General features: G+C 39.4%; 1 long non-coding RNA gene across 1 annotated transcript, besides 1 other annotated feature; it reads right to left on the minus strand.

Moving 5' to 3' along the window:
- Positions 1-1,506: 1,506 nt before the first annotated feature.
- Gm34295 lies at positions 1,507-55,501 on the minus strand. The gene is made up of 3 exons (XR_877438.1): positions 55,189-55,501; positions 4,378-4,429; positions 1,507-2,044 (listed from the first exon to the last, which is right to left on the minus strand). It is a non-coding gene; the product is annotated as a predicted gene, 34295 (long non-coding RNA).
- Positions 33,437-37,075: an enhancer, noted in NCBI's record as "VISTA enhancer mm1061". NCBI's record gives its function as "enhancer in: limb[12/14] | branchial arch[5/14] | nose[10/14]" and the evidence as "EXISTENCE:transgenic organism evidence [ECO:0001131][PMID:17130149]".
- Positions 55,502-72,089: the final 16,588 nt, after the last annotated feature.

Genomic DNA, 72,089 nt, shown 5'->3' on the forward strand with positions numbered 1-72,089 from the left:
ATAAATGTTGTCATTTTTTAAAGGAAGAAACTAAAATATTTAACTACATAGATTTATAATCCAATCTGTACAGAGTGAAGGTTTTCAAATGGAAGACATCTTTTGAATAGGTCACTCTATATTCATCCGATGCTTATGTAGGTATGTAAAACCAGGCAAACAACAGTTAAGAGCAGAAGAAGCTACTCTCATCCTCATTCCATAGACCTTAGAGCTGGTGCCCTTGGCCGTCTGTAAATCTAGTCTACACATGCCTCACGACTTCAGCTAATTAGAAAGACATTTGCAGTGATGTGTTGCAATTGTTCAGGGCTATTCTTCAAAGTGCTTAACCTGTGTTCATGGTTTCTTCAGTACAACTCCTCTTTCAGATTAGTTATTCGTTTGAGAGCTGGCATATTAAATTCAAAAATAAATGTAAAGCTGGAGGGAAAGAGATTTTTTTTCCTCCGTAGAAAATTATAGCTATTAGTGATCCTTGGCCACAGCAGTTTCACCTTCTGCACCCACTCTCCACCCCACTTCTGCCTACGGTGTTTTAATTTGATCTTTGTTCTACACACTGCTCAAACAATGAAGCCCTCTAGTGATAGCAATAATCGGGATAAAAAGGAAAGGAATCTGCAGGCAGACTAAGCTCTGACTGTCCTTGTATCTGACTGAAGAAAAGAAATGCAGATCAAAGAGCACAGCTAATCCTTTGTGTTTTCTTTCCTTTGAAATGCACCTTTACAAGAAAGACACCCATGTCTTATAGGTATTATTTTTAGATAAAACATTTGTTTGGAATTATAACTGTTCAAACAAACCTTATTGCCCTATGCTGGAAGAAAATAATTTGCCGTCAAGCTAGGTTCATTTAAATAGAGCATTCTGATACAAAAGATTGCTTTTCTTAAAAATGATATTACAAATACTTGTAGTCTACATGTTATAAAAACAAAAGACAGTATGGCCCTATTCCTTTCAAATCAACACTTGAAAGTCTAGAAAAATCTGTTCCTAAAAGCTATAGGATATGATCCAAACCCTTAGTACCAGACAGGGGATAGATACCTCTTCACGAGTTGTTGGTGATGGAGACCCCTGAGTCTGCAAAATAATATAGACTTTTGTTGTTCCTCTTAATTGGCCACAAATAAGATGAAAGGGTCTATTGTAGAAAACAAGACATACCACTAGATCTGATGCACAGAACACAATCTGAATCTGAGCTGGAAGCGTCCTCCCAGCCTACGCGCTGTCAGTGTATTGGGAGTTGCTGTGCAGCGTGGTGGGAGAGAAAAGGATGAGCAATTTTCACCAGCTCTGAGTATTAAGGCCTACAAATCCAGTATTCTAAACAAGACTGACCATTTGCACAACGGTGTCACTAATAGCACGAGGATAACCAAGTGTTCTCTATTGGTTTTGAGACCTGCTCCACAAGAGAGAAGCCATGGCTGGTAATATAAACATGGTAAAAAAAAAAAAGAAAAAAGAAAAAAAGAAATGTCAAAGGGGAGTTACAAGTCCTGAGTGCTGTTATTTAGCTAAACTGATTTAACTTGAGCTGCCTTCAAGATATTTATGTTTATACCCATACATAATCATTATTCTCAGCCTTAATCAGAAAACTTTCTTTATTTCAGTGAACAGTGGCGAATGCATTGGTTCATGACTATACAAAGTACTGAGATGAAGTGACAGATGAGTGTTCAGCTGCAAACAAGACATATACACAACTCCCTAGAAGGCTTAAGGCAGGTTATGGAAGAGAGTGGGAAAATGTAAGACCTGGAAGATGTGGAAAAGGGCTACAACGTGTCATCTTCATGGCAAGACAGCATTTGTAGTCATGAACTCAAAACCTCTATGGGTGACTTCAATGGATCTACAGAAAAAAAATGGTCTTGTCCATGTTGAGGGATGGATGGAGGAGGGACCCAATGGGTCCCTATTTGCTACTGATAGATTTAGGAAGAAGAGAAATCATTGTCTTCAGTTGTGTAGATGATGACAAGCTCATTAGGATCCAATGGCCACATGGATATCGCTGGTTATTCTAAATGGGTGGCAAAACAAACACAAAAGTCATGATTCCAGGAAAGGGACCGGTAAGGAATGGGAGTGAGTCAGTTGATAAGCCTAAAGGGGAGATAGGAGAGGATGGGGAGAGAAATCAGAATACACACACACACACACACACACACTTTTCAAAGACCAAAATCAAGCATATAAAACATAATATCGCAGAAAGTGAAGAGCATTAGAAAAACGATGACCATGTTCTCATCTCTCTTCACTTCTCTAGTCTCTCTGAATCAACAGGCCAGCCTGAGTAGCATTTACATCCATGACTGCATAACTATGAGAAGGAACTCTGCTGGCTCAGCTCTTTTCTTGAAGCAAGCGGCTTTATGGCCACCGTGATCACCAATAGTGGCCCCTCCTCTCCTATCTGTTGCTCTGTTTTCTCCTGTGCTGCTTCTGTGTCAGTGCTTAGGTTTCAAAAATAGTGATCTGGAAAGCATTAACCTAGAAAGCATCTGGCCTTCATCTCCTCCGCTGGTGGGATGTTGAAGAAACCCCAGAGCTTTGCTAAAATAATTTCATGGGCTACAGAAGAAACAGCACACCTTTCAGCTAAGGCATTAGAGCAGAGAGCGTCTGTTAGTGTTTTAGGTGACTCTGTTACAAAACATGGAAAAAGGAGGTTGGGAAGTTCTCCCTCTACCCTGTAAATGGTTCTGCAGTCTGAATGATAGTATTATCACGTAGAAGGAGGAATCAGGACTTAAGTAGAAAATATGAGTGTGAAGGTACCAAGAATAGAAGACAGTGATGAGTTACCATTGCATTGGGTGCTTAGGGTTCAGTGAAGACTCAAATTTGTTGGGAGAGGATAAGGTGTGAGTGAGTGTGCCTTGTTGACAGTACATGGCCATGTCAAGGACCCCAATGCCTAAGAAGCCAAGGACTTACCCAGGTCATACTTAGCGGAATGCCAATGCTCTCTCCTGATCCAAGTGCAAGTATTTGTTACAGGATTGATCTTTAAATACAATGGGTGAATGCAAAAACTTTCAACTGCAGCTTTCTCCTCTTGGATGACTACAACCTGAGACTGCTTCCCTACTGAGACCTCTAACCCAAATTAGCTAGCTCCTTTTCCTCATCCGTGCTGCCTATAATAAACACACTCAGTTCTTGCCAGCTGTTGCATCATCATCATAGCAGGTAGCCCACCACCTGGTCCCAGCTTTTCAGTATGTGTGTCTGCCATAGTTAGTCATTCTCTGCTGCCCTTATTATATCAATATTTAAGCTTTGCATGTTGTGGCAGAAATTCTCCCAGGTTGTAGAATAAAATTATGGGAAGTGTCATGATGAAATACATTTTCATAGAGCCCCACCCATGCAACATTCTTGACCCAAAAGAATCAAGTCTGAACTTGGTAAAACAGCAACAAAAATAAAGTAATACCTTGTAGATCTCAGGATGATTTTAGAGGAAAGAACGAGAAAAGAAAATAACAGGCAATATAAGATGGTGGTGTGTTGGTTATATTTTTGTCAAGTTAACACAAATCAGAATCTTATGGGAAGAGGGAATCTCATTTAAGAGAATGGCCACCATTAAATTGGTCTGTGAGCATGTTTGTGGGACATTTATAAATTAATGATTGATGTGGGAGGCCCAGCCCCTTTTTTGGTAGTGCCACCCCTAGGAATGTGGTCCCAGATCCCATGAACACAACTGACCAAGAGCTATCTGGATTTGCAAAAGAAAGACACGCCCTCCCGCCACCCCCATATATATATATACACACACACATGCACATGCACACACACACACACGCACAAGCACATGCACACTTGAGCACACCAGTTAATTTTAATATGCCTTGACTTAATGGCTGGGCACTTCTAATCCTTCCCTCCTTCCCACAGGTAGCAAACACTCTCCTCTAGTATTCTGAAGTTACATTCTTTAAAATCTATATTTTAACTCTGCTACCACAGACCCATTCCGGGAAAAGGCCAGTAGAGCAACTTACCGAAATTCTTACATGGCTGGTCTGTCCTATGTCCCTCTCATGGCGATTGATTCTCTCCCTTCCTTTCCTCTCTCTCCCTCACCCAGGAATCCTAAAAGTCCCACCTCTGTCTGTTATGCCCAACCATTAGCTACTGGCATCTTTATTTACCAACTGGGGCCAGGTTCTCTCAGTGTTTTATGTGCAGACATTTGTGTAAGCAGTTTTGGGAACCAAAAGTAGCATTATAGTGCAAGCGGTATTAGGTCAAACCTACTTGAGTCCTGAGTTGTATAAAACTGCCCCTGGGCAAGCCATTGGGAGCAAGTCGGTAAGCATGTTCCTCCATGACTCTTACCTCAAGTTCCTGCCTTGAGTTCTGGTTCTGATTTCCAGTCAGTCATGGTGGACTATAAAAACAAAACAAAACAAAACAAAACAAAACAAAAAAAAAAACAATCAACCTTTCCATGTTGCTTTTGGTTAGAGTGTTTATGATGGTAAGAAAAAGCAAGTTAGAATAAGAGTGAAGAAATCAGAAAAGTGTAACTTGCAAGAATGTAGAAAGCACTACAATTTTAGTTTATAAACAAATAAATCACTGAGGCAGAAAAAGAAGGGCAGAAAGGAAACCCTGCAGATTAAAAGAAACATGAAAAATGAATAAATTACAATATATAAACATTATTCATAGTTTGAGTCAAATACAGTCTATAATAATTTATGGATAGTCAAAACATTAAACCATTAACCAGATCTACAACAACCTTAAAAAATTTTTCAGTTGTACTGTAGCTAATTGACTGTAGTTTGGTATTTGATCTGATGATTTGTGCCTAGTATTGTTGCATCTTGTTATTCTATGTTTGTTTGATAACACTGGGACACCCACTCTTTTCTAAAAGGAAAAGGAGGTTCAATGGATCTGGGGGAGAGAGGAATAGGGGAATTTGGGGGAATGGAGGGAGGAGAAGTTGGTGGGGGCCCAGGGGAAATGGAGTGAAGGGAAGCTGCTGCTGAAATGTACTGTATGAGCAAAGAATGCATTAAAATAATAACAACAAAGTGCTTGTCTTTTAGGAATCCATATGGACCTTTATGATGGGAAGTAGAAATCTAAGATTTGCATAAAATGAGTTAGTAGTGATAATGGTCGGGATAGGGCAAGGGTTAATACTGAGACAAGAGTAGCTATGAACTGATGGATGGGTAAAAGGCATACAGGCTCTCACAAAACTGGCCTCTTCTATATGACTTTCCACTCACACAAAGTCTCTCTCTGTGTATGTGCTCATGCATGCCTATGTAATATGTGCATGCATGCTTCTCTCTCTCTCTCTCTCTCTCCCTCTCTCTCTCTCTCTCTCTCTCTCTCTCTCTCTCTGTGTGTGTGTGTGTGTGTGTGTGTGTGTAAGGTATGAAAAAATACTATGATGATTGAACTTTTATCATTTATTTGCCCCATTCTTCTCTGAACACTGAAGTCATGCAGGCATGAGCCTTGACACTTAGGTATTAGGAAACTTAGGTTTTTAGAAATATGCTTAGCATATGGAACATGCTTCTCAAATTTCCTCATGATACATTAAAACACAACAGACCTAGGAGCAATTTCATCCACATTCTACCAGCTTCAAACAGCTCAGCTACTTTTGCTCAACCCAAAGACCTGGGGATAGTCCATCACACTCGTGGCTCCTCCAAGCCCCTCATTTAGTTCATTATCATGACATCTCTCCAATACTTATCACAATAAAATCGAACCCATCCTCTTTGTCTCCTCCACAGTCTTGGATGCCCTGTCTCTTATAGACCAGTATTTTATCTTTCTTATTCTTATTTGCATTAAATACTGCTTTTGACATGATGACATTTTTACAAAAAATGAACTGCTTACTGATTTTAAAAATATTCAACAAAGAATATTCTCTCTATTTAGAATAAAAAAATCTAAGAACCAAGAATACTCTATCCTACAAGGCCATATTCACCTCTCAGTTACAGCTGTCACTCACTCAGTGCTAGCTCAAGACTTGCTGTTACATGGAAACACCAGGTTTACTCATGTCAGGGAACTTTTACCCTGTGCTGTTTCTAAAGCTAGCTATTTTTTTCTCTCCTTTTCATTTTCATGTTCAATGTTCAAAATGTCTTGTTTTTCTCTGCATACTTTCCCTAAGAGTAACTATCGTTTCTGACTTTGTACATCTTTTGATTTATAGCCTAGTGCCTCTTACAAACCCATGAGTTCCAGGAGAGTTTTGTGAGTTAGTTTAATACATCAATGCTCAATTTTATCTCGCGGAGATTGATTATATATTTGTGGAATAAAAAAAATTTAAAAGATGGGCAAATGTAATTTGATTCCATTTCAAGTTTCAGAAAGGACATTATTTGGAGTGCTAGATACCTAACTGTTCATGTCTGTGGTAGTTTGAATGAGATGTGCCACACATATCCTGCCACCCCCACAGTCTAGCATAGTCTAGGGTGCTGAGATACTTGGTCTCAGGTCGGTGGAAGCATTGCTGTGTAACCAGGGGTGGAATTTGAAGTTTCAAAGGCTACATGCCTTTCCCAGTTTGCATTCTCTGCTTCTTGCTTTTCAATGTAAAATGTGAGTTCTCAGTTTACTGCCCCAGCTACTATGCCTGAGTCTTGCCGTTCTCCTTCACAGTAACAGAGAAGGTCCCCTCTCCCTCTCTAACCATCAGCCCGAACAAACACTTCAACCTGTAAGTTGTCTTGGTCTTGGTGTTTTAACATAGCATATAAACCTAAGGCAACACTCATTTGAAATGTGGCAAACATTTCAAGGAAAAACTTTAATTGGTCTCCAGAATTGTCCACCACCCACCGCAACCTACTGACTCTCAATTTAATAACCAAGTTTGAGTATGCCAAGATAGAAATTGAAATCATATTCCCCTGTTTAGCCCAAAACTCTCATTCTTGCCTCAAGGAAATAGTTATTAGAGAAGCAATGCTAAAAGCATTTTTTGAAGTTTAATAATCTGCCATTTCTCAAATTTTGTGCAAAAGACACCATAAGGTAAATGGGAAAGTGCTGATTTCTTCACCTTAGGTCATTTCATATGTGTTATTTAAATATGTGCCCTGAATATGACTTCATCTCTATTCTGAAAATCAGACTCACAGATTTTCACCTTAAGCAGAAACAAGCCTCTGCAAATGTGGCTGCAGCAAAGACCATTGCATGAGCCAACAGAATTGTCACTGTGGGATTCTTGCTTTAATTCTCCCAGATATTTCAAAGCCCTCAACAAGTGTATAAGTGACTTGCACAAATGACCTTATGTCTGATGCCCATCCTAAGCAAAAATGTCAAACTTCTAAAGAGTCAGTGACTTATAACTAGACACTGGAAGCATTAAAAACTAGAAAGGGTTTTGGGGGCAGCTTTAACTCAGATACATTGGGGAGAACAAGCAACGATTGCCTGTAAAGTTTAAGTTCCAAATGCAATATAATTTCCTATGTATTTTATTTTACTTTAGTCAGGTTTTTATGTTGCCCAGTCTTGTCTTGCACACATGACTCTTGCAAGGAGCTGAGATTTCAGGCATATACCATTCTACCAGGCTTCTGTCTCTTCTTAATCCATCCTATTTGTTCAAGGCCAATGGTTTATCCTTGAACGCACATAATTAAGCAATCCGTTTTAATATTCCAGACCAGGCAAGTGAGATGCTTTGGGAACTAACTACTCAGCTGATTGTAATGTATTGCCCATCCCCTGCTCAGGGCCTTTCTCAGGTACAGCAGTACATAACTAAGAGGATTGCAAATTTCCCACTCATACAGATATTTGCAGATACAATTACATATTGGGAAAACTTTCAGCAGTGTGTAAACTGATTGATGTTCTTCGAGTCTAATGCACCTTAAGATCACTGAAAGAGCTGAACCTTATCTCCCTCAACTCACACAACTAAGTAAATGGGAGAAAAAGAGAATATTATACACAAAGGTTTTAAACATGCATTGGTAATTATGCCCTCAAATTTGAGCATCCAGGCCCATGGGGACATTGATCTGCAACTTCAGCCTCTCTACAGGAAAAGGGGAACCTTTCTACTTTGAATTTCCTTTGTTTTACAGCTCACCTGTGACCTCTGGAGTCCTCTGATTATAGCCACAGCTAAGAGAGAGCAAAGAGCAGGAAGGTGGGCTATGGATTTGATGACAGAGCAGAAGAAGGAAGGGGGAGACCCCCTTGAGCTTCGACCTCACTGCAAAGTGACTTATCTTTCAGCAGGAATTTGTATTCCCATATAATGGGTTTGCATCAGTACTGAAGAGAGGAGGGCAGTGACTTCTTTAGGCCAGTGCACTTGGTTGTGAAATTATGCATTTAAAGTCTACCAGTTTCAGTAATTTTTATGAACCCATGGAAGAAAATATATTATTTTCAGGTATTACTGTTTTCTGAAGTGACTGATATCAAATCCTTAGTGAACAATTACTGAGTTCATAAAAAGGAATGTTTGAACCAAGAAAGTCTGCTTTAAGGAAAGGATTTAGGGGCTAGAGAGATGGCTCAGCAGTTAAGAGCCATGACTGTTCTTCCAGAGAGAGTGGACTTGGTTCCCAGCACCACATGGTGACTAACAACCTGTCTGTAACTCTAGTTATGACACTCTGGCTTCCACAGGCACTACACACATGTGGTAAACAGAAATACATGCAGGAAAATACCCTCACACATAAAAGAAAATAAATAAAATAAACTATTAAAAAACATTAAAAAGAAATTAAAGAAAGGGTCTACCAGATTGTAGACTACCAACAAATTATGTAATAGTTCAAGTAAATAAAATACATGCTGTTTCCCATGTACAAAAGTATATAACTCAGTTTCTGGCTTCTTTCAAATATTAGTATGTTGATCTTTCATACAACTGAGTTTCTATATAATTTCAGTACTCACTGGTTACATTTTATTTCCTTTCTACTGTTATAAACATAATTTACCTACTTTGTTTTTTCCTTCTATTGTGCATTTACAAAAACATTGCCATGTAGTCACATCTTGGTCATTTTTCTGACTCTAATTTGTCTTGCATGCTCCGCTGGCTTCCTGCCATACAGCATTCTAAATTCTGTTTTCTTGTAGAATTAGGTTAAGAAACTCCAGGTCAAATGCATTAAATAAGTGACTCTGTAAGGGCCACAGATTTGTTACTGTCTGGCTAAGTGATAGCATGAAAAGACATTCATTACCTTGTGCTAATTTCTAAACCAAACAGTGTCTGGTAGAGGGGGTGAGACAGACTCTCACTATGTGGTTTAGGATGGCCTCAAACCAACCTTCTGCCTCTGTCTCTAAAATGATGGAGTTATAGGTGTATACCACAATGACTTGTCTTGTTTTGTTAAATCTCATTCTGTGCATGTGTGTGTAAACATGGGCACATACATACCATGCTACACATCTGGAGGTCAGAGGAAAAGAGTCAGCGGTCAGTTGGTCAGTTTTTTCTCTCCATCTTATCTAATACAGGGCTTCTCTTGTTTCTGCCATGCTTTGTACCCCGGGCTAGCTGGCTTGCAATTGTACAAGTGTTCTCCTGTCTTCATTGTCCGTTTTACCATAGGAGTTCTGGGGTCACAGAGGAACATCCCCCACATCTGGCTGTGTACGTGGATTTCAGGGAATGAACTCAGGTTGCTAAATTTGCATGATAAGCACCTTGACCACTTAGACATTTTGCTGGCCTGAGATGGCATGTCTTTGAATAAATTATATTCATGTAGAAAAGCAGACAATTATACAAACATATGTAAATATTTTGAAGGCAAAATGACAATTAATTTCTAGTACTTTCATTACTTTTCAAAAACAAAGCGAATAATGAAAAAACTATAAGCTGTTGGTTTAGGTGTGTTTTAGGTGTTCTAGTTTATTTCACCATGATCTAAGAAATCTAATACTATAGTCATTTGAAATAAACATGGAGCGTACCAATGCAATTCAAGGCAGCTAAACTATGAAACAGATATGCTTTTATAACAACTATATTGAAATAAAAAACTATAGTGAATAAAATGGTCTCTGCAGACCATTAGACAGTATTAGATTATTTCTCCACTTACAATGCAGACTTTTTTTAAAAAAATTAATATTAAGATAACCAGCATTCCTGGATGAAAGTAATTAGGTGGCCTCTTTGAGATGAAGCAGGTTATGGAACTGTTCACTGCTACGCAGATACAAATCTAATAAGGTTACTGCTAGGAATGTCTGTAGATATCCTAATAGAACATTAATGTAAAGGGAGCCATACTGCACAGGAGCAACCAGTAACAAAGAAATCGGGCTTCCTGTCTGATTTTTTTTTTTAACATGGGAAAGACAGCTCCTAATGTTCGTGAAACACTGTTTTTACAAGCAATTTGGAAGAGAAAAATCCATGCTTTAGAACAGGATTAATAAAACAAACAAACAAACATTTACTTTCCAGAGTAGACTTTGGCCACTTGCAATTTTCTAGTGTGACTCCTGTCCCCATGTTTTCTCACTTCCGCAGACCACTGAGCCATTGACCAAGCAGCTAAGCTTCTATGATTTCTCTTGTTCATAAGATCCCAGGATCAATAAAACACCTGCCTTTTATCATCAAGCCCTTGCCTGATCCTCAAGGGAAGAATAAAGACCTTGAAACACCCCTGTTGCACCCCAAGATCATGATGCTTGTCTTTGTAATAGTCAGTGTAGTTATATCTCTATCAGAGTGCGTGACTGCGGATGCAAGGAAGCTGTATGCTCCACAAAGCTAAGCACCAGGTCCAACTCTACACCACATGCCACCATCTTGTATAGTGCTTAAGCTACAGTTGTGGATGGGCAAAGCATTTGGAATATTGTAGGGGAGAATCTACTCCAGTGAGGAACAGTGGTAGAGTATATAACAGTCACAGTGCTTGTCTCGTTTCTGGGAAGAGAGAGAAGAGTCAAGAAATCATTCATATTTAGTAAACTTGTCTGGGTAGTTAATTGTTTTGTGCTTTAAGACTAATTATGAGAGAATTATGAGAGAATCTCCTAAGCTTGTGAGCAGGAGCTTACAATTGACTTTGAGGAGCACGTGGATGAAGAAAGACATTTAAGGGGAAACTCCTAAAGGTGTGAGATGGGGAACTGTACATCACTGATGAAACTAGCACGAAAATTGTATATAAAGAATGGAAGGAGGAGCATGCAGTCAAGGAATGCTGGCCTAGTCGACAAATGGGGCTTCCTTAGAACACTAGCTTTTGTTCAACAAGATAAAATGGGGAATATAAAATGGGAAATCTCTTCACAGTACAACTGGCAAAGGATTCCTATCCAGACCATGTAAATGGCATCTGCAAACCCATGAGACAATTTCAGCAAGCACAGTTGAAAACTGGGCAAGAGACTTAGGCACAGATCCTACATATCCTAAGGATGGACAAGGCTAAAAAAAAAAAAAAGCCAACAACAAAACCTGGCAGTTTTAGCTGTTTCCAAGAGCATGACACAACCGGCAGTCTCCCATATTTTTCATGTGAGAGGGATTATCTAAACTTATCCATCTACTATACTTCAGTAATTCTACTCCATGGTACATGCAATTCTGTACATGCATGAAATAATAAACATGTATAATGAGCTCCACAGAAACACTCCTTGAACTAAACCTGAGAACGTATGGTAAATCACACAATAAACCAATATTTGGCTTTGAAAAAGAAACTTCTATAGTATAAAAGAATGTCATAACACAGGACAAAGAAGCTAGAAGAGAGGAATATACTCTCCTGATTCCATGTAGACACAGTTAAGAAATGGCTGCAAATAACTTTTGTATCCTCAATCAGGATTGTTAGGACTGTGCACGTAGTCATCAGAAAAATGGGAAGTAACCACAGTTTCTGGCCTTTTTAAAATCTTGGTGGTGTTTGCTCAAGAGTGTTTGCGTTATGGAATCACACTGATCTGCATAGTCATGAGTCTATAACTTTATTTGAACTTGTAGTTTATTACAAATTACACTTCAACATAATGAGCTGGAATTTACCATGTGAAATTAAAACTAGCTTTCTGGGGGCTAGGGAGGTAACTCAGTGGTTAAAAACGCAATTGTGGATGCCAAGAAGTGCTTGCTGACAGGAGCCTGATACAGCTGTCTCCTGAGAGGCTCTGCCAGATCCTGACCAATACAGATGCAAAGGCTCACAGCCAACCATCGGACTGAGCACAGGGACCCCAGTGGAAGAGTTAGGGGAAGGTCTGAAGGAGCTGAGGGGCCTTATCTGGCATCAATGAGAGGGGAGGCTCTTGGTCCTGTGAAAGCTTGATGCCTCAGTATAGAGGAATGCTAGGGCAGTGAGATGGTAGTGAGTTGGTCCCGGGGAGTGGGGGAGATGGAATAGGGAGTTTGACTCTCATAGAAGCAGGGTAAGGGTGAGAATGCAATAGGGGGTTTGCAGAGGGGAAACCGGGAAAGGGAATAACATTTGAAAAGTAAATAAATAAAATATCCAATAAAAAATGCTTGCTGGGAAGTGTCAAGATCAGAGTTCAGATGACAGAACCCTCATAAATGCTAGGTGGGAGTGGCTATCAGACTGTAATTGCAGCCTTAGAAGATGGAGGCAAGAACTCCCCCGAAGAAGTCGGCAAGCGAGACTAGACAAGTTAGTAAGCCCTGAACTTGAGTGAAAGTCACTGCCTCGGTGACTAGCATGAGGATTGTGGATGCGTTCCTGAATCAACCTGGTCCTCCTCGCGCAAACTCAGACACATGTACACCCAAGCACACCCTCAATCACATGTGTACCCCTATAAATGCACACACACATTAAATTAAATAAAATAAAATCAATAAAACTCTTCTTTTGAGACTATAATAATGTCATCTTGCTACCCTCTAGAATCAGCAGAGAGTTAGGCCTCTGTGTTTGATTGGCTACATTCACTGAGGACCTCCACACTGTGGGCGGTACGACTCCCTGGTAAAAGGATCATGAAATAGATAAATGGAGAAAGCAAACTGAAAATCTATTCATAGGTCTTTACTTTCTGACTGTGGATGGGACATGATCGGCCTCCACAAGCTCTTGCTGCCTCGATTCTCCCACCGTGATAGACGGTATCATGATAGATAGCCTTGAACTGTAAGCCTTCATAAGCCCTTTCCGGAGTAAGTTGCTTTGATTGGGGTATTTTATCCCAGCACAGGAAAGGAAGTTAAGACTGACCTTAAAACAGCAGTTCTGTGTGATTAGAGCCCACTCTGTGTTTTTACTGCCAGGCTGCTAGGCACAAAAATCAACCAGCTTTTGGCATACTGAGACACATGCTTAACTATATAAGTCTTGGGTGAAAAAAAACCATAAAGTTGTTATCAAATTGTTGAAAAAGTAAGGCTCAATAGTATCTGAATTGGCCTCTTTTTGCAGAAAGCCTCTAGCCTGGGTACCTGCACTGGCTACATCTCACAGTCTGCCCTCAAGTCCTCCACCCTTTTACTAACTTTGTGATCCATTTTTGGTTCACCTCTTTCTGAATGTTTGCATTTTCTTTCTAGTGTGTGTGTGTGTTTGTGTGGGAGTGTGTGGCTATATGGATGTGTATGACTAGGCCAGAGGAGAGCCTATAGAATCTCCTTCAGTTGCTATCTACCTTGTTGTTTTGAGATAGCATTTTTTCACTGTTCTAGAGCTCACTGAGAAGGCTGAGCTGGCTAGCCAGTGGTTCTCATGGATTCCCACATGTGCATCGCTAGGCCTGGCTTATTTTTTAGTTACAAGTTCTGGGGTATCCCACCCTTGTCTTCATGCTTGCATAGCATATATTTGGCTGATTGTGGCATCTCTATGTCCTCCACTTTGTCTTCAGTAGGGGACAGCAAGGAACAAGTCAGCCTCTGGGTCCATCAGGGAAATTCCATTGTTTATCAAGTATAAAAATAGGAATGTGGATGTGGCTGACCTAGCATATGGAAAGGCCCAAGTTCAATAGCCAGTGCCAAAGAATAAACAGAAACAAACCTCAGAGTCCCAAACTCATCATGGATTAATGGCCATTCGTACAATCCTGAAATAGAGAACTCTGGTTCAGGGGCACCATATTACTGACTTTATATAGTCCAAAAATGGATTAAACACCCTTTGCCTGTATCTTACAACTCTTAAAGTATAGATAATAACGAAAGCAATCCACAGACTTCTAGAAGTATGAGATTAGTTAGAGCTTAGCTCATAATAGGGCCTATAGCCCTAGTGTCTAGAAGCACTTACGAATGTATTATTAGTTGGAGTACAAAATACTGAAGTTGTGTGTGTGTGTGTGTGTGTGTGTGTGTGTTTGAGTTGTGTATGTATGTTTGTGCATGTGCATGTGTGTATGTGAGAGAGAAAGAGTATGTGTTTGTTTGTGTGTGTGTATGTGTGTGTGTGTTTGAGTTGTGTATGTATGTTTGTGCATGTCATGTGTGTATGTGAGAGAGAAAGAGTATGTGTTTGTGTGTGTGTGTGTGTTGCATATGGGGGTAGGGGGCTTATTGATGTGTACTCATGTGGAAGCCAGAGGTTCTCAACAAAATTCTTTCTCAATTGCTTTGTATCTTATTTTTGGAGACAGGATTTCTCTTTGAACCTGAAGGTATTTTATGTAGGCTGGCAATTGTCCTGTCTCTATTCCAGAATTCTGGGACTGTAACAAGGCACAGACTCACCCAACTTTTATGATGATGCTTGGGATCTGAGCTTGTATCGTCATCCCTGCAGAACAATAACTTTACCAACAGAGCCGTCCCCACTCCCTGTACTTAAGGATTTTATTAGACAACAAACATGAACCATGTGTTAACATTAGAGACAACATGATTGGCTGAAATCAAAACCCGAGACAGTATAGCAGCTCACATGCTGGGAAGTTTCCGGCTTTTCATGACTAGAGTTGTGGGCACCCTTACCAAAAAAGGGCATGAGCCTTCAGCATCAGACACAAAGGACTGCTTTGCAGTTGGAGCCTCTCTTCAAAGAGAAAAGTTGATACTGTCAGAGGTTTATATGGCTATTGTAGCTCATAGCCTTACAGAGATGCAAATCACCTTTTGGATACTCTGAAAAAGGGGACATGTACAGAAGAGCCAGGCCAATCATCTGCTATAGAGGACGTGTGGATCCGAGGGGCTACTGTTGGTCATCAGGCACCTTTTCTGAGGTGGCTGTGCCTTAGAGAAACCAGGCACATTGCCACAGCAGCTTATAAAAGAAGTTTTGAGAAACAGTCAGCTCCTCCCTTTACCAATCACTAGCAAAGGCTTCGATGTTTACTTAGTGTGCATAACATTGTGCCTCTGTGCATCAGTTTGCCATGCCCAGAAGCAGTTGTAGTGAGGATACAAGGGATAGGCAAGCTACTCTAATTTAAAAAAAAAAATGATTGGGTTACCACTTGGCTTCCAGATCCACTCCCTGCTTTGTTCTATATCACTGGTCTCTCTGTTTACTAGGCTCTGCTGACAAAGGAAAAACCTGTTGGAAGTCAGAGGGTCAGTGAGTGTGGAACCCACTGAGCTTTGAAAGATGACTCCCTCAGAGATTGAACAAGCACTGGGATTTCAGGCCAATGGGAAAATCTCCTCTCAGGGTCCTGGCTCCCATAAGCATATCCCCAGAAGGAGTATAGTCTATCTTCCACTAACAGCCTACCTCTGGAAGCTATACTTGGCAGTGGCAAATGTTTTTCTTGTTGTTAATTTCTGGGACTACTCCACAGTCACTGTGTGCCTCTAACTGATCTCAACCTGTGTCAACAAGTCCCTATATTAACATTCCACTTTCTTTCTCTGATATTCTCTTAGAACACTCGTAGTGTTATTAGTATTTTTTAGGTGTGTTTAACAATGAAAACTGCTTTGTAATCTAAAAGCTCGTTGTCATCTTTCCTGGGGACACTTCAAGCTATTGAGAAGTATCTAAGTGAATTATCCATTTTTGGAAATACACATACGTTTACAATTACACATTTTGTTCAGGCTAATTATTTTTCTTTGTGAAATTAAGCAGTTGCTCTCAAGATTCCAGCCCACTAGTCTCGTGCAGCCTGAGTCTTCATTTCATTTCAAATAATGCCTTTTCCCAAAGGAAGTGTCTCCTTTCAGGATATCATAATCAGCTAATGGACTTAGTGATCAATGTTGTGTGCGGTGGAACATCAGAAATGTGCCATAAAATACGGAAAACAATTTAGCCACTCTCTAATGCAGATAGTTCTGGTAAAAACGATACAGGAAAACCATGTACCCAGGCATATTTTCCTGCCTCACAACAAGATTAGATGCAATAAAAATCTTGTCTTAGCAAATCGGCATGTCAGAAGATGCTGCCAGCAATAACTTTGCAAAGATGTGTCCATTACCAAAGGGGGGCTTTATGCTCAATCCACTCCTGTTTAAGATGGATGTCGGCTGTAAGCCTCCATCTGTCTCCAGATTCTCTGGGAGCAGAGTGTTGCCTGTCTGCACGGTGGGGCCAACATGGGACTTCTTGCTTTCTCCCAACTCTTTCCTTTCGGAAGTATAGGGATCAACCCCTAGGCCATGTTCGTTTTCCATAAGTGAGGAGCAGAATACAATAACTGCTTCATGTCTCTGTGATTACTTCAGCAATTTATGTTAGTGGATCGTCAGCTGTTTTGTGGCACGAGAACATGTTTTGTCACATCTGGACAGTTTCACCAATTCCCCAAATGAAACAATGTAGTGACGTTTTATTAAGCAAATGAGGAGTCTCTTCATTTAAATATTGTTTTAAGGATGAAGCAATGGACAGAGTAGCTCACTATTCTTTATTGGCTGAAACAGAGCTTTCCAGCTCTGGCACCTCTTTCATTAATGCTCAACTAGTTTGTTTCAATAAACATTTACTTATGAGTTACATATAAACTGCATACAAATACATGTTGCTATACTTATATCATACAAATATAATATATTGTACATCATATACATACATATGTATATATACACACACATATATACATATATATGAGAGAGTTTATAACTATCAAATAATGGATTAAAAATTGTACATAAAATGACAGGCAAATTTACTGACATTCTATCCTATTGCCGTTTCAATAATGTGCTAGATTAGATAGACATCAAGGTAGTGAGGCTGTAAGAATCCACCACCAATTCTGCTTGGCTTTTATCTACTTAGGGTGGGGTTGCTTGACGAGTTGCAGAATGGCCAATTAAATATTGATAGGATACACTTAGACTGAAAATTTATTATTGGGCTGAAATTCCAACTTAATTAATCATCCTGAGATGGTCTCTCATTCTCTCTCATCATTCTCTCTCTCCCACTCCTTCCCTCCATCACTTGCACCCCTCTCTTCCCCCTCTCTCTCTCTCTTTCTTTCTTTCTTTCTTTCTTTCTTTCTTTCTTTCTTTCTTCCTTCCTTCTTTCCTTCCTTCCTCCCTCCCTCCCCCACCCCCTCTCTTTCTTTCTTTCTTTCTTTCTTTCTTTCTTTCTTTCTTTCTTTCTTTCTTTCTTTCTTTCTTCCTTCCTTCCTTCCTTCCTTCCTTTCTTTCTTTCTTTCTTTCTTTCTTTCTTTCTTTCTCTCTTTCACTTGTCGATACTTGCTTCATCTATTTGTTTGAGGCTCCTGCTCTTACATTTTTTTCCTACATCTGGAATTGTCTCCTGATGTTTTTTCTTGATAAAATATCAACAAGTTACTTAGTTTGGGGGTATTTGAAAAAATTGGCCAGATGGGCTAAATTATATTTTCTTCTTATGAAACAGTTGGTAAATACCTGAGAAAAATTGCTGTGAAGTAAATGCACTCCCACAATTTACTTAATAAACCCTTTATCGCCTTTCTCCCTGCTCCCTCACCAAGCCTGTAATTGTGTATTAGCATAGGCCTGGCAAAGATAAAGCCAGAATTTTGCTGTGATTTCTCTAAGAAATATGACCTACTGTGGAACCTGTTTCCAAACTTACCTTACCTTGTACCTATCTAAGCAGAACACCACAAAAACAGCATATCAACTGAGCTGATTATATACATGTACACATGGTATTGACTGGATTGCTTTATTCTCTAACCATTTACTTGATGCTGAATATATCTTAGGTTTTGAGGGACAGAAGACACAATCTCAATTCCCGTTGATGCATGACTAACTTCCTAAAATGTTCTGTGTAGCCCTACATGTGTGACCTATGTCAGTCATGAAAAGACACCCCTTCATTCCCAGGTTGTATCTGAACTGTTCATTCCCATGATACATTTGGGTCACAGTCTCAAATGTCATTAACAATAAGTCAAGATTCTTTTGCTACTGCTTTTACTTATTAGGTCCAGTAACTATTTTTTTTCTCTTAGAAATTTCCTATTAGTAAACTGTGTTTTCACTAGTCTGCTGTCTTTTGCCCCTAGAAAGACAAATATTCCAAGAGAGCAGGTTCTTTTTGTTTTGTTCACAGCTGTAGCAGAATATCTGGAATAGTTCACTTGAAACAGAATACATGTACTAAAAAAGTAATAAACATTTGTTAAATAAGTGAATCCCCAACCTGAAGGAAGCTGAGTTATGTCATGGCTGGCATAAATGCATAGCGTAATATATTCTAGAAACACATCCCAGTGAGAGAGCCGAAGGTAAAGTGGGGGAGAGTTCAGTGTGAAAAAAAAATAATAAAAGACTAATGTGGCATAAAGGAGGGAGAGCCTTTCACAAGAGAAGCCAGCTGGGAAAGCCTTCAGAAATGAAATGTCTACAACAACTGTGCAACTATTCTGTCTCTTGGCTTCTGAAGACATTAACAATGACAACAGCCACTTAACACTGCTGCTGTTATTGTTACTGTTATAATAATTATTACTCAGAGTCCACTACTTTCCAATTTACTGCTTCTTATGTGTTGGTTTCTGCAGTTCTTTCCAAACTGTGTGTAATAAATAATTCTAAGTTAAGAGGAAAAGAACTTGGAGCTTGAAGGGTCTCATCAGAACAACATGAAATAACACTTACAGTTACCTTATCTGAGTAATGTTGCCTATGAGTATTCTTGTCTATGAATGTCTAAAGCTGTGTGTGTGTAAGTTGCTCATGTTCTAAGCTCAGAACAATAGCCTTCTTCTTTATTTGTTCCTTTTGTCTACAATGGTAAAGGCACAAACTTGACACTATTCAAAGCATACTGTGCTTTGAATCAGACCCCCAAATATGGATGAGAACAGTAAAGCAGGTTTCCAGATTCCAGCTTATTGAATTAGATCATGAAACAAACTGAGGTTGAGCCTCCAGCATTTGTGTGAAATCAACATTTTGGCCAACTGCTAGCAATGTGACCAGGGTCCAGGGCAGGCCTTTGAACATACTACTTAGTATTGCTTCCAGGTTTTCTAGACATTTGTCTCTTGATTCTTCTTTATCCCAACACTTGGCCTTCCCTGATTTCCTTTGAAACTTTGGTTATACAGTTAGACATACACACACACACACGCATATATATATGGATATATATGTGTTACATATATATTCTATTATATATATGTGCGTATTACATATATATATATATATATATATATATATATATATATATATATATATATATATATAGTGTGTGTGTACATATATATTTCTCCTTGGGGCTTAGGTTAGGGAATGAAACTATAAAAATATCTAGTATTTTAAGACTTTTTGATCTTTAGAGACCACTGTTCATCCTTTTGAGAGTGTCATCACATCCCACTTAATATACATGGTCCAGGAAAGTATTAGCATCCTGTGATGGTTTTATAACCCTAAAACCATCTTATGTATAAAAAATTGTGACAGAAACACATTAGTAGAGTGAGTTGACTAAGGTCAGGAGCCCTGATCTCTTATCCTAGCTCTTCCTCTAACAAGCTATATGCAATATCAAGTACTATAAATTTTCTTGCTTTCAGTCACTTTTAATTCAAACAGTAGGACCACATTGAGTAAGCTCTAAAATCCCTCATTTGGGAAACCTCATGAACTTGTGTCATGAATCTTCTTGGCGGCTACTTCTCCCATTTGCTTTAAAGCCAGAGTTGGTGGCGTTGTGGCATGTATTACTGACTTCCTTCCCTGGTGAGAAATGCATGGCACTTTTCTTTAGTGTGTAGTCTGCACTTTATCATGGGACAGCAATGATGTATTTCTGAGGGTTTCCTAGATACAGCAGGAACCCTGCCTCCACAGCCCCTGGCATTCTCCTTGCTGGAGGCTTCGTGATCTCCTTCAGGGAGATGGATTTCATCTTAGTTCTAGGTCAGAAGTGCAGGCATTTGTGAGATCTTAGCTGTGTCATTACATGAGTTAAAATAGAATAATGAATTTGTGCTGTGTTCCTTGACTTTCAGCTATATTTGACCTTTGAATCACATTTAACAGAGTACAGTCATAGGTCACAAATCAGAAAGGTTTAAATGATGTTTTCTTCTATCAAGAAAAAGTGATTTAATCCAACTTGAATTTCTGTGGTACTCATAATTTAGGGTTCTCTAAAACATCACTGTGAGTTATAGAAATCTGATAAAAGATGAAAACATAAAGTTACCTGGAAAAATCTCACAGAATTTCAATATGCACTGAATAAATGAATTTTATTAGCATATGCTATATTATGTATTTCTCTATGTGACACAGTTTAGGACTCGAGAATGGTAAAGCTTAAACGATCAAAGAATAAAATATTTTGCACAAATCAAAATGCTCTCTTTTGCATGAGAACTTCTTAGAAATTCTGTAAAACAAAAAGTTATTCTGATATCAGGGTCAATGCTCTGTTTTCCATTGTCTTGTTTTAGAAAGTTGTGCTCCAGGTTACTTGTCTTAGGAGAGCATGGCTCACCATTGCCTCTCCAGGTCAGTTCTAACCTCTTTTCTATTAAGAATGGGCTAGTAGATTTTTTCATTATAGTTCTTGGGGCAAGTTTAGACTATTCTCTTATTCAGAATAACTTCCACAAAATAAACATTTTGATATCCTCACAAATGTTGGTCATTACTTGTAGTCTCCCCTCCCCCAGCCTGAAACCTGCTTGCTCAGGGGTGGAGCTTCCTGCTCATTCATTCTGCCACGCCCACTGCTAGAACCTGCGGAGCCACATACGTGCACCTTTCTACTGGACCAGAGATTATTCGGCGGGAATCGGGTCCCCTCCCCCTTCCTTTATAACTAGTGTCGCAACAATAAAATTTGAGCTTTGATCAGAATGAATTTGTCTTAGCTCCGTTTCTTCTTTCGCCCCGTCTAGATTCCTCTCTTACAGCTCGAGTAGCCTTCTCAGTCGAACCGTTCATGTTGCGAGCTGCTGGCGGCCGCAACAATTACTTACTTTTGCCACTTAGATAATAATAAAGTATGTGTCATTATCACATCTTTACTGCGATGCTCCTCTCATTGATGATGAGAAAGTAGAAAATGGATGAGTGATGAAAAGACACCACTATGACACATATATGAGCAATGACTGTATTATATAGTACCTGAATTTTCTATTAAACTGTAATATACTAATATATTCTGCTCATCACAAGCATTTCAATAAATTATAATATAATTCAATAGTGTATTATTCAAACATCCCATTTTGTATAACTAAAAGAGGAAATATATTATTTATATGTGACATTATTTTATTATTGCTATTATAATTGATGTGTGTTATTTAAAAGTATCATAAGACAAAAACTCCCTAGATTATTCCTCTGCATACAGATTTGTATATATAAATATATGCATATATATGTATGTATCTATCTATCTATATGATACTAGCAATGTTTTAGTTTATAATGTTAGTCTTATCAAATTTGACCATTGCATATTTCTGAAAATCAGTCAATTACTAAATTTATTTTAAGCTAATTAAATAGTATGCTAAATAGGGTCATCACTGTGGCCTATAAACATTAATGCAAAAATATATCAATTACCCAAATACGGTAAATCAGGTTGAAGAAAAAGACTGCTATTATGCTTTGGAGGTTTGGGGAGGCATGAGGCTAAGGGGAGGCTTGATTGGCTTGTGTGTTTTATGTGGTTCAGTGTAGACTTAAGCAAATTAAAAAGGAGTATCACAGCGCAGGATGGAATTAGAGATCTGAGTCAGAAAACACATCAACGTTGTATCAAGTTCCTTTACTAATTGTGAGAAAGATAAGCTCACAGGTCAAGGAAGAAGCTTACTCCTTAAGGATAATTGCAAAGTGGGGAAATTAAGTGAGGAGAAGAGAATAATTTTGGGCTAGAAAGAGAGCCTAGGTCTAGCATAAGTCTTTCTTCCAAGTAGACCAATAGCTGAGTTTAAAATTTTCTATTCTATGTCAGTGCATATCAGAGAAGGACTTGTCAACAGAAGCCAGAAGAGATGGATTTCCATTCATCTCCAAGAGTTCTTCTTAACTCTCCAATCCATGAATAAAGCAGTCTCAGAAGGTCTAACCTTCACCACATTAACAGGGAAGCTCCTTGACATATAGCTAAAGAGACTATGCGAAGAGAACAAGAAAAAATGCAAATCATCGGAAAAAAAAAAAGGTTTCCACAAATTAGAAGATACTCTCAGACCCTTTCAAAGATGGATGGCTTTCTGTAGTGTGCAGACTAAAAGAACAGAAAAAAAGGAAATACAAAATGGGTAGGATGGCAGATTTTGATTGGAGTACCAGAGAGGACAGAGAAAACAGTGACACAAGGAAGAAACAATGACCTGGAAGAATGCAGTTGAAAGGCTGAATTTTCTAGTTGTCTCCAGGAAGATGGCTCCCTGAAAACCACCTCTGAAACGACCTTTCTCCTGCTTACCTCTTGAGAATTATATCTGACTGACCAAGTTTCAGGTGTTTGTTGAGCTCTTACACGGCAACTTGAACCAAACACAACCCCAAACTAACCTCTACTTACTTAGCAATCTGCTAAATTATGCTTTAGACACAAAGCTTTGTGGACTACAGTCTCCTTACACCGCCATTATTGAAAAGATAGATACAGCCTTTATCTATCTTCTCGAATGTCCTGGAAACTATCATTTCTTTTACTTTCTGTATCAATTATTTGTTTGTATGTTTTCCCACATGCTCATGCCAAAGCTTCCTCGTGGATGCCAGGTGACAATCAGCAGACATTGGCTCTCTCCTTCTACCATGTGGGTCCCAGGAGACCCAACTAGGATAATCAAGCTTGGCAGAAAGAGCCTTTATTTACCCACTGAGCCATTCCTGCCCTTTGCTGTGTACATTTTCTAGTAAACTGCTTTAAAGTCGATTTAAGGTACTTTGCAAGTTTTATGGGAACCTAAAACTAAAAACAACACCTGAAAGTTACTGATAAAAATCAGGTGACAGTTGTGGAACAGAAAGACTGGACATGTGTTTGACCTGTTTCTAAGTCTAAATTTCTCCCTGAATTTGGATTGAACTAATCTGAGTAGATTCTGCCTTCCATCAAATAACCTTTCGGAGCCCAGCTGAAGCCAGAGAACAGGAGCAATGGTGCAATCAGGAGGTAGATGCAGGAAAAACATCAGCCAAGGAAGAAAAGCACACGACTGTCTTTAATCAAGAGAGTACACTCCTTAAAATATTTGCCTGCTGAGCCTGAGATATGTGGAAACAAAATTAGAGATAAGATAGGCTCTTTACCCCTGTGCATCATTAATAAGAACTAAGGTAAATACTTCACCTGAGAAAGCTATGGTTCGCCTCTAATGGAGATAAAATTTGATATTGTGCAGACCCCAGTCTAATTTTGGTATGAAATACGTGGTCCATAGGACCAAAGGCTGCACATAAATCACATGCGCTGTAATACATGGCTCTTGCAGCTGCAGTGCTATGTGCATCATTTGTCACTTTTAAAACAAACACTTTAGGGGTTGGTTTAGATAAGAGAAAGCACAATGGTTGTAATAGAAACGCTCAGATGACAGTACACAATTCGGCCAGGTGTGGTGGCACATGCCTTTAATCCCAGCACTCTGGAGGCAGAGGCAGGTGGATTTCTGAGTTCGAGGCCAGCCTGGTCTACAAAGTGAGTTCCGGGACAGCCAGGGCTACACAGAGAAACCCTGTCTTGAAAAAACCAAAAAAAAAAAAAAAAAAAAAAAAGACAGTACACAATTGTACTGGGTCTGATACGGAATGAGAAGGGGACAGTATGCACAGAAAACTCATACAGGTTAAGTGTGTATTTGAGTTAGAGGGGGATGGGATTGTATATGGGCTACTTGCCACTGTTCATTCTTGTGAAGAACGATGCACATTATAGAGAAAAAAAATGGGTCCTTGTTTCACGACATTCAGTTGTCACTCTTATTAAACCTTTCCATCCCTCTCTTTCATTCTATTCTATTCTTATACTCAAAATCTATCTATAATGCAGTAAATTTGAGAATTACCGCCTATGATCATTTCAATACTGGGAGAGAGACTGTCTCTGTCGAGGTGACAGAGGACTTACAGGAGAGAAGAGGAGAAGGGGAGGAGTTAAAGCCAGAGCATCTTGTTCTCATCAGGCTAATCCTACACTACCTAATGTCCATCCTACTGAATAATGTTCATGGGAAATCACTAGCATGATCCTTTAAAGGTTGCTATTTCCTAGAGCTAGGGTTGACTCTCATAATTTGTTTAAAGAAGCATGCTTTCTTTCCACATTGCACATCTAATTAGCATGTCCCCCCATGGTGTAATACCGTCTTGTTCATCAAAAGATAACTGCCTGAAACACTTGTAAATTAGATTGGAGAGCCTGCCACACCAAACTCGGCCTCTCCATCACTACTGATCTTTGGTGTCATATTATCTTTTAATGAAAGTAAAAGCAAACAGTCAGGCTTTTATTTTGAATAATTTAAATGAATTCTTTAGTGTCTCAGAAGGAAAGCTTCATTAAATCTTCACCTAGCTCGGGGACTGCAGCTTTAAAGGCGTGATGTCTTGATAGCCTGTTCTGTGGTGTACTGAAAATGACCATCACAAATGGAGAACACCATTAGGATCATTATCCTTGACAGCAAAGAAGCACACAGTTGCCAATCCTGAGGATGCTCTTTGCAGCCTCCCTTGATGCTATGTTTTCAAGGGCAGCTCTGGTCAGTCTCTCAGGAAACGTGGCTCCAGAAATCTCAAGGTTTATCTTACAAGCACAGTATCCAGGAGACTACAGCAGAGTTAAAGCAGATGGATGAGGCTGCGCTGTAAGGAAATACTTCATCATATGAACTGAGCCCAGAAGCCATGGTGCCTTCTGCCTTTTCAGATGCACTTTGTCACACATACTTACACAGCACTGTTCTCTACAATGAGCTAGTTTCCAAGTTATTGAATAACGAGTGCCTTTGTTAAAAGATTATCTTGTTTTGTTTTATGTTATGTGTATGAGTATTTCTTTCTCTGGGTGTATGCATGTGCCCCTGGAGGCCAGAAAGTACATCAGATACCCTGAAGCTGAGTTAGAAGTGGTTGTGAGACATCCATCCTGGATGATAAGAACCAAACTTCAATCCTCTGCAAAGGGACCAAGTGCTTTTAGCTCATGAGCCATCTTTCTTGGAGAGCCTGAATCCTGGAGCAGACCAACTGGATCCTATGAATTAGCTCGCCATGGAAGCATTTCAGTATGCTTTTCTTAATCAAACTATTTATGCTTTTGTTCATAAATTCTATATAGAGTATGGTTTTATGATTAATCTAATTAAAGATGATTCATGTACAAAATAATACATAATTATTTCTTTGAGACTAGGCTATTTGGGAATGAAAAAATTGTTTTGAACTTATGTTTGGGTAATTTAATGTAAATTTTAAGAATTTAGTAAAAATATTGAATCATGGTTTTTAAACGGTGAATTTAATGATATGTTAAATAATGTCTTAGCAAAGCTGATTTTTAGAAACTGATTAATTTGGCTTGATTTCCTACATGCTTGCTATGAGGAATGTTTTTAAAGTTGTGCTAACATCTAGGTTAAATATAGATTAAGTATTTACTATGACCTATGACTCAGTTTCTTTCTATTCACAGGATTTCACCAAGCAGCCCTCAGAAGAGTAAAACAGTTTATAAGTTTTCTCATGAAAACACTGTGTACCATGGAGAACAGAGTAAGGTTTTATATTAAACCGCTAATAAAAAATAGCAATTTGGTGGTGAATAACATTTTCCTAGTTAGACTGATAGCTTCATAGAGGCAATAAAGACAGAGTCAAGGCTTAGAAAAGATGAAGATAGGTAAGCCATGTGTTAAGATGTTTAATGCATCACCTAATAGAGTGGGACCTTTTTACTGCACATATGAGTGCGGTAACAGACCCGAAAGTAGCGGTTCAGGAAAACATGTAAAGAATAGGTCGTTACTGGGGACTCTAGTCATAGACAATAGGCAAACATCCAGTCTGATGGCAATCAGTATGTCCAAACTTTGAGTAGAACATAGTTTTGTTGTTATTTAAGAAAGAAATCTAAGGCTGGTGAGATAGTCTACTGAGATAGGGAAATGGATACAAGAATTAAAAACAATGTCATTTTAAGACAGTGGTTCTCAGACTGTGGATCACGACCCCTTTGGGGACTACTCATTAGATATCCTGCACATCAGATATATACTTATGATTCACAGCAGTAATATGAATGAATGAATATATCAATGAAATAGCAATGCAATAATTTTATGGTTGGGGGTTACCATAACATGGGAAACTATATTAAAGGGTTACAGCATTAGGAAGGATGAGAACCACTGTTAAGATCACTAAGTAACACTTGGAGGGCTACCTAGGTAGCTCAGTGGTATAACATTTGCAAGGCCTTGCATTCAATTCTAGTATTACTAAACAGAACGGACAAACCAGAAAAGTTAGAGGCTGGCTTTTAGGAAAGAAGGCAAGGTCCACTTGCCCAATAACACTGAGGCATCTGAGGCATCTGGTCAACCGGAGCTAAACCACAGACTAAACTCAATTTGTTTTGCCTCAACTCACTTTTCCCAGACTGATATCTGGGAATTAAGTTAGAAGGCTTCAACTTTGGGAAGTTGAGAGGGATGGTATGTGACTCCATAACATCATTGTATGCTCTATAACTGGGATGCTCAACCCCACAGCAGAAAACTTAGCCATTTAGGCTGTTTGGGACCTGCTTGCTTCTTGTCCTTTCTCCTTGTCAGACATTTTCCCTCTCCTCTTCCTTTCTTTTTCCCTTCCTTCATACCTTCCTTACACAGGCTTCATGGAGTTTCCAACATTGACTTTCTTACAATAAAACAGGGTTGGGAGAAAACTCTTCTGCAATGTGTTGCTAAACATATCCACAACTTTCAGGTCATTGCAAACAAGCTACCTATGACACAGGATTCGTATTAGTAGCCATGACCCAGACTTAAATATTTAGAAAACTAAATATGATATGGTGAGCATGGCTGTATAATAACATGGGGGAGGCTGAGGCAAGAAGAGCAGCTCAAGTTCATGTGGATTTGAGAAAAGCCAAGGCTACTGGGAGAGCTTCTCTCAGAGCAAGAGACAGATAGGTAGGTAGGTAGATAGGTGATAGGTGGTAGGTAGGTAGGTAGGTAGGTAGGTAGGTAGATAGATAGATAGATACATGCATAGGTAGATAGATGCATAGGTCGATGATAGAGAGATAGATAGATATATACATAGATATATGGATACATAGATTGATAGATATATAGATGATACATACATACATTGATAGATAGATAGATAGATAGATAGATAGATAGATAGATAGATACATACATACATACATACATACATACATACATAGACAGATAGATAGTTGATAATGAACTTCAACCTTAAATTATTATTGGTGTTCAAGCAATTCTGTGACGCACACAAGCCCACAGAATTTCTACAAGATGACTCAAGAATTTCCCATCCTACCAAGTAAAAGCCAAACTGAAAGGGGAAACCAAAGTCACGGAAGAATGAAATCTTCCATGCTTACAGCCTGAGAGTCCTCCAAACCAGAGTGGAACCAGAGTCAAAATATGCAGGGTGATTGTCCAAAAACAATTATGTAAGTCAATATAATAAATCAGGCCCAGATGTCACAGGCACAATAAATCAATGAAAACTGCCAAACCACTTGTCTCAACATACTGGATTTAATTAAAACCACCACTCAGTTCAGGAGAGGTCTTGGAATAGTTCAGGTCATATCTCTCAGGCACAAGCATCCATCCAAACAGGAAGTAGCTTAAAGGTAACTGTGTTAAGCTTTCGTCCATGAGCCAGATAACCATGGCAAGATTTTACATGAATCTGCAGCAAGGCTCAGTCGGCTCTCCTTTGAAAGTCTTTGTTTCATTTCCCAGAAGCACACATATACAATCTAGAAGCCTTTGTGATTAGAGTAGAAGAAGTGCCAAGATAAAGGCTGTAGGAATGAATGCAGATTACCAAGCCCTTGTAATTAAAAATATAACAGTCGTTAAAAAACAGTCTGGCATATTCCATCGGAAGCACACAAGGAAAAGTTGCACTGTGTCTGGTGGATTCCAACTTTCCTAAGACATCCTGATCCTACTTGAGCTGTCCAGAGAGCACTGTTCCCAAAGAGTCCATACGTGACACTCAGGAGAAAGACAAAATGAACTAGGACAAAAATGAAAAGACTCCCAAATTATTGTGAATGCATAAAGCCGATGAAAGACATATTTGAAGGCATATTTTAGGACCAGAAAGTTAGAAACATCACTCCCAGGCCCAGCAAGATGGATCATCAGGGACCACATGAGTTCAGTCCCTAGAACCACATGCAAGTTGAAGGAACAGAATGATCTCTCAAAGTTGCCATCTACCCTTTGCCTGTGGTCTGTGGCACACGTGTGTGCGCACACATACATAACAATAGATAAATTATGTTTCAAAATATCATTGGTCCATTGGTATACTAGATCTCTTAATCTTGTACAAAATGACAAAGGCACTGGTCCTCAGTGTCGTTGGAAAGAAAGCAGCAGTCCTCCCCAAACATCATGTCACCATGTTCAGTTTCTAGTGTCATCCCAGGAGATCCTGGGCGCTCATTTTACAAAGCATTTCGTTGTTTTGGGTTTGGTTTGGTTTGTTGTTGTTGTTGGTTGGTTGGTTGGTTGGTTTGCCTTGGGTTATTGCATGTTTTAACTTACGACGTCTTATGTCCATTCTTAGTAGAACAGAACCGTGCAGCAAACCATCTTTATTAACAGCTGCCTCAGGTGCTGAGCAGCCTCTGGCTTTAACAGCATCTTTAAGCAGGCAGGCAGAGAGCTCGTTAATAGGCTTTTCCAACCCCTTGGCTACTGGGAGATGTAAGTGGATTACAGAAGTCTGTTTGTCAGGCTATCATTTTACATCATTGTCTGAGTAATTGCCACACAGGTCTATGGCTTTGGCCTAATTAATAAAATGTCGGGACTCCTAAGCACAGAACCCATATTGATTGGTCTTCTCATGAGAAGATTCCGAACTCCCATAGCTCCTGTTTCAGACAGATGTTCTTCATGGTGTTGCACAAGGGATTTCAGTCTGTTTATATAACCAGGCCTTGTCTTGGTACTTGGAGCTACTCAATGTGCCCTTGGTACTTTTCATTATTTGGTGGATTGTTACCTGGCGTAGTTTAAAATTAGTGACCTTGGCACAACAAAACCATCTAATGAGAATGTTCATGTATACTTACCATAAAACTACCATAATGAAACTGGGGTCATTTTTCCCCCTCACAGAATTTGATCCATAAAGAAATGGTTTTAATTGTTTTTTTTTTAATAAAGTTAAGAAGCAGAAGAAAAGATTATTTTATCAAAACAAAAAAATGTAAACCAAGATTAAGGAGGTCAGAATCATTGGGGGAATTACTTTACTGTTCAACTTTTCATGAAGCAGGAAAACATTTGGGGAAAGTCTGGGAAGCAGATGGCAGGAGACTGTTTTAGGGCCTGGAATGAATGGTCGAGAGAAAGAAGGAAGGACACTGTGCCCCTATTCTTATGGAGCTTTTCCTCTGAAAACTGTGACAGTTTAAAGAGTGACTGTCACACTCTTTAGAAGTCTAGGTAAACTCTGGAAATCTGGCAGTTCCTGAGAAAATTAGACATAGTACTACTGGAGGATCCCGCAATACCTCTCCTGGGCATATGACCAGAAGATGCTCCAAATGGTAAGAAGGACACATGCTCCACTATGTTCATAGCAGCCTTATTTATAGTAGTCAGAAACTGGAAAGAACTCAGATGTTCCTCAACAGAGGAATGGATACAGAAAATGTGGTACATTTACACAATGGAGTACTACTCAGCAATTAAAAACAATGAATTTATGAAATTCCTAGGCAAATGAATGTATCTGGAGGATATCATCCTGAGTGAGGTAACCCAGTCACAAAAGAACTCACATGATATGTACTCATTGATAAGTGGATTTTAGCCCAGAAGCTCAGAATACCCAAGATACAACTTGCAAAACACATGAAACTCAAGAAGAAGGAAGACCAAAGTGTGGACAATTCGTCCTTTCTTAGAATTGGGAACCAAACACCCATGGAAGGAGTTACAGAGACAAAGTTTGGAGCTGAGACAAAAGGATGGACCATCCAGACACTGCCCCATCCAGGGGTCCATCCCATAATCAGCAAATCACCAAACCCAGACACTATTGCATATGCCAGTAAGATTTTGCTGAAGCGACCCTGATATAGCTGTCTCTTGTGAGGCTAAGCCAGTGCCTGGAAAACACAGAAGTGGATGCTCACAGTCAACTATTGGATGGAACACAGGGCCCCCAATGGAGGAGCTAGAGAAAGTACCCAAGGAGTTGAAGGGGTCTGCAACCCTATAGGTGAAACAACAATATGAACTAACCAGTACCCCCAGAGCTCGTGTCTCTAGCTGCATTTTTAGCAGAAGATGGCCTAACGGGCCATCATTGGAAAGAGAGGCCCCTTGGTCTTGCATACTTTATATGCCTCAGTACAGGGGAAACACCAGGGCCAAGAAGTGGGAGTGGGTGGGTAGGGTAGTGTGTGTGTGTGTGTGGGGGGGTATAGGGGACTTTCGGGATAGCATTTGAAATGTAAATGAAGTAAATACCTAATAAAAAATGGGAGGGGGAAAAAAAAGAAGTCTAGGTAATGAGTTCACCAACTACTTCCAGTCTAAGGTATACCGATTTTTAGTATCTCAGAAAAGGTTTCTAGCACAAGAAATGTTGCTTGATGACTTAGAAGGTGAAACTAGCCATGGAGAATTAGGCCTTGTACATCACAAGCACAAAATATTCAGTAGGTCCATTTTTAAAATGCTACTGTGGATTCAATTTTAGAGTTTGGTAAGGCGTAGGATCTGGTAGGTCTGAAGGAATTCCAATTTAAAATGAATGTAGACAGATAAAATAATTTCTTCCTATACACATAAATTAAAATTTTCTTTAAAATGTCACAAAAATTATCTTAGCAGCCAAGTGATTACCTCAGAGCAACTAGCAGGTTGATTATTTCTGAACTCAGATATAGAACTATAATAAATTTGAACTTATTAATAAAAACACTGAAGGCCCTAGAGTCACATTGTGTTTTTTCCCCTTTACCCTCTTTCCCAGAATGAAAGGAAATGGTAGTGTTTTCAAGACTCTGAAAAAGGTATCCAGAAAGTCTTGGGAATCTGTGCTGATTTGGGCCAAATGTCACATCTGGCTACACGTCCATAGTGGAGACTTCACCATCATGATACTGAAGTCATCATGAGAAATGCGACTTTCACCAGTCATGTGTTAGCCTTCCTGCTGCCTGCTCATTATTCGAGGTGACTGTCAGAGCCATGTCATCGACCAGAGTACATCAGCATGAGACTGATGTGCCACTACCAGGCTTTTGTAGGTCAAGGTTGATGAGTTAGAGCATGTTGACTAAGCCAAGATGCAATTCAGGTGAGAAGTATAGATCATGCCAGGAAGAAGTTACCTCCTCCATTCTCCTCCACTTCCTTCTGGCCACTGGAGAACTGTGAAATAAACACAGCTTGTCTTCTCCTTCTGATCAGCACGGGAGTTTTGACCTGCTCCATTTCTGACCTGGGCCATTCACCTCTCCTTAGGTAACCTGGTGGTCCCCCGCTCCCGGGAGGTCACTATATTGATGCCGAACTTAGTGCAGACACCGGATCGGCATAGCGCACTACAGCCCAGAACTCCTGGACTCAAGCGATCCTCCTGTCTCAGCCTCCGGAGTAGCTGGGACTACAGGCGTGCGCCACCGCGCCCAGCTGTCTTCTCCTTCTGAATCAGGCTAATAAGACAGTAGCGATATCAGTGATGAACACAGGCTGTTACCTGCTGAGAGCTCTTTGGTCAATCCCCCTTGCTGATAGCTTGCATCGCCTGTTCTTCTGTGTTAACAATGTCAGTGCAGAAGCAGCCATTACCTTTGTTTCTGTCATCTTACAGGAGGATGCAAAGTGTCTCAGTCAGCTTAAGGTTTCCAACCCAATAAAGGATAGAATCAGAACGGAAGCCAAGAACCAACTGTGGAGGGTTTGTGCTTAGCCAAAGCCTCCATTCACCAGGGCCTTGACTGACATGCAGGGAATAGAGGTGCTTATAGAGCAGGGAGACTAATTTATCACCCTTTGCCCAGACAGATTTCTCTGAGTTTTACAGAAGACTATGTTTGAGGTAAACTGGTTATCACCTGCCTAGACACCAGTGATTTACAATTATTTCTTTATTAAGAAAATGTTCAGTGTGTGAGTGGTCTCCCTCTGAAAAGATGCCAAGGAGAGGCCTCGTCAGGATTTTTGGCAGAGATACATCTAAACACATGAAAACGAGTTTAAATGCTATCATTTATGCATAATTCTTTCTTGGCATCATTTCACACTTGACACAAACTTGAAGCCAGAAAACACTTAGTCCTACTTTTCTTACTTGAGACATAAGCCAGCCTTAAGTGGATCTAATTCCTTCCCAGAAGAGAAACAGCCTTGTCAGGACTTGGTTGTGTATTCTGTGTCAGAAACATGAAGGCTCCCATTTACAGGCAGCTGCAAGGCCTCCGTGAGCTGGGGCTCAGCCAGAGCTCTGTACCCACAGAGAGCTGGAGTCTGGAGTGATGAACAAGCAGCTGCTTGTGGTGAGGGTCACAGGCATAATGAATGGCCATATCTTCACCGGAGTCAGGTAGAGCCTGCACACATCATTCATCCAACTGGTTCTATGTTAAACATCACAAAATGGGTACAAAATGATGAGCCATCTCAATGGAAGAGGTTGGGGGCGGGTAGGCAGAGGCCATTTCAGGAAACAGAAGAAAGTAAGTAGCTATAAGACCTTTGAAAAGTCCTGCTCTGGCTGATTTACTGCCAGGAAGCCCTCTTGCTGCAAATAGTTCATAAAGCCTGTGACCTGAGCACTTGCCCACGGGACCACAATAACATTTATCTAGCATAAATTAATGTGTTTCAGCCACTAATTCAATTTGGCTGTCTCATTCTTTTGGCTTTGACAAAGCTTAGCCTTGCTATAAAGTCACTCTGTGACTCACACGAATGGCTGTGTTTGCTAAGGAGTCACACACCACTAGGAACAAAGAGTGCTATTAGTCGGGTAGCCATAAAAATATACCTCCAGAGCACATTTGAAACTGTGCTAATTGAAACTTCCTCTTTAGAGGAGGCTGATCAGAGCCAGCTGTAGGAGTCAAACAAGAACAGATTTCAACATCACATTAAAAGCCTAGCAAATTCAGCAAGAGCAGGCTCTGAGAGAGGAGGCATTCCAGGCTGAACAAATGCTCTAATTGGCTCCTGACATGCTGTGAAGAGTACTGGTGACCTCCGTCTGGAGAGCTGGGGAGAGAAACTTCTCCATGAGTAAGATCTGAAAAATGAATTCTGGCCTGCAGTTCTCAGAGCACGGTCAAGAAACATGTGTGTGAAACAGCTAAGACAGCACGGACTCAGTGAAGAAGTAAAACTTCATTCTGGAACAGCCTACGCGACCTTGGTAAACTAGCCCATTTGACGACAGCCCATTAGTATGAAGAACAAAAACCAAAGTATCAAATTCACAGAGAAGAAAACAATCAAGATCCAAAGAAGAAACCAATCCCTGGAAACCTCCCAAGGAAACAGGCAACATTTTAAACATCAAGAGTACTGTTTCTTCCTCCTTGCCCAGTTCACAGTGGGCTCTGCCAAGATACCAGGGCTGAGCTCTACAAATGCATTCATCTGTGGGCTTGCAAATGAGGTGGGGTGGTCATACGTTTTGTTTGTTTTATTTGAGGAAGCTTTACCCATATGTAGAAAAGTAGTCTCTGATGGATAAATGTAAATAATACATGCCACCTAGCAAATACGTGAATTTTATTTCATTTAGTTGAGTGGGAGCCTGGAAGTTTTACAAACAAGTTTTGCTTTATGAAATCTTTAGGTGATATAAAAATTAGGAAAGATTACAGGTATTTTCCATTTATTTACTTATCAATTTAATGGCATGTCTCATCTTGTAAAGACTCCCCTTGATTCCTGGAGATACAGGATAGATGAGGCTTATTTATGTTGAAGTAGAAAGAACCATTATGTTTTATGCTGCAAAGGGCCAAGAGTCACTGAATGTCATATGAATTGCAGTGATTATTCTGGAGGATATAATTATGGCTTTACAAAAAAAAAAAAAAAAAAGAAAGAAAGAAAAAAAGAAAGTTAAAAATTGGCTACATCTGTACCCTTCCTGGAATGCGGCAAGTAACTAAGCTTGTCTTGTGGGTTCCCTTTCCTCTTACCTTTAATAAAAGAGTGTAAACTAACTCTCTAGGCTTAGAAATCTGAAATAAAGCACCGACACAAAAGAAAAAAATTATATATACAACACCATCTAATTCCATCTCTGATGCATTTTTTATGCTTGAAAACAACATCCAGAGTTTACCTGGCTGACACAGTGTAGACCGTCTTGCTTGCGACATACATGAGCGACTGAACATCTAAGAACATCAGATGCTCCTGTTATCCCAACACCTCTCACAAGGTCACTCTCTCTGCAGTGTGATTCACATTCCATTGCTCTGTTCCTGGATTCTCTGTATCTTGTTTGTCCAAGTGCTGTAGCTGTAGAAATGGCTTCCACTTAGTGGAAAAAGGAATTGAGGAGTTTGGAAGTTTCTGGGTTCTCAAAACCTTCCTTTCTTTCATCTTTCTTTACTCTTGGCTCAGAAAATTGTGCATACTAATGAAGCTATGCAGCTGTTTGAAAGAGTGAGGGCTCAATGCTGTCTTCTCCTTCATCCCACGTCCTATGACTGTTGACTGCAGCTGGAAAGAAATGGTTTCTTTCCAAGCACACCAGGAATGCATCAGTTAGCTGCTTGTCTTGGTGGTTCCCATTCAAGAACCAATCCGCAAATGTAGTGAATCAGACCACAACAGAGAAAGACTGCTAACCCCGAGAATCGTGTCAGGATCTAAGTGTGATTTCTCCAAGTCAAGGAGAAATCCAAATCATGAGATCTTACAAAGGATAAGCCCTAAGAGCCAGCTCTTTATTATAGGATAAAAATTCTAACATTTATCATGAAAGGCATGAAAAAATACTACACAAGAACTGTCATATTAAGGTATCAAATAAATAGCAGACTCCTAAGTTGACTGGCTGTAAGTAAAATGTCAGTGCATAATATTGCATGGTAGGTCTTGCTGATAAAGGCAGGTGCTGCCTCCTGCTTCCTCAGCCAAGCATCTGTAGTTACATTTCTCACACTCCCTGTGGGTGTGTGGTAGATTAAGGAATGGTCAAGATAGCAGAAAAAGGTAAATGGATAAGGCCAGATTTTTCAAAAGGAAACAAAACAAAAGAAAAACAGAAAAATTAAATAAAACCACTTCACCTATTCTTGCCATAGGCATCTCTCTTTTCCTCCCTGTTAATTAGACATGAGGATGTGGGTTTGGGGGTTTTGTTGCTGTTGTTGTTTTGTTTTGTTTTTGTTTTTAATGCTCTTAGAAAATGAGACCAGCTGAGTTGCCACATGTTCTCACAATGATAACCATTAGAAAATATGGACAAGTTTTATTAAAATGTGTGTCTTATTTGTTCAGAGACACCCGATAGCCAACAAAACAAGTTAGAAATTACTATAGGAAAAAGATTCAAGAAACGACAACAACCGCCAGGTAGATGTGCTGTGTCGCACCTAGAAGTGGTTTCTTGAGAGAGCTGCCAATCCCAGAGGAGGGTTCGTGAGAAGTACCAAGTATGAATGACTTTGTGGGAGCAGTTTTCAAAACTCTAGAGACAAAACTGAGAGTCTAAGTGCTACTAAGGGTTAGGAGACCCATGTCCACATACACCGTGTTAGGACACTAAAGCCAGGCTTGGATCTGGATCTCACGTTCTGGGGCTGACAACATCTCCTCCCTTTGATCCCCTCTTAGTGATTGCAGTTACTTTCACATGCTAGTGCCACCAGTGGACAGCAAACATCATCTATGAAGATCCCACTTTACTGAGAGTTCATTGGGCGATTTACTTTGTGGTTAAGCTTATTGAGATAAACTTTACATTCAGCTAAATTCGTTGACAAGCACAATCATGTAACTGCTAGGATGCCAATAATATTTTTGTTGTTGCTGGAGCTGAGCACAAGGCATCGCCTTACACTAAGTAGGCATTCTTCCAGTGAGCTAAAGTCTTTTGATTATCTTCAGGCATTCCTTCGTATCCCTTTGGAATCAACCCATGTATGCTATACTTTGCCCATGGTAACCATGGACTCAATTTTGTCATTATAATTTCGTCATTTCTGAGTTGTTGTAGACCTGGGTTCATGCAGTATATGAACTCTCTCTCTCTCTCTCTCTTCTCTGAGAATTGAGTCCAAGCACTTGCTAGGCAAGTGTTGTAGCACAGAGCTACATCCCTAGCTCAGTATACTGACCCTTGAAGATGTGCTAATTCAGCTCTAGTGCATTGAATATGTCCGTGTTTGTTTAGGCGAATCCCTGTTTTACTTCATGACAGTAATGCTTCATTGTGTGGATATACCACACCTTATCTTACATCAGGAAGTGGATATTGAAGTGATTGCCAGGATGGACCTTTACAAACCTTACACCTGATATTATCCATATCTCCATAGATCTTTGCATAAACACATAGTCTCACATACTTGGATACTCTGTGGTTCTACGTGGAGTTGGAAAGCTGTTAAGAAAAAGATCACACATGGACATATGGAAACAAGGTGTGGAGCAGAGACTGATGGAAAAACTGTCCAGAGACTGCCCCACCTGGGGATCCATCACATATATAGACACCAACCCCAGACACAATTGCAAATGCCAAGAAGTGTGTGCTGACAGAAGCCTGATATAGCTGTCTCCTGAGAAGCTCTGCCAGAGCATGACAAATACAGATACAGATGCTGGCAGCCAAACACTGGACTATGGGGACCCCAATAGAGGAGTTAGGGAAAGGACTGAAGGAACTGAAGGGAGGGGTTTGCATGGCTCCAGCTGCATATGTAGATGAAGATGGCCTTATCTGGCATCAATGGGAGGAGAGGCCTTTGGTCCTGTGAAGGCTCGATGCCCCAGTGTAGGGGAATGCCAGGACAGGGAGGTGGGAGTGGGGGAGAGTACCCTCATAGAAGCAGGGGACAGGAGATGGGATAGGGAGTTTGGCGAGGGGAAACTAGGAAAGGGGATAACAATTGAAATGTAAATAAATAAAATATTCAATTAAAAAAAAAAAGAAAGAAGTGCAGCCTCGTGAGAAAGCCTGAGGTTTTCTAGTTATCACTTCAAAAGGGATTAAGAAAAGTCTTTCTTCTGTGACCACGAAGTAGTTCTTATGCAAGTGTGGACATAAAAGAGAAGCCTGGCTACTGCCCTCCTCCATTGGATTTTCGTCTGATCATGTGATGTCGTCTTGCACATACTCCTGCCATGACGGTGGCACTGTCCCAGTGAGGTGCTGTGGTCCACACACCAGAGCTGACACTGCATCCTGTGTGGATTTTCAGTCTCCCAAAATGTGAGCTAAGTAAGCCTCTTATTTTTATAGTTTCCCAGTCTCATCATTAGCTCATGGTGATGGAAAACGAACTATCAAAGTGTCTGCACCATTTGTACTGATAACACCAACCTACAAGTGTTCAAATTTTATAATGTTCCTGTGAAACTTGTTGGCCAGGTTTTTTTTCTTCTTAATTAAAAACAAAGGAAAAGAGGCATAGCCATTTTAAATGTAAACTAGAATCACTCAAGAGCCCTCAACATCTCCAAGATTAAAAATTTTAATAATAATGTATTTTTTATTAATTTGCCTTTTGAAATTTGTTTTTAATTTATTTCTTATCATTTTTCTGTTTGGAGGGTAAGAATTCTCTAGATATTCACTGTACAAGTCCTTTATCAGGTATATGTTTTCAACCTGTCTTACCATTATTTATAGCTTGCCTTTCTCCAGTGTACTGCAGAGCAGACATGTTCATTTTGGGGAAGCCCTGTCAATCATTTCGTGCCTCATGTCCTTTAAAAATCTCCGTGGAACTAAAGTTTGTGAGAGCCTTCTGTTGTTTTCCAGAATGTTCTAGTTTTAGGTGTTAGATTCAGGCCTGTGACTGACCAAGTTGATTTTCGCTTGTCATGGGGAGAAAAGGTTGGCGTCCACTTATTTAAATATGATGATTTTGATTTTTTTTTGAAATATAAATTTCTCTATTAGACTGCCTCGGAACTTTTCAAAGTCAATTTTGTGCATACTGGGGTTCTCTCTGGGCTGTTTAGTCGGGTGCATCTATCTAGACATTTGTCCCTTTGCTCTTCTTGCTGTCTTAAACACTGCAGATTTATGGTAAGTTTTGCTTCTGAGTTCCACTGCCTTGATTTGTCTTACAGTTTGGCAGGTTACTCTAGTTTCTTGCCTGTTTTCATGGAATGCCTATAATCAGCTCTGTAAGGGGAGGAAAGCTTTATACTCCTGCCTTTGGCACTTTAATTGCGATTGTGTCAAATCTGTAGAACAAATTTTGAGTGAAATTTGCTTAACCTGTTGACTCCCCCAACTTATGAACATTAATTTATGGTTCTGAGCACCCAGTTCTTGGGAATATGGGATTTAACAATGTGGTTTTGAAAGCACTCTTTCTTAGTATGTCGCTATTGCAAAAAGCATTGGGTTATCTAACTTGTTAATAATTAATATTGGTAAGTATTGGAAAAGTTAATTTTTTTGTCTTTTTTTTAATGTACACTATATATTCTTTCCAATTTTTTTCTCTCTTTTTTAAAATTTTTTTATTAGGTATTTATTTCAGTTACATTTCCAATGCTATCCCAAAAGTCCCCCACACGCTCCCCGACCCAATCCCCCACCCTCCCACTCCCACTTCTTGGCCCTGGCGTTCCCCTGTACTGGGGCATATAAAGTTTGCACAACCAATGGACCTCTCTTTCCACTGATGTCCGACTAGGCCATCTTCTGATACATATGCAGCTAGAGACACAAGCTCCGGGGGGATACTGGTTAGTTCATATTGTTGTTCCACCTATAGGGTTGCAGATCCCTTTAGCTCCTTAGTTACTTTCTCTAGCTCCTCCATTGGGGGCCCTGTGATCCATTCAATAGCTGACTGTGAGCATCCACTTCTGTGTTTGCTAGGCTCCAGCATAGTCTCACAAGAGACAGCTATATCTGGGTCCTTTCAGCAAAATCTTGATAATGTAAGCAATGGTGTCAGTGTTTGGAAGCTGATTATGGGATGGATCCTCAGATATGGCAGTCTCTACACGGTCCATCCTTTCATCTCAGCTCCAAACTTTGTCTCTGTAACTCCTTCCATAGGTGTTTTGTTCCCAATTCTAAGAAGAGGCAAAGTATCCACACTTTGGTCTTCGTTCTTCTTGAGTTTCATGTGTTTTGCAAATTATATCTTATATCTTGGGTATTCTAAGTTTCTGTGCTAATATCCAATTATCAGAGAGTACATATTGTGTAATTTTTATGTATTGATTTGTTACCCAAATAATCTTGCTGAAATTCCCACTAGTGTTCAGTAACTAGTTACAGATTCTCTAGGACTTTTGATGAAAAGCAGCAAGTCATTTGTATATATAGACTATGCCGTATTCTCTTCGCTGTGCAAGGTACATTGTCTCACACGGGCTAAGACGTACAGTGAAAACAAGTGGAAAATATATACTTTTTGTGTGTTTGTAGCACTTTTTTAAAAAAAGGGGAAACATTCATTTTTTTCACCTTTTTACTATATTAATTGCAAAAAAATTTTAAAGTTCATGATATTTATTTGGTTGCAGAGGTTTTCTTCCCTTCCTATTTTGCTAAGAAACTTTAAAAAATCATCATTAGTGGATGTATATTCAGTCAAGTGCCTTTTGTGCTTTTCCTGGGTGACATGTGAGTTTTCATTTTAGTTTGCAATTTGGTAAAAGACTTCACTGATTTTTTTTAAATATTGGAATATCTATCTATCTATGGGATAAATTATATTTGACATGATTTTATTATTATTTTTTTGTGCTTCTTGGTTTATTTCTCCCAATGTTTTGTTAAGAAGCCAGTTTTTATCAATACTTTTTAAAATAACTTTCACCATTATTTGACTCACAAATAAACAATTTAACCTTAATGAAAATGAAGAAAATTGAAAGACAATGGAAATAGAGACCTGGAAAAACTTCACTCTATGATTATTGAGAGAAAATTATTTTAAAAATATCTATGTATGATACATTTAGAGTAAGTTAAAGACAGAATTCAGAATACTAAACGAAGACTGACAGGTTTTGGTTAGTACCCTCTCCTGCCAGGAGATCTTCACTACAAGGACAGCCTGTGTTGTTAGTTTTGCTCTAACTCAGGGCTGCCTGTTGTCTGTGATGAGAGCATATTCAAAGCGTTCCACAGTGAGAGTGGCACTTGAAACTCTCTTCTATGACAAGTAGACTCTGACTTGTACACTCATCCCATCATGCCTTGCCCCCATACTTGAATTTGACACAGGGACTCTAGTCTCCCAGGAAGATTCAAGAGTTTTGAGTCTTGTTATCTTTTACTCTTTGCCTTATTTCCCATTAAAATTGGTTTCGATGGAGAAAAATAAAAATGATAAGTCTATATCTTGTTAGTTCCCATATTTTATGCACAGAGGAGCTGAAATACGTTTTCTGTATTTTCATGGAGACAATGGAAGACAGGAGATGTTTTTATCACAATGAATCCTTCATTTTCCTAGCTCTCAACGTCTTTTGCACTTGCCATGTGTTTGACATGAACAATTTTGTTCATTTTATGAAACTCAGGTTGAATCAGTCTTATTATAAAATCACTACTTAAATAAATGATTTTCATATTTTTAAAACACTTGAAAGTTTAAATACATTTCTTACATGTGAGAAATCCTATTTATTAGATTCATGATATCTAATATCAGATAAGGTATGGTAACACTAGTGATAGATCAAATGAAACTTAGGATCAAAATACAGGCTCATGTAGCAGGCAAACATTAATTCATTAAGTAAACACACACACGAACAAACACACACAAACATAACACACAACATTAAATACACATAATTACTACTAATGTTAATAGTGGCTGTAATATCAAGTACAGTTTCTGAGATAGTATGTGTGTGTTATGTATATAAAATTGTTCTATTACTATTATCTAATGAAAATTTGGATCTATAGTCAGAAAATTGCATCTTTGAGTATGCAAGTCTTGACAGTCAACACAACCTTAACACAGTCCAGGTGCTATAGCAGGACTCCTGCCCAATGTAGTATTCTAGGGGACTCCCTGAGGAAGGTAACAGGGAACCATGACATCGGCACTTTTATATCAACCAGGACAAAGGATCATAAGGTTGTCAACTGCAGACAAGGATGTTACACTTCAGACACTGACTTGTTCAGGTGGCTTTCATGATCTTCTTTGTATTTTATGCTTTGAAAGTCTGTTGCTTTATTTCTTATTGACTAGAAGGAAGGGGGGATTTTATGGAAGCTCACTCCTAGACAAAAAGCTAGAGGTGATTAACCACTGCTGAGAAGGAGAATTAGTCTTCTTCACAGATGAGCCCCCTGATTGGCTATCCAATACCGTGTGGTCAATCCTGACATGTATGGCAAGCAACACTGAAGACATAGAGGGATAGATAGATAGATAGATAGATAGATAGATAGATAGATATACGTGTGTGTGTGTGTGTGTGTGTGTGTGTGTGTGTGTGTGTAGCAATAATAACTCAGGAAAAAGAAGCCATGAGTTTGGAAAGAGGGAGCATGTGGGAGGGGTTGAAGCTAGCAGAGGGATAGGAAAATGATATGATTTTATTTCAATTAAGATAAAAAGTAAAAAATAAATAAATAAGATACAAACAAATAAGTAACAAATATTATATTAATATGAGCCTACAGGTTCAGGTTCAAGCCTGTGCTATCAGTGACTTAGGAAATTGATGTAGGAGGATCGACTAGTAAGACCTTGCCTCAAAAGGTAAAAGAGGGCTGGATATAGATCAGCAATAGAGTTCTAGGAATATGTAAGGACCTGGGTTTAATTTTCAGTAACACACACACACACACACACACACACACACACACGGAATATTTTAAATTTTAGAACATTGTCATAAAACACCATAGTGGGGAAAAAATACATTTTCAGGAACCCTGCAGGCCACAGGGCAGTGAAGCAGATAGGCTTATTACACATCTTTACTGCTCCCTCTCGCTTCCAAATCCAGCACCCACTACCACAATAAAGTCTCCTCCCCAGCTCTGCACCAAAGGATACGCTGCAGTCGCAGCCCTGCCCTCTGCCTCCATCATCAGTGCATTACGCACACCTTCTCTTACCACCTTCCTTCCCACACATCCCTTGATCCCAGCTCCAAACGCCAGCAGGCATTCCCTAGGAACCCACCAGCCAAGCCTGCCAGAGGAGCAAGTAGGCCATCAAAGCAGCTAGGTGAGCCTCACATCTTCATGCTCTCCCATTTCCTCCAAGTCCAATACTGCAGTCTCATCCCATGCCTCGAAGCAGACTACTTGCTATGGCTTGTCTTCACTCTCTGCCTATATTCCCCGGGGACTAAATAGATCCTGCTGGAGCACCCTGCTTCCCTCCCTCTTGTGGACCCCCTCAACTCCCATCTCCCACTCCATCCTCATAGCTCTCAGCTCCCAATACCTAAAACCATTCTGCCCAGAAACCCCGTGGGCCATACTTGGCAGAATCCCAGAAACATAGGGGCACCACAATCTCCTAGGAACCAGAAAGTGCAACAGAAAACAAGGAATAAAACTTTCAGGGAACAAAGACATGACCAGATATAAGCACATAGAATTACAATCATCCCAAATCCAAATGCTTAGATGCCAACATAAAAGCACAGTCAATGACAACCAGGACGATATCTCTAGATCCTAGCAATTCTACCCTGGGAAATGCAATATAGCTGAAGCATAAACTAAGGACTTTAATATAGCCTTAAGGAGGAAAAGAATAAATCCTTTAAGAAATCTATGAAAACAAACAGTGGAAGCAAATGAATAAAACAGTTCAAGGCATGAAAGTGGAAATAGAATTCGTACAGAAAACCCAAGAGGGAAATCCAGGAGTAAAAACTTAAGAACTTAGACCATAACTTCAGAGGCAAGCCTTCTCAACAGAATATAAGAGATGGAAGAAAGAATCTCAGACATCGAAGGCAAAATAGAAGAACTAGATGTTTTAGTCAAATAAAATATGAAATCTAAACAAAATCCAGGCAACATCTAGAAAATCCAAGACACTTTGAAAGGACCAAATCTGATAATAATAGAAATATAGGAAGGAAAAGAAACCCAGGTCAAAGACGTGGAGGATATTTTCAGCAAAATTGTGGAGGAATACTTCCCTACAATTTTAGGTAGGAAGGAGATGCCTACCAAGGTACAAGAAACATGCAGAACACCAAATACGCTGGGCCAGAAAGGAAATTCTCTTTGGCATATAATACTCAAAACATTAAACATACAGAACAAAAAAGCATATTAAAAGCCACAAGGAAAAAAGACCAAGTCACATATGAAGGAAGGTCTATTAAAATATCATTCGCCTTCTCAATACAGACTCTAAAATCCAGAATGGTCTGGAAAGTTGTTCAAGAAACTTTAAGAGACTACAGATACCACCTAGACTACTATATTCAGCAAAACATACAATCACAATACATGGAGAAAAGAAAACATTCTGTACTAAAACGAAATTTAAACATTATTTATCTTCAAATCCAGCCCTATAGGAAGTGCTAGAAGCAAAGCTTCAACCTGGAGAAGGCAATCACATTCAAGAAAATGCAAGGAATAAGTAATCTAAAATTAGTAAATAAACACACACACACATACTACTACTACTACCATCACTACCACCACCAACAACAACAACCACCACCACCACAACAATAAAATAACAGGAATCAACAAACATTGCTTACTGAAAATTCTCAACATCAATGGTCTCAATCCCTCAATAAAAAGACACAGACTAACAGAATACATGTGAAAACAGAACTCATCTAAGAGCACACATTAATATCAAGTATAGACAGCATCCTGGGGTAAATGTATGGGGAAGATATTATAAGTGAATAGACCTTACATTCAAGTTTTACAGCCATTTTAATATCTGGCAAAATAGATTTCAAACCAAAACTAATCCAAAGAGATAGGTAAGGACACAACATACTGATCAAAGGAAAAGTGGACCAAGAGGACATACCAATTCTTAACATCTGTGCATCCAGGTTCGTAAAAGAGACAGTGTTATGGCTTAAATCACATATTGAGCCTTACACACTGATAGAAAGTGACTTCAATACTCCACTCTTACCAATATAGAGGCCATTCAGCAGGTCTCTGAGCTTATGTCTTTTCTTGGGTTCTTTTTCCTTTTGTTTTATTGTTGTTTTGATTTGATTTTGGTTTGGTTTGGTTTTGGTTTTGGTTGTTTTGGTTGTACTGTTTTAATATGTTTGGTTGTGTTTCATCTTATATTTTATTCTTACCCTTTAGAGGGCTGCTTGTTTTCTAGTGAAAGACAGAAAGGAGGTGTATCCAGAGGCAGGGGAAGTGGGGAAAAGCTAGAAGGTATAGAGGGAGAGGAAGCATAATCAAGATATATTGTAAAATCTACTATGCAATAAAAAAGAAAAGTATTTTAAAACAAATTAGGGAATTAGGAGAGAAACTTTATGATCATCTATGAATGATATGATAGTCTACACATAAAATCTAATGTACTCTGGATATCATGGCTCAACAGTGAACCATTTGGTTCCCAGCACCCACTGCCTCAAAGTCTCCAGCACTAAAGCATGAAATGACAATCTCTTGAGCTCCTGCAGACACTGGCATGCACTAAGAATGCTCATACACACATATACGCACTGATGCACATCAGTTAAAAAAAGTAAAGTCTGAAATATAAATCATTAGAGTTAAAATGAGAATTTTATAATTGCTAGAATATAAGATCAACATTTAAGAAAACAAAACCACTGAGAATTAACCCATTAATATTGAATTTAATAATGTAACAAAGATGTAATTTACAAGAGCATCAAACATTTAAGATAAATATAGTTAACCTCTAATTAAAGATTGATGATATATTAAAAATGTCATGTAACTAAAAATCATTATTCCTAAAGCCCAAATTGGTGAAATATAACAAATTCATCATGGGAAGACTCAATATTTAGAGATAAAGATTTTCTCTGAATTAATGTCTAAATTTTACACAGTTCAAGGAAACTCCAATCTAGTCCTTTATTTCACCAATTCAGCAACTAATTAAAACACTCAGATGGAAGAGTAAAGGGTAAAGAAAACTAAGCCAATTTTAAAGAACAATAAGAAGTAATAATTTCCCTAGGAGATACCAAGACAGTAAAAAGCAATACAGTTATAATATTTCAGGTCGTGGCAAAGACATGCAGAAAATGAGTCAAAATGGGAAAGTAATTTCAGAGAGGTAAGGAAATGCCAACATATTCACTAAATGTTGATAGGCCAACTGGATATCCAGACTGAAATAAATGTATAAATCCTTACCTCGCTTATGAGCAAAAATACAATTTAGATAAAGACCTACATTTGAAAGGAAAACTTTGTATCTCGTAGAAAGGAAAAGGACAGAATGTTTATTATAATCCTTGGGTAGAGAGGGCTTTGTAACACGGTGTAACAGCAATCACACAAATGAAAGTATTGATGGATTTGACTACAGACAATTCTGTTCTTTAGCATGATGCTAATTGTAGAGTCTAGTAAGTCACATGCAGGGAGAAGGTACTGGGGGAAACTCAGAAACAATACAGAGACACAGTACAGAAGAGGAAGAATATCTCAATGGGATAAAAGAATAAATGTTATATAATGTAGAGGTACAATACATTTCTTATGTTAAAAACATTACAAAAATTACATATATTGATATAAGTACACACACACACACACACACACACACGTAGGTTATATGTATCCATCACTTTCATTAGAATCACATAAATGAAAATGGAAACGTTCATGATACTAGCAGTTATCTACAAAGTCTGAGAACACATCAATTGCTTCTAAGACTTGGGGAATTTTAAGCTCCATTTTCATAATTCAAACTGATATGTTTACTTCAAGAGCATTTCAATAAGATGCTAGAGATTTGAATTGTTCTCCCAGAACAGAAATCCTGCCTGGTTTATGTTATAGAGCATCTTGTTTCACTCTGTGGCCATAGACCATGCTTCCTTTCAGCCTGACTATTCAGATTCTTTGCCTCCTGTTCCCTCTAGATAATATCAACCTGTTTAGTACCAAATAGTGTCTCTAACTCCATGTTCAGATGTTGAAATTCTAACTCCTACTCTTTAGAATATGAACATAATAGGAGATATGGTCCTTGATATATAGTTAATTCAAAATAATGTCTTTAGTGTAGACTTTTGAACACTATAATGGATAAGAAGAGGGGACCAAGATATTCACATGTAACAGACAGAAAAAGTTGTGACGATACATATGGAGGTTGATCATTCACAAGGCAAACAAAGACACCTTAGAAGAAGTAAATCCTATAGGCACTATGATCTCAAAATTCCAAACTCTTCATGGTGAGAAAATAACCTTGGTCAAGCCTTCCAGGCTCTGGTACATTGTTATAGAAACCTGTATAACTAGCATACTGTAGTAGAAAGAAGAATCCTTGCATTTCCAAGGCTTCCTGGGGTGGTGTGACTTTGATGTAAGAACTCCTGCATGTAGGATCACCAACTCAGATACAGACACTAGGAAGAGAAGTTATGCTCACTGCAGCTATTAAATATAGAAACTCAGTTGTGTCTAGAGGATAGCACAGTGCAGAATTCATCCCACGTAATGTGGATGTCAAGTGGAAAATCGAAGTTAAAGCAACATGGTGTGTGTGTGTGTGTGTGTGTGTGTGTACTTACATCAGTATATGTAATATTTTTAAGGTTTCAACATGGACAATGTAATGCACCTCTCTCATCTGTGCCATTGTGGCCACTTCTGGGGAAAGAGAAAATGAGGATAGGTGCAGCATGTGTAAGATTTAAAAATGATCTCCAATTACTTCTTTGAGTTTTATTGATTTTAGAAAAATTCATTGTGAGGCTGGAGAAGTACCTGCACAGAGGGCCTGAGTTTGGTTCCTGATGCCATGGGTGGCTTCCTACTGCCTGTAATTTCACCTCTAGGGAGGTTCAACCCTCTTCTGGCTTTCAAAGGGACTCGGAGACACATGCACCCACGAATTAAAAAAAAGAAAGAAAGAAAAATTAAATGAACTTTTAAAAAGAAAAGTCATAGAAAATATACTAGTGTTTTGGTATTTATTTTTCATGGCTAGTGAGGGAATTTGTGCTAAATCCTTAGTCTTATGAATGCTTTAAATCTTTGATTATAAAAGAGGGTCATTCTAGATTTGATTATATTACAAAATGAACCAAGTTTAGAAACCGTGTCTTTCCTACAGAAGGATTCATTGTTAAATGACAGGTGACCTCTGACAAATTTAGGGAGCTGTTTGTAGGACATGGTTCATTGCCTCTCCCGGGTTCCTCCTTCCCCTCTGACCGGACTCGAGCAAAAGCAGCGAATCATGCTCATGCCTTCTCTGCTGCAGCTGTGTGCTAATTCTAGACTAAACCCCTCAAATTAGCAAGGGATAATCGTATGCTAATTAAAACTGGAGCACAAAGCAGTTTTTCCAGAAGCAATGAAAAAAAAAACTCACTGATTATTATCTGTGTATACTATAACAATTTTAGAGGTTCATTAAAGATTCGTAGAAGAAAATATGCAAAGATAAACATGGGCAGAGTCTCTTCTGCAGCAATGTGGATGCTACTTCTCAGCTTTGAACCATGTACAAACACTGGTAGTTCTGTATCTCCCCCACCCCCAATCCTCCCACACACACACACACACACACAAAAGAGGCACAAAACAAATATTTCAAAATAACAGAACCATCACAACAATGTAAAGTATTTAATGCACAAAGACTTACTGTGTTTTTATTACTAAATTGTCTTCCTGCATAGTCATACTCTGTTTTCAAACTAATTGGACATTTCCATGATTTCAGGTGGTGGAATTATATGCACGCTCTTCTTTTTTAAAACTCAATTACAAGTTACATTAGTTCTTAAATTACTGAACAGTGAAGACAGTTGAGAAACCATTGTATTTCTTACAATTAAGTTGACAGAGATATAACTATGAAAGTCCATAAATATTTAGAACTTCCAGACCTGGTGACACATGCTTTAATCCCAGCACTTAGCAGGGAGAGGCAGATGGATCTCCATGAGTTCCAGGCAGGAACTAAAGAGCCATGTAGGGCTTATTTCTTTCTTAATGCCAGCTAGATGACAAAATGTTCATCAGTATTTACATAATAATTAGCTATCTAATATTGTAACACAGAGTAATCAGAACTAGCAAAACTTAGGCTTTGCATGATATTACAAAAAAATCCTTGAATTGTACACGCCCCAATAATAAATCGGTCTGCTAGTTCTGCTCTTATGAGATCAATTATAGATAGCTTTTAAAGATGTAAGTGTGCCCATATATTAAATAACTACATGTGCCTCAAAGACTGTGTAGATGGGGGAGGGGGATTAAAAAGAGAGAGAGATAGTATGGATGGCATAGTGTGTCTTGCCTAAGTAGCCAAAGTTAGTGTCTAAACATGATGAGCAGTTAGAACAATATGGCTTATAAAATCCTGCTTGTAAGCTTTTAGTATAGATGGGAACAGTTTTAAGGCTGCCTTTTTGACTTTTATGGTTTACCAAAAACCAGAGTGGTGGTCTCTAATCTAGACATAATTTAGGGAATATTTCAGACAGATCTTGCACTATTCAATTTTTATTTTATTATCCCTCTCATGTTGAGAGTACAAGAAATATTATTGTCCCACTAAGCCACGACATGAGCTATTGGATCATATGTTATGCTAGAGTTGAGGCAAGTGGGAACAAGAATTTGGGGAGGAGGTGCTTTGGCAGTGTGCTGACTTTTCTGTAGTAAACAGGGTTTCTCTGTGCAGTGGTCATCTCAGGCGTGTCGCATTTATAGCTACCCCACTCAGATGTCTGCAGCCATGAGATCAGTGACAGAAATAGTACTTGACAAACAAGAGATGGAATGGCAAGCCTGTTATTCATTTGCCTAAATCTATTATAATGGGCCTGGCAGTGCTAGTCTCATTAATAGAGGGACCTTTCTTTCTAGACGCCAGCTGGAATAATAAAGGCAGCTATGTGACATTTAAAGAGCAAGTGCTCTGCTCTCTGTAGATGATCCTGTGTCTGATGCTTGCCATTTACAGCTGAGAGACCTGACTAGGAAAGAGTAAAGCAAAGAGAGCTTTAGGGTTAAATGTGATAACACAGCAACAAGGATGTGAGAGGGATTATTTATGTCTAAGCTCCTGAACATTTATTTGAGCTGTTTATACAATTGTTCTTTGCCCATGTGACAGTCCTAGAGTTGGTAGAAATACATCTGTTGTATTTTTCTTGAATAGGCAAAAATAAATTGTAATTGGGAAATGCTGCTTTCTGCATAGAAATATACATCTTTGGAAACACATTGTTCCAAACAAGTGAGGAACATGCAGATCTCCTCTGAACGACTAGCAAAACACAGACTCATTCTGTTGCCTTTGTTTTAATGCACAGATAATGACCTTGGAAACCTATATTATGAGATCTGGCCTCCAAACAAAGACTGAGCCTACAAACTGATCACAACATTCGTATAATAAAAATTTGTCTAAAATCTCAAATAGGCAAAATAAGAAGCTCCGAGGAAGCCACTACGCACTTTCCATTTTCTTGTCTAGAGAGAAAAACAGGAAACTAAGACACAAATAATGGCCTATAGGGCGTGCATAGTATATCACTTGGGCAGGGAAGCACCTCTATATCTCTAAGGTTCATTTTGGAATTGTAAGGGGTCCCAATTGTACTTGGCCCAGTTCATCACTTCCCACTAGATATGCTTGTACTGTGCACATTAAAACCACGGAACAGCTGTGAATCAGCAGACTCAAGAAGCTTATTCTGAGTTTTGCTGGTTCGTTTGTTCATTTTTGTTGTTTTGAGACAGGGTCTCTCTATGTAACCCTGGATGTCCTGGAGCTCTGTGTAGACCAGGCTGGCCTTGAACTCACATAGATGCTCCTGTCTCGGCCTCCCAGGTGCTCGGATGGAAGGTGTTCTCCATCATACTTGGCTGCTTTTAAGAATTACATTTATTCTATTTTCAGACTATCAAATGAGATTTGGTATTTTCTATTGTTGGTTTTTGTTTTTGTTTTTGCTCTTTGGTGAGAGATCTATTCAGTTGGACTTATTTGCATAGTATCTAAACAAAAATGTAATATAGTTTTCTATTTTATAATATTATTCAATACTAGTAGGACTATAAGGAGTGAATATAAGTATCTACAAGTCTCTGTCTCCATTTATCTTTGTCTCTTTATCTGTCTGTCTATCTCTCCCCCCCTCTCTCAAACACATACATCCTCTATCACACATAAACACACACTTTCTCTCATGCACACATACTCTTTCACATTCTTTCTATCTCTGTGTGTATGTGTGTGTGTGTGTGTGTGTGTGTGTGTGTGTGTGTGTGAGAGAGAGAGAGAGAGAGAGAGAGAGAATGAATACAAGCAAAAATTTAAACATAAAATATTTTAAATGACATTATTAAGGAATAAAGAGGAATGATGTAAAGACAAGATGATATAAAGCACACCTCTTGCATGTTCTTTGTATGTCCTCCTCAGAGATATTTAGGGAGCTCAGGATACCTCATCCTCCATTGGTACAGCAAGTCACATGGTACAAATGTCACATTAGTTGACATTTGGACTGAAAAGCCCTCTACATCCAAATTCTAGACCATTGGAAAACACAGATGTTTGTTTACTCTATGATTCAAAACAGTAGCAAAGTTAGTTAAGAAATAGAAGCTTGTTTTTCCAGAAACTAGTAGGGGAAATGCTGCTTGTTACAGTTAGGGATAAGCTGTGCTCTTAAGATATTTGCAATTCCAGGCTTACTAAAGCTCCAACGTGCTCTGTGGTAAACCTTTCTGGGTACCTAAAACATAAACAGTCCTAAAAGTGTCTCAGCATAAAGCCTTTGTAGAAAAACTGCTTATAACATCTACTAATTTAAATGCTTAGTTAGAACTGTACTTTACAAAAGCTATAAATGATTGAAAGAATTAACTAGATAGCACAGGTACTTATTCAAATTTCACATTCATTTAGTATAATTTTTGAGAGTTTGACCTTGGAGATCTGGAATAATGCCCCAAATGTCACTCATAACAAACATTCTTGCTGATTCTAGTAAGATTTCCATACATTATGCTCATCCACTGTCGTCCCAGAAACTAACATTTACGGACTTGATATTAGTAGTAGATTAATTCTGAAGAAACTTAACCACGCTCCTTGCTGGATGGAGTGAGAGTAATTTTTCTTATTATATTCTGATTTACAAAGGAAGCCGTCTTCAGAAAATGATCACCCACTTCGATTACATCCCTCCCTTAACTATGCTTTTAACTCAAATGGTGATTTAACTCCCACATATCTGGGTATTTACCTATTCAATCAGATTGCAGTCAAATGACATATAACATTTACACGGTGAGCAATACCCACATTGACCCAAATGTGCTGAGTTTGACTTGAATAAACTGAAGCATAAGTCTCCTAGGTCTAGACTTTATGAGAGTATGGTGCATACAAGCAAAAATGTTGCCTGGGATTCATTCAGAGCAATGGGTCTCAGTACCTTTAGGGCTAAGTGACCTTTGCACAGGGGTTGCTGAAGACCATCGGAAAGCACAGATATTTACTCTATGATTCAAAGTTAGTTGTGAAATAGCAACAAAAATAATTTTATGGTTCGGGTTCATCACAGCATAAAGAACTGTATTAAAGAGTTTCAGAATTAGCAAGGTTGAGAACCACTGGTTTATAGGAAGGGCAGACCCAAGAGAAATTTGAAAAAGAAAGTTGTTACCTGGTTGTAGAGAGGCAGTAGCTTTGTCCGAAATAGTCCAGGGACAATGAGGGTTTGTTGGAAAATGAGATTTCAGGTCTCTGCTAAGATCTATTTGGATGATGAATTTGCATACAGAGATTCATGAAAATTGGCAAGAACATTTAGAGTATAAGAGAGATTGTCATGTTGTTACCAACTACACCATTCTCGGTGATTTTAAAGAACAAGCTACAAGTAGGTGTAAATGCTATTATTTTTCTACTGGGGTTTAAACAGTAAGCCCTTGAAATGCCTACTGTCTCTGTGATCGCTGAGCAGCTAGCTTTATGATTTGTTTTACTGCCCATGTGAAACCCCTTTTCTAAAACAGATTAAATGTCCTAGGAAAATTTTTCTATAGAAAAAAAAAATCCACTTGGATAAAGAGCAGAATGCTATGTAGAAATTCCCTCAGAACAAGAGATCCCTAAGACTAAAGGTCTTTAGTCCTGAAAACAAGGGGGAATCAGACTCTTCCATCCTGTTTTGGTTTGGGAAGGGATTTTCCAATGATCATATTCCTTCACTGTCTGAAAACGTAACTGAGAAAGTCAATGCTAATTGTTAGATTGCTCTAAGGCAACAGCTCCTACAACAATGAAAAAGACCATATTTCCCAGGAAAACTGAGGACCCCCCCCCACACACACACCATTTGTTGCAAGGTAAATATAATGTGTATTCATTAATTTACCATGAATTAGAATAAATTATTAGCAAAGACATTACTTTCTTTTCCATTTGCTTTAACTAGGACATGAAAGTTATTACATTGTTGGGGGATTTTTTGTATATAGTAATACAAATACATGATATCAACCCCCCCCCACACACACACCCATTCCTCAAATTCCAGGCTGGGAAACAAGCTCATGAAATATGATGTGAATAATGCCTGTCAATGTAACAAAATGGCCAATAGGTTGTAGCTACTGTACAGTTGACAGCTGAGAAATTGATTAAGTAATTGCAGAGAACATCTAATTAAACTGCTGATTGAGGTTGGGGTGGGGGGAAGGTAGCTATTTCCCAAACTGACCAATCAGATCACCTTTTCATCAAACACATTAGTTTTTGCATTCATCTCTTTTAATCTCAAAGCCTGTTCCCCTACCGCATACCCACATGAGATCTGTCTGCTCTTCTGAATATGGCCCTAACTGTTAGAAAATGTACGTCACTTGAAACCAGGTTGTGGCAGTTATTATTTGAAAATAGCAACCTTGGGACCTGGTACAATAGACATGGCTGTGAAGCTCACTTAGTGAGAGTAAAGCACTTGCTATGAGATTAAGACAGAAGCAGAGATAACTACCATTTTTTATCCTATAAGGAAAAAGTCATGTGAAAAAAAAAAGGATGTTTAGAAATATAGTAAATCTAATTTTTAAGGGTCAGCTATTAGGAAACTTGAGTAGTTTGTTGCTTTCTTCCATCTTAACTATAGGATTTTAAAAACTAAAAATAGAAATACACATAGGTCTGGGCTAAGAATTCCAAGACATTAAATTGGAGCAGTTATGGACTTAGCAGGTTATTTGCCCTTTACTAGCAGTGGGTCCTTGAACAACTGCTGTCACTCACTCAGAGTGACAGCACCATGGTGGAAATAAGTAAAATAAGTTGGAGACGTTCACAGTGTCAGAAAGCAAGACTTAATTTGACTTCGTTGCTATAGGTGTTATAGGTCACTGCTGTTGGGATGAATGGAGACCTCATCACACAGCTTTCTAATTTGAATAATATCACTTCTCCCTGGATTTGCTTTGATATGTAGATGTCCCTGGATATCAGTGTTGGAGACCTTTTATTCATAACAGGACTTGGATATTTAAAAACAAAATTAGGAACTGGAAAGAGTTCAGCAGTCAAGAGTGCTGCTTTCAGAGGACAGGCGCTGGGTTCCCAACACCCATGCTGGGTAGTTCACAAAGACTCTAAATTCCAGCTCTAGGGGAATCTGATACTGTCTCCAGGCCTCTCCCTGTCTTGCATGCATTGATATACTATGTCTGCATTAACAAAAATGAAGATCATCTCAAAAAGTAAAAGAAACATCTAAAAATAATAAAATTAAGTAATAAAAATAAAAATTTTAAATGTAAATTTAGCATCCATACTTTACTTCTGTTAGTTGCTTTGGTAAAAATATACTGGCCCCCTCAAAACAAAATAAAAGAGAGAGAGAGAGGGAGAGAGAGAGAGAGAGAGAGAGAGAGAGAGAGAGGGAGAGAGAGAGAGAAAGAGAGAGAGAGAGAGAGAGAGAGAGAGAGAGAGAGAGAGAGAGAGAGAGAGAGAGAAAGAGAGAGAGAAAGAAAGAAAGAAAACCCATCTTGGCTGGCTGCTTTCACATTTCTCTGAAAGCCATTTCCTTATTTGACAACTAAATTAGACAACCATGCCCTTTTCCCAGCTCTGATCTGTACAATTTTACAGTGTCTACCTTGCAAATGTCCTAGGAGAGGAGCCACCTCCTGGTGATGATTGTTTCATTGGACTGGGCATCACGTTGTCAATAAAGTGGAACACTTCCCTGCTGAAAGCTTTATATATACAGCTAGCTCCGAAGACGCCGTCTTAACTTGATGCTCTTGTTTTTCAGTATAGCATCTGTCTTCTTGCATAGCCAGAGAATTCTTGTCATGCTTGCTTTGTAGATTTTTATATCACTGACAATTGCCTTTCTTTTAAAAAAGAAAACTACACAAACAAAAAAACCAAAACAGTTTCCCTGTACGTTATGGGTGTCTAGATTAATGAATACACCACAGCATTCTGGTTGAGCTCTCCTCCCAGTCCCACATTTACAAATCTCTCCCCCCCACTGGCCCACCCCTTCTCCTTATAGAAGTGGACCCTCCCCCCTTGGGCTCCACCCCACCCTGGGAATCTAGTAACACCAATACTAGGCACATTTTTTTCCTATGACTGAGTAAAGACCTGCCAGCTTCCTACTTCTTATAATTGCAATTTCAACTTGGTCAGTCTTTGAAGTCAATGGGGGGAGACATACCAGGCTGGCAGACCATGCGTTATATATACTCGATCTCTATACTGGTATTACAGGGTCTACAACCACACAAGATAATTGTTCATGGCCTTAGCATTGGTGTCCTGTCCTGTCAACAAAAATCTAGTACTTGAAAACATAAAATTAAACCACCTTTACTTTCAAATGTCAGTTTGGGAAGCAAGAGAGCCCCCCTCCCTGCCCAGAAGGATATAATATTGTTTTCATCAGACTTGGGGTCAAAAATAGGGCAAGCGACTAAAAGAGACATGTTTGAGATCCTGAAATCTCTTCAAGCATTAAGCTGATGGAGTGGCTGGAAGAACCGATGAAGAAATGCAAGCTTTATACCAACATGTGAAGTTACTAGACAGCTTATTGATGTGCAAATATTAATTAATTAATGTGCCACTCAAGACAGTATTTAAGTTGTCACATATAACTTCATAGGGACATGATGCAATGCTGTAAAAACCTTGATGTGCCTATATCCCATTTTCACACAATTACGTTGTAAATCTGTCCCTCCCTAAGTGTCCCACCATCTGGGGATTCAAAACGCAGATTTTAAAGGCATATTCTAGCAGTTTTAAAAGTGTACACAGCATTTTCCTTATTTTTAATCTCCAAACAGTATCTAATAATACAAGAAGAATGAAAATACTACAAATAAAGATGCCCTTCAACTCTGTCGTCAAGAAATGAGTACTGACACTGATGTATTGACAGGACATTTTATTATGCCCATGAACCTGAAATCTTAGGTGGATATGTAAAATAAAAGTAAGACTAGGCTTTTTATAGCAATCATATTTGAGACCAAGCTTATGTAAAACTGCCTGGCCTGAAACTATGTAGACCAGGCTGGTCTAGAATTCTCAGAAATCCAACCGCATCAATCAGACTACTGAGATTAAGGGTGTGTGCCACCATGCCCAGCCTTAGAGCATTAATTTTGAAGTGCATCTTATCGACAGCAGCATTTGCTAGCTTTGTGACTTTTGACGCACTTTGATAGACATATGGAACTATGTTGCCTATACCACAGTTCTCATCCACTGGTTCTTTTTTTTTTTTTATGTTACTTTTTTTATTTATTACTTTTACTCATTCACTTTCCATCTCACTCACTGTCCCCATCAAGGCTAGGTGTTACCTCTCCCACTGAGGCCAGACAAGGCAGTCCAGGTAGAAGAACATATCCCACATATAGGCAACAGCTTTTGGCATAGTCCCTGCTCCAATTGCTCGGGATCCAAATAAAGACCAAGCTGCTCATTTTGCTACTTATGTGCAAGGGCCCTAGGTCCAGGCAATATACGTTCTTTGGTTGGCAGTCCAGTCTTTGAGAGCCCCAAGGGTTCAGGTTAGTTGACGCTACTGGTCTTCCAGTGGAGTTCCTATCTCCTTCAGGACCACAGTCCTTCCTCCTATTCCTTCCCAAGCTCCAACCACTGTTTGTCTGTATTTGTCTGAATCAGCAGTTAGGTGGAGCCTCTCAGAGGGCAGCCAGCCATGCTAGACTCCTGTCTGGATGGTTCAGGATCCACAGGTCTGATGAGTCAGTTAGTAAAGGACTTGGGCTTGAGTCTCATCCTACAGCCCTCATAAAAATTGTTGGCCATGGTGGTACATGTTTGTAATTTTAGTCATTGGGAGATGGGAACAGACAGGTCTCTACAACGACTTAGGCTGCCTTGGTCTCCACAAAAGCATGCATATACACACTAATGCCAAGAGACTGGGGTTGGGGAGGAATGGAAGTCCTCCTGGGATAGTAGGCTGCTCCCACACACTGGATCTGACTGATCCATGTCAGAGAAATGATAGAGCACCCCTGGCTTTATGCTTGGCTCTCTCACATACCAGTCGTGCTTAAAATCCCTGCATGTTGACTGAGTATATAGTTTCTTTATTTTGATGGCTCAGCCTTAGTTTTACAAATACCATCACAAAGTTTCTCTGAATGGTTATAAAATTTGGCATTCTAGCCATGGGTGAGGATTCTACTAGAGCTCTGTCTTTGATAACAGTTCTATTTTTTTTAATTGTTGTTTGGTGAATACAGGATGGTTTTACTTTACATTTTCTTAATGAACATTTTTAATGTTTCTCTTCCATTGCTTATTTTCCATTTGCATATTTCTTGTGACGTAGCCCACCTCTGCTCTCTTGTAGGCAATCCTTGGCATCCATTAGTTTACAATGCAGTGCTTCCTAGGCTACATGGCCTCAGAGGAGCCTGTGTGCATGTGTACATGCGCTTGTGTGTGTCTATGTGCAATCAAGTGATGTTGGTCATGTGCTTTGCTATATGAATATGCGTGGGTATGTGTGTGTATGTAGGTCCATGTGTTCATGCAGTTGTATGAACATGCATGTGTGTGCACGTGTGTGTGCACGTGGGTGCATGTGCATGCTTTGAGGAGATGACGGCATCCTTAGTTGTAGTTTCTCAGATGATATCCACATTTTTTTTGGAGCAAGCTTTCTCATTGGCCTGAAACTCACCAGCAAGCCCTAGAGACCTGTCTTGTTTCCATCTCTCAATGACTAAAATTACAAACATGTACCACTATGGCCAAGAATATTTTAGGAGGGTTCTAGGATCAGACTCAAGCCCAATTACTTTACTAACTGAGCCAACTTCCCAGCTACAGTTCTGCTCTATTTAAATCACTTTAGCTATTTGGAAACCTCTGCCTTCTATATGAATTTTATAATCACCTTGTCAATTTCTACAATGAAAACAGTCTGTGTGGATTCTTATTGGATCGTATGAACTTATAAAACATGTGAGGGAGTTTAGCTAATGCAACAGCAGCAGTCTTTCAATTCACCAACAATGCAGTTTCTCTCTTTTGATTTCCTTCATTCTCCTACAGAAGTGCTTTCAGCTTTTACTGGAAACACCTTGTATATTTTTGTTAAGTTTATTCCTGTGTATCTTAGATTTTTGGTTACAGCCAATGGAAGTGCTATTGCTGTTAAAATTACCATGTTTCAAGCCAGAAATTTTGTTTCTATTTATTTGGGTCCCCTCCCCACACTGCCAGCAATGGTACACTATTCCATCCCTTACAGATACTAAACATATTTTGTTAAGCTTATCCCTTGTTTCATATTTCACTGTTGCTATAAGTTCAATTGTTTTGAAAGTTTCTTCTCTTTAAAAAAAAAAAGAAAACAAGAAAAAAAAAAGAAAGTTTCTTCTCTGTTGCTACTGATCTTAGTTTTTTCTTGCTGGTGTTATTAGTTGGTGGCTTATGATAGCATTCAGTATGTTAAAGCTCCATAGGTTAACCTTCCAACCCAGCCTGGAAAGGCTAAAATGGGCTTCAATCCTTTGTTGGGGCTCTGGGACAGGATCCATTTTCTTACCTCTCCAGCTTTTGTATGCTGCTCACATGCCTGTCTTGTCTAGTGCCTGGACCATCTTCATATCCCTTGCACCACAGTAGGGCAAGGATTTTCAGAATTAGAGAGACTCTCCCAAATGATCCTTTTGTCATGTTTTTAACGTCAGAGATTTCAATACCTGAAACACTGGCATCCTTAGAAGGTTTTTATTCTTTCGACCTAAATGGTAGACAGGGATATTACTGAATCTTATATTGAACCTACCATAGAAACATGAATGGCCATTTCCTTATTTTTGTAGTGTGGAATTTTATCCATAGACAATCCTCTTCCCTTATTTTACTTTGCAGCCCTGTCTCATGCCTTTAGTAAATCTGGGATACAAAGGAGAAAAGAATCATGTTTTTTCATTTGTAAAAGAAAGGCTATCTTTAATCTCTTACACTGGAGTATGATGCTAATGCCAGATAGGAGACTTTGCCACAGCTCAAAAGATAAAGATCCCTGCTGATCTCCAGGGTCTTAATATTTTCTCCTTGAATAGACATTGGATTTTATATAGACTCCCTTACAAAATGACAACTTCAAATTTTGCTTTAGAGATTAAAATAATATATGTAAAAGAATGTTTGTGAAGGAAATGGGCCCCAGGTCGCCACACTGGTAGTAACATATGAAGCAAGGTGAAAGCATACTTGTTAAGAAACAGTGGGGAACTCACGTTTTCCTAAACTTTTATCCTGATTAAAGATCATTTCAACATGCATGAGTAGGCTGACTTTGCCCTGTAAAGGCTCTAGGTAATGCTCCTGCAGAGAACCATGGGTCATATGGACCGTATAGTTCAGAGGATTTCTAGATAAATGCCTAAGAGTAGAGTTTTCTGTGAGAGAAGTTATCCTTGAAGGATGGGGATAAGTCCTTTTGGCTGATGTTACCTGTGTCTTCTCTCTTTCTTACTCTCAAAAATATTTTTACATGTTTTATTTTGATTTGTTTAATATTTAGTTCATTATTTTTAGTTTTGGGTATAGGCACATCACACAGAGACAAGATGTATTGCATGCCCCCAGAGCTGGAGTTATGGGCAGTTGTGAGCATCCAGATATGGATCTAAGAATTGAACTTGGGTGGAATTCTTCTGCAAAAGCAACAAGTGTATTGAACAGCTGAGCCGTTTCTCCAGCCCTATTAGATTATGTAAAGTGTGTATGTGTTTGTGTGTGTGTGTGTGTGTGTTCCCTAGTGCATGCATGTGAGAGGTGGGTTTGTGCAATGTGTGGAGGTCAGAAGAGAGTGAGGAACCCTTGGAGCTGGACAGTTTGTCAGACACTTGACATGAGTGGTGAACTCTGATCCTCTGAAAGAACAGTGCATGCCTTAACCCCTGAGCTGTCACTCCAGCTACCTCACCCACCTCACTTGTAAGTTAACTGAAATGGCTAAGCTTGGTCCTTGCAAAGCTACAGAAATGATATGACTGTTGATCATAGAACCCATTGCTTCATTTTCACAGTGAAAGGAAAACAAAGATCCAAATACAGTGGACTTACCAATTTGCCTTTAAGTTAATTACACTTTTTGTATTTAGTCCAACAGGCTTCTGTCATCTTCTCTGTGTTATTTTTCCCCGTGGAAACATCCCAGTTAGAGAGGGATAAGCTGTATGCGAGAGAGAGCTCAGCTTCTGGGCACTGGGAGCCAATACCTGACTCGTAGTTGCTGTGTATGTGAGAGAGCTCCCATAGGTGCACTGGATTGCTCAGAATAAGAGCTCACCACACCTAGAATGTGCATCTCAAGCAAAAACCCCCCTGAAAGCTACCGGTGAGTGGCAAGATCATGTTATATATCACATTTATCCTTCTTTGTTTCTGGACTCTTCGGGACCAGAGATCAGGGAATTACTCCATCGCTCCTTTCTTTTTCTTTGGACGCTAAGTCTGAATCTGGGTTTTGTTCATTTGTTTGATTCTTTGATTTTGGTCTCCTATTTTTATTAGAACTTCTTTGTGTTATTCGTGTCGACTGAAGTATTTTTAAAACTTTTCTCAGTTGTGAGGACATTCTATCCTACTATTCTTTAGCCCACATTTCCAAGTTGAGGCATACATTTTGTATATGGCTACGGTATATTATATTTACCAGAGGAGTGCTCTATATTGACATTTTCTTATTTCAAAGGGTTTTTAGGTTGACTTCTAAGTTGAGATACATACAAATAACATTTTTTAAGACTCTCCAACTTCATTATCAATGCTTTCTTTTTAACTTTTATTTTTTAAATAGCATTTGTGTCAAAATTTGGTCAATGGTTTATGGATAGGGAAGTCTGTATTCCCAATATGTCACAGATGATGATCATTAGTCTGTGGCATGTGAGTGGAGCTCAGAGGACATCTGTAGGAGTCAGTTATCTCCTTCATCAGGTGAGTACCAGATATTGAAATTGTGGTCATCATGCTTACTAGCAAACTCCTTTATCTACGGAACCAATCTTGCCACTACTTCACTATAACACCTTATTAGGTGAACAGTCATCAGAACTCATGTCTAGTCATCAGTACACATAAGTGCATCTATAGTCAGCTCCTGCAGGTTCTCTGAAAGTGTCATGGCAGGGAATCAAACTGTGAAGGGGTAAGAATGAAAAACATCAGTTCAGATTGACTTCATCAATTTGGATCAAGCCGTTGGTGAGTCTGATGCCAGGGCAAGGGGAAGGTGTTACTGCCAGTATGTTTAAGTCCAGTATGCTATGGACCTGCATGCTACACTCTCAATATTCTCCCTTTCTGTCTCATGCCCCTGTCAGTTAGTAAACTCAGGAGAGTAATTTTCAAGAACTTTATAGTATCCCTTGAACAGACAACTCCTTTGTTTATAGGCCCCAGTATAAGGGTGATATCCCTGTTTATTTACAGATATGCCTCCTTTTTCTTTATGGCTCTTAGTTTTCCATTGTAAGGGCATGGCCTTAAAAGACATGGAGATTATTTTGAATGTTTTGCAATGCAAATAATATTGAAATTAATATTTTTCTAGCTATTTTTGTTGCAGCATTTTGAAATACAGTAATACATGCAAGATTCCACATAGAAAAGTAAAGACATGGAATTTTGATAGACACTGACAAACTCACAACGGGCTTGTAACATGCAGCATGTTAGTAGAAAAATCATGTGTCATGTCATTTCTGTTGTCTTGCCAGCCTAGCACATTGTTAAAATCCATGGATAGCTACACATTTTACAAGTAAGAAAGCATGTTCAGATAATAATTTACAATGTCTTTGTCATAGAAAGGCTTCATGTTCTCTTTTATGGGAGCCTAATTAAAAAACAAAAAACAAAAAAAAAAATTTATATGAGTATGTTGCTTGCCACCCTGACCAAGACTCTTGGGGCAGGCGATAAGAGTCAATGACACAAACTCAAGGAGTCAAGCAAGTGACAAAAGCAGACTCCTTTTTTTTTTCCCCGGCAGGAAGTGGGCAAACATTTATAACCCCCTCCCAGTATCTCATTGGCTTTCAAGTAGCCATATGTGGCGCTCTCTCTTTCTCATTGGCTCACTCCATCACATGATCCAGCATCGGGGGTTTCTAACTGAGCCGGCTGATTCTAGGCTCAGCGAGGAAGTATCCGTGGTACATGCACCAGCATTGTTGCTGGGCCTGCTTGTCTAAGTTCTTCCTGCATGAATACACTGTCGCTGTCTTCAGACCCACCAGAAAAGGGCATCAGATCTCATTACAGGTGGTTGTGAGCCACCATGTGGTTGCTGTTGCTGGGAATTGAAGTCGGGACCTTTAGAAGAGCTGTCAGTGCTCTTAACTGCTGCCCTGGAAGACTAATTTTTAGTGTGTGTGTGTGTGTGTGTGTGTGTGTGTGTGGACTGTTTAAGTGTGGGGTGGTAGATATGGCTCATGAAACTACAGATGGGTATGTGAGTAGATGGGTTCAGGAGGTGCAGGGTAGTCAGGGAGAAGAGGAAAAGATGCATAAACAGAAGCAAACCATGTCTGAAAATGTCAAACCAAAACCCAAGACTTTGTATGACCCTTTCCAAAAAAAAAAAACCTATTTTAAATCATTGTCTTATGTATTAGTCTGAGACTGTTTTCTTGAAGTCACTTGAATTTTTCTCCTCCAAGTTGCCTGCTCATCACACTTGATTGTTTTCCTGCTGTCACCTTGACTCCCCTCTCACAGTTTGTCAGAGCTCTTTTCCGTGCCAGGAGGTGCTTGTTCTCACATAAGCTCTGGGTAATTTCATCTGCCTGATACTTGCTTTTTACTCTGCTTCTTTAGCTGCAAACAAGCTCTCTTAAACAACTCATGTAGACAAGTACGTTAACCTTGCATTTGCCCCTAGATTGTGCTTTGTCTATATTTCTAAACATCCCTGTCTCCAGAATATAAACATACTCACACTTACATTCTTATCATTTTAGTTTTTCATTTAAAATATTTATGTTCTGGATCGTTCATGCATGGATGTGGTGTGAGACGGGAAGAAGATGACACTTTTACCTTTTCAGGTGGCTGGACTGCGTCCCAAAGTCATCGCCATGACGATGTCCTCATTCCTGCTGCCTGGAGATGCAGCCTCCTATCACACACTACATTTGTGGAGATAAACATGCCTGTCTGAAATGATACAAACCTGCCTTAATCATTGAGACTTTATATTATATTTTAACACCGTCTAAGATACTTTTTTTCCAATATATGCATTACTTTCTTTTGTAAGACTCTCTAGGAATTCTTCAGAGCTCTTACTTGAACCAGTTGTGAGCTGCCAAGTGGGCGCTGGGAATTGCACCTAAATCCTCTAGAAGAGAAGCTAGCGCTCTTAGCCTCTGAGCCATCTCTCCAGCTTAGTGGCGGTATCCATGCTTACATCCTTCCTTTCCTCTAGTATTTCCAAATTAAGCTAAGGAGTGAATCGAGAGGATATCAACACATGAGTCATTTCATAAGTGGCGATAATATTTGAGCAATCAAAAGTTTTCTTGCACTACGGAGATAGCTCATCAGGTATGTGTTGTACCTGCTGTGAATCCTGAAGAGCTGAGTACGATCCCTGGAACCAGCATGATAGAAGAAGAGTACTGACCTGAGAATTGACCCTCCAGAATTTCTTCTAATACACACACACACACACACACACACACACACACACACACACACACACGGCACATCAATACTTATATCACACACACACACAGAGAAAGAAAGGAAGAGGGAGAGGGAGAGATTTAAGTGATCTCAGTAGTAGCCAAGCCAGCATTGTAAAGGTTACTTACAGCTGTAGAACGTAAAGAATGAGTTGTAATTTCTGTTTTCCTTTGGTAATGGACTTTTTATGCCTGTAAGTCACAGTCAATGGAATTAAATGATACGATTCACCTGTTTTACATTTAAGGGTGTGAAAATCTTTCCTTTGAAAAAGAATAACAATCTAAAAACTGGATTCCTTTCATGTGTGTATATTCACATGTGTGATTGTGTGTGCAGCTCATGTAATGGGACTCATGGAATAGACTCTTTCAGAGAGAAAGTCTCACTTCTCTTCCCGCTCCCTGCATCAGCTGTACAGCAAGTGCCTATGCTGTGATATTGCTTTCTAACTGACCATCTTGAAGTTTCAGTGTGCAACACAATCAGTTGTCTTACATGACAGAAAGCAGAATGGCTCTAAATTTTCAATCCTTTCACAGCCAACTTTATTAAGGCCATTTAATAGATCACGGGCTTCATACCCAGAATTGAGACTGGTAGGAGTAGGGCCAACTCCCACCCCACCCCCATTCTACTTGCTCTGGAACATGTAACCATGTCACCCTACTGAGAGGACCTTAACAATGAGTCACATAGGAAAAATACCTGGAGTCCTTCCCTATGCAAATAGAGCATCACTAACATCTTGAACTGAGCCAGTAGGAAGCATCTACTCCTGGATCCTACCCTACTCCTCCGTGTTTATAAAGTCCATATTTACACGGTTATTAGTGTACACGTTATTTCACCAAGAAAAACAAACAAACAAAAAGGATAATAGGCTTGTGTGACGCTTCTCCTATTGAAACCCTCCCATAGAGGAAGAGTGTATTCCAAAGATGAAATTCACTTCCTATTGATCCCACCCTGGCTGACCTTACAATCCCTGACCTCACACCAGGCCGACCCAGCACTCACTGACCTCACACTGAACTGGCCCTCACACTTGTTGGCCTCACACTCACCGGCCTCAAACTGGCAGGTCGCAAACTGGCTGACCTAACAATGGCTGACCACACACTGGCTGACCCAACACTCTCTGGCTTCAAACTCGCTGGCCTCACACAGGCTGACCTCATATATTTTGGCCTCACATTCATCAACTTCACACTCTCAGGCCTCAAACTGGCTGGTCGAATAGTGAGTGGCCTCCCACATGAGGACTCACATTGGCTAGCCTCTGTCACGAACCTCAAATCCATTGGGTCCACGATGTCTAAACTGACTTACTTCACACTGGCTGACCTAACTCAACTCTTGGAATTTTCCCTTTATGGTATTTGTGCTTTTTCCTTCTAGTTCCACCACATTTCACTCTCTGCAGCTACTTCCAGGATAGTTTGTACATAGATACAGTTACATACCTGCATCCCTAGAGGATAAGAGAAGACCCTGGAGCAGAGGTGAGACCACAAGTCAACCTAATGCCAGCGAGGGATGGTGTGGCTTTATGCTCTGGGCACTGCTATCTTGACTGAATAGTTGGTTGCTCATAGTGTCAGAAGTCGGGCAGGAGATAGCCCTTGTACATCAAAAGTAGAAGGTTCAAAATTATATGTCTTCTCTCCTCTGCATATCATAAAATGACAGGCATCAGGGGAATAGCTGAGGTTTCCCAGTATAAGTACCACCTGCTGGTTACCATCCACACAACGTCAGAGGGATCTAAAATTGGTGCATTTAAAAATCAAAAGTAGCTCGCTGTACATTCCTAAATAAGATGAGAAAATCCTCAATGAAAGTCTTTCATAGTTTGATTTTAAGTAACATATCCCAAATTGCACACGGCAGAACAATATTCCTAAATGAAGCATCATGAAAGAGGAAATTGCCTTCACTAGCCCAATAGACCCAAGAAGCAGAACACACCATGCCCCATCTCGCATTAATGAGGAAGACCTATGCTGAAGATCCCAGAGTAGACAGTTAAACCTGCTGAGTTGTTCCCAGTTTATGGACCAGTATGCCTCTATTTCTCTTTTGTTACTCCCTTCCAACCTCCCATGAAGCTAACCTAATATGATGCAGAGCACATTCTGAAAACTGCTGCTCACAAGATTTTACAAAGTTCTACCTGGCAGAAGTCTGCGGCTGCAGCAGATGCCTCTGGATGTGTTGCTGGTCATAAATCACATCTATAAACCTTGGAGTTGTTTGTTTGTGTGTTTATGTTGTTATTTCTACAACAATCGCTTTTAAAAAAAAAACAATCAGTAGCATGAATATTTTTCTTTTTTATCAAGTCTTCAAACTAGGTTTACAACTGGTAAGTGGCGCATGTGCTTAATTACCGGGTCCATAAAGCTTTATTGAAAAACTATCATATTTACGCCAAAGTTCACATTGGAGTTATGCTGGATGCGGGCTACTGTGAAGGCCATAATTGACTGGTAATTATCATTACAATGTGTGAGTCATGCAAGCTCTTCTCTCATACTCTATCAGAAAATACAACTCATGGAAGGACACAGAATACTGGTACTTCTTTACCTTTAGAAAGTGTTATGCTAATTTCATTTTCTGACCCTATGAACCCATTTTTTTTTATTTATGTGTGTGTTGTGTGAAACAATACAAGGTCTCAAGGACTATGAGTTCTGGTATGAAGAAGCAACTCCATAGAAACTATCACTTCTTAAGGGCCTTAGGGCCCACCGCTTTCCTATAAGATCTCATAGAAGTTTTAGAATCACCGAGATAGAAAACTGACAAGCCATTTTACTTTTCACTCAGTTGTTTGATATTTTAAACAAATTTCCTGACTAAATATGTAAAAATAAAATAAATAAGCAGGAAACTTGAGTTTTTGCCAAACAAACATAACTGATAACTGACTCAGAATCTGCAAATTGTTTATACAAATTGCTCCATGCGTCTATTGAGTCTGACAAATAAACCATCATCATGAGTTCTAAAAACACATAGTTGTGTAGAGAGGTGCATGGAATATTTGTTTTCATGTTCATTGTTACATCATACTGGTGCCTGTACATCATACAGCAAGTTTGCCTGTGGTGGATAGAGTCGTGGTTTACTTGAGTGCTGCATTGCGTTCTATCTGAATTCACTTATCCAATCTACTCCCTGTGGATATTTGGAAAACTGACTTCTCTCAACTGTAATGGACAGTACTGTACATTTCCTTTGGTTGATACTCTTATGTAGGCACAGGCTGGTTCAAGGAGATACAAATTCTTTTGCAGAGTGATTTACCAATTCACTCACCAGTATTGCAAAACAGTTAAACTTACTTTACATGTTCATTGACACTTGATCAGTCACACACAAAAATTAGTCAGTATATGATATGTTAGCAGAATTATTATAATTCTTACATTTAGTTTTCAATCAGTTTTAATGAGGTGTGATTTAGATGTATTAGATCGTATTCAATTAAAGTAGTAAATTTGATAGCAAATTTATACATCTGTGTAATCACAATAGAGAACATCCTAGAAAGTACTTTTTGAGTATTTTTGGTCATTTCCTTTACTGCCACTCCCACCCCAGGCAAATATTGCCTGATTTCTCTCAGTAAAGAAGAGAGGTGTTTAGTGCTGGGCTCGTGCAGTCTTTCATGTTTCCTTTCTATATCAAAAAATCATAGGCCTTAGTTGATCTATGTCCTTCTGGGTATCAGTGATTTGTTTTTATGGCCAAATAGTATTCTATAGTATTGATATGCATTTGTGTGTCTGCAAGCTTTCTATTACTATAATGTATAGGTGGGATAACTCATTTATACAGAGCAAAGACTTATTTTCGTCAAACTTTCAGTTCATGATTTATATGTGCCCATTATTTTGGGGTTTTGTCAAGAAAATTATTCTGATGGGCACCCAATAGAAGAAAACAACTTCCTTCGTGGCTAGGGAGCAAGTGGGCAGAGGAACAGAGCAGGGCTTCTCAACCCAATTCACAAGCACTTTGCCAAAGATTTAAGTCCTTCAACTAGGCTGCCAATTCTTAAAGTTTCCACAACCTTCCAACAGTGCAAAAACCAGTAACAAGCCTTTACCACACGAACAAATGTCACTTAAGATGTAAACTATGACAGTGCCAAAGGATGTCAGTCAATTCACCCACTGATAAACATTGGAGCATTTTCATCCATTGAAATAAAGTAATAGATTCACATATAAGCCATTGTGTATGTGAATTAAATGAATTGTATTAGTTTGGTTTAGAAGAAGATTCTTATGTCCTTTCAAAATGATTACACCAATGTAGTTCTGAGTGCTAAGCGTTCCACACAACGCCATCATTTCATACAGCCAGTTGGTGAGTGTCAGCCATTCCAGTTCCACAAACTGATGCTCTTTACACAGTCTCAAAAACTTCTGGGTAAGATGATGAATTATAAACTGTCTGCCATTAGATGAAAAGACATTAAAATAAAAAAAATACAGTTTGCTCATATAAGGCAATTATAACCCACAGGGTGCTTGTCTAGCAAGGACAAACCCCTATATTCATCTCCAGTACTACTTAAACCAGGTGTGGTGGTGCACATTTATAATCCCAACACTCGGGAGGTGAAAACACAAAGATAAGAAGTTCAAGTCTATGGTCTACTGTGAGTTTGAGGGTGGGGTATGTGATAGCCTACTAGTGAGAGAAAAAGAGAGTAAGGGAGAGAGAAAAGTCAAAGAGGAATAGGGGCAAGGAAGCAGGGAGGGAGGGCGAGAGTGGAGGAGGGACACAGGGCGGCAGACAGAGAGAGAGACAGAGAGAGAGAGAGAGAGAGAGAGAGAGAGAAAGAGAGAGAGAGAGAGCAAGCAGAGAAGGAGGGAGGGAATGAACGAAGGAAGGAATGAAGAAGGAAGGAAGAATGAGAGGAAGGGATGTGGGGATGGAAAGAAGAAAGGAAGAAAGAAAGAAAGAAAGAAAGAAAGAAAGAAAGAAAGAAAGAAAGAAAGAAAGAAAGAAAGAAAGAAAGGAGGGAGGGAGGGAGGGAGGGAGGGAGGGAGGGAGGAAGGAAGGAAGGAAGGAAGGAAGGAAGGAAGGAAGGAAGGAAGGAAGGAAGGAAGGACAAAATGAGAATATCTCCCACAAACAGCAGCTCCCCAGGCACACCCAACCTCAGCAGGCAGATCCCACCAGATGATATCAGCTCTATTGTGGCCACAGAATATGATCTCAAGGATACATTCGACAAAATCTGGAAGAGAAGGGCTAGGCTGAAGAAACAGCAAGCAAAGGCTGAAAAAAGCAAGTATGGAGAAGGGCAGAGCAAAGCAGTCACTGGGACAGAGAACCAAATGTGTGGCTCAGGCACTTGAGGTTAAGACATAGAGAGCTTTGTGAAAGAAATCAACCCCCCTCTTACAAATGCCAGAAGTCAGCTACATGGAATTGCAGGAAGTTTGTTGTGGGTCCTGGACCAATGTGTTGGTATTGTAAGAAAGGCAAATACAGTGGGAATGTGACTTCTGCAATCCCCCAGAACCCCAGTCTCAGAAAAACCAATAGTTTTCTTTCTAGCCAGCAATAGTGGCTCTATCATATCTACTACCTATAACCCAAACACTGTCTTTTCCATTTCAATGGCTGCTTCTCCCCATTTGCCTCATTTCTTTCTCTTTTTCACTACTCAAATATTTATAGCCCTAGTGTATTAGTTACTTGTCTGGTTGCTATGACAACATTCCTAACAAAAGCAGCCCAAGGAAGGAAAGCTTTATTTTGGCTTCAGTCTCACTGGACCTGGTCCCATGTGGCAGAGGCAGTATGGGAGCAGGAGTGGGAGGTGGCTGGTCACATTGCCTCTGCAGTCAGAAAGCAGAGAGCAGTGAGGGCCTGTGTTCACACAGCTCTTTCCTTTGCATGCAGTCCTAGACTGTGGCCCAAGAACTGGTGCTGCCCACGTCCAAAGCTAGTTATCCCTCTAGAGAATCCCTCACAGAGCTAATCCCTCGCCCAGAGGCATGTTTCCTAAGGGATTCTAAATCTTATCAGGTTGAAAATGATAACCGTCACAGTTTGAATAAAAGCATAGCTAGGGCTTTGCTCCCACTCAGTCCCACAGAGCTTGCTGTCTTTAAACCTTCTCAGGCACACACGTGAAGAGTGGTCTACTCTAAACCATCAACACCAGGGCTGCAGCTAACCCATCACATCTGTAACTAGAGTTCCTTGCGTCCACCCCAAATAGTAGTAGGAAACATAACTCCAAGTGAGACAACTAACTTCCAGGACTAATTTAAAGCAAAGGGTGGTGGTGGGGAGTAATGAGACAACATAACAAGTGAAGAATGGCTTTTTCTAAACAGACCAGCAAGCCACGTTAAAAAAAAATGTGGAAAAAAAAGGGAGTAAAATTCCCACTGTGACACATCTACAAAGGTGTAACTGCTGAGTGCTAGAGAGTGAAGGTGAGGAGATAGCAGAAATGTCATAGAAACGATCCCAGACTAATGACTGTATGGCACATTCAAATAACAACAAGATTCAGGTAAGGAAGTCAATCCAGGAACTAAACACAAAAGTTATCAAAGCCAACTAGCCAATGAGTAAGAGGAGGAGCAATTTAAAGACACAGAGGAAACAAAATCAACAAGGAAATTGATACTCAGAAATATAGGCCAAAAGAATTCCCCGAAATGAAAGACCCAATCAAATGAAATACACAGTGGGGAGGCAGGTCATCATACTGGGATAAGCAGAAGAATGTATTTTATGGGTGGAGGTCAAGCCAACAATACATTTGGATACGTAGGGAAAGTATTAGTGAATATAACCAAAACTTCCAAGAAGTTAGAATACACTCAAGAACCAAAATTAAGAACCCATGAGGAGAAGGAGCTAAGACAAAGTCTAGAGGCTTACAGATTTTGTTCAGTAAGATTATATCGGAAAGTTTCTCAAGCTTAGAGGAAGAAATAAGCATCAAAACCACACAGGCATTAAGGACCCCAGATGGACATGGCAAGAGAACTTTTCCACAGTCTATTGCTGTTAACATGCAGAAACCAGAAAGGAAAGAAACCATATGCAAAATTGTAAGGGGAAAATGCCAACCACATACAAAGTTAAGAACAGCAGAATAGCATCAATCTCTTGTCAGCAACCCTAAAGGGGAGGAATTCTAGCAAAAGCCAAAACCATGGAATGATATTTTTTAAGCCCCGAAAGAAAATAACTGTCAGGCAAGATTGGTATGTTCATCAAAGTTATCTCTTAAAATTTCTGGGAAATAAAAATCTGAAGATTAAAAAAAGTGACATTCCATGACAATTCAGCTAATACTCCAGAAAGTAATTAAATGGACATTATTCATAAAGAGAGGGAAATGGCAGTCTCACTCTTACCAGTGAAACCTCAGGAAAGAGGATAGCTCATGAAAGGGATAGATGAACAAAGCACAGACTTATTCTGATGCTCTGCACAACTCAACCAAGGACATGAGCTTCATTCCTGGACTCCAGTGTGCTTCATTAATAGTGTATGCCCACTTCAAGAGCACTTACCCAGATCGCCTTAGATGTAGATGTCTTTAAATAGTACAACTGTATTAACTTTCTCCTCTTTCAAAAATCTCAGAGGAATCATACCTCTTTCAATTTCACAAACAAATTTTAAGAAAGTTTGCCAAATTCTCTCTCTCTATCTGTGTGTGTGTGTGTGTGTGTGTGTGTGTGTGTGTGTGTGTGAGTGTGTATGCTGGTGTTTTAAATGGAGGTCTGTTAG

The sequence above is a fragment of the Mus musculus genome, chromosome 18 (genome assembly GCF_000001635.26).
Source record: "Mus musculus strain C57BL/6J chromosome 18, GRCm38.p6 C57BL/6J".
Taxonomy (NCBI): domain Eukaryota; kingdom Metazoa; phylum Chordata; class Mammalia; order Rodentia; family Muridae; genus Mus; species Mus musculus.